This window comes from Strongylocentrotus purpuratus, unplaced genomic scaffold (genome assembly GCF_000002235.5).
Source record: "Strongylocentrotus purpuratus isolate Spur 01 unplaced genomic scaffold, Spur_5.0 spur5_scaffold_3, whole genome shotgun sequence".
Classification (NCBI taxonomy): Eukaryota; Metazoa; Echinodermata; class Echinoidea; order Camarodonta; family Strongylocentrotidae; genus Strongylocentrotus; species Strongylocentrotus purpuratus.
In genome coordinates this window covers 17,243,554-17,304,501 of record NW_022145609.1, presented here as the reverse complement: position 1 = coordinate 17,304,501, position 60,948 = coordinate 17,243,554, and the positions used below count along the sequence as shown (strand labels likewise).

Here is a 60,948-nt window from a genome sequence, read left to right as displayed (position 1 = left end):
GATATATGCAGTGCCATATGTCACCCCTTCAAAATAGGTGATAGCAATCTCTTCATTCTTTGAACAGGAGGAAGAGGTTACACTTGGCAATCCTTACATCAGCGGACAAACAGACCCACATAGTCAACATTTAGATCTGGAATGTGCTATACTTTTTTTTTATACTTCTTTCAAAAAAACTGGATTTTGTATTTTTGTCATTGTAGGATGAAAGATAAACAAATACAGTTCGAGTGAAAACTCTGAATGAAATGTTAGTGTATAGTTTAAAATAAAGACAATTTACCCGTGGACAATCACTCCTGAAAACAACCCCCTTAAAGACGTTAACCCTCAGATATCTATCTTGGATGAAAAACTTCGAGATCGGGTGTAGATGACTAGGGGATCATTGCCATGGGGAGAAGGTGTAATATATGTTAGGGAGTAGGGGGTAGTTGTTGTATTAAGCCAATTTGATATACAGAAAATAATGACAATTGAAACATACCACACTTCTTTGTATAATAATTCATTTTTTATTGCCTTCATTCTATAACAAATTAAAAGACAAATTAAAAAAGTGTGCACATTACACACAATCCTATGTGCTTTTTTTTCTCTTTGACAAATATGAAAACATGCTCACTAGTTTTTTTAATACTCCTCTAGCAGTGATACAACTTTATAATAGATTTTTATATAAGTTCAGCCATTTTTTGACACAACAAAGCTCAGGCCTTGAGACTCAGAACATAATAGTTTTGCCAGCATAATCAAACTAATTTGGCTAACGAAATGTCAAATACCTGGCATTGCAGTGTACACTCTAAAGGATATTAGTCAAACCGACTTAACTAATACATGTAAAGCTGAGACTATACATAGTTTTAGTGTTGATATAGCTCCCATATCCCGACCAATGATTAATAAACAAGGATAACTTTTGAAGTAATTCCAACTCCCAGTCCTCACTGAATTTCAGATAACGTTATTACTCGCATACCTAGCGTTACTTCCATTTATTATGTTGCCATCTTGTGACTTGTGAGGATGGAAGAATAGGAATTCTGGGATTTTAGTTCACAAACCTTTCCAATGGTATTGAAGGTTTGTCACAGAGACAAACTTCTCCTATAGGAAAGACAAACAAAACGTAATTTATACTTCACTTCATCTTTGGAGAGAGAGAGGGAAAGAGAAATAGAGAGACGGAGACAGAAAGAGAAAGAAAGAAATGCATGAAGAATGGTAGAATCAAGGGTATAGAGAGACATGCGTTGACCAAATTATGTTTTTACTTTTTGCATTGTATTCTCAACTTTAGTCAATTCCAAACCTTTTTCTGCAAACAATTTTTTTTGCAGAAAATTTGTTTTTTTTCCAAAAGCAAAGATTTTGACATGTTATAGCAACAGTATTCTTTCAAAAGTAAAAATTTGTTTGACCTGATAATATGGGGTATTGGGGTCCCTTAAAGGCGAGGAAATATTATATTCTTATTAGCCAACACAAGATATTCACTTTTTTTTTCTAAAATACGTCCAGAAAATCATTGTTTGTTTGATATTCTACATTTACATGTATGTCACAACCGAACCCATATATTATATAGATAATATGTGAACACATAAGGCGCTCATATACGTTTAAATGTTATTTATTGTAAAGAAACTCATATCCACTGGCAATTATTTTACAATCATAAAATCGGGTACATCACTGTATACCATACCTCTTTCCACAATGTACATGTACATGTATATATAAAATAGTATAGTGCTCTACATAAGAGTAGATAAACATTTGGTAAATTGTACATAATCGGAACCATCGTTCAATCTATCTGTATATTATGTACAATATGATATATGAAAGAAAGCCGACTCCTTTTGTATAATGTGCAACGTTTTATACATAATTTACACGAGTGAAAAAATCACATGGTATAATACAACATGCATAACAACAATACACACATTTTTCTTGAAAACTCTAAAGTGTAGTCTCACTGGCAGTCGTATACATGAATAAAGTGTGGATTTTGAATGTGAGTATATTGTGAACACATTAATGACAAACGTGATGGTAAAAGTTTAGGCTACTTCAAACACCGAAATTCCATGCCAGGTACTGTTACGTATAAACCACACCACAAACGTTACAGTAATTAGTTTGTTATCCTAAAACAATAGACCAGTTTACTAATGTAATACAATCAAAATATGGATAATAGTCATCCGATTCTTCCTTCCCATAGTTCTGATGATGAACTTTTAAATTTACTTTAATGTTTGAACAAATTTCTATCGCAAATTCCATGAAATATACATCACTCTTGAGGTCGGAACGTCGAGCCTCGATCTCTCTTCCCTTTCATAGCCTTGTTCACCAGTCCTCTTCAGAACTCCTCTCTCGCAAGAATGCCTCTCTTTAATTGTTGTACCTCTATCCATATAGGTAGTCCTCCATAGGACGAAACCGAAATAATACCACTCTCTCACACTTTATTTCTGTGCACTTTCAAACCCGACGGTCCCACCCACATGGTAAAACCTCAAACTTTTGAATTTAGCCAACGATGTGCTGGAAAATCCTCGTGCGACTTTCTCGGTATTCGAAGGCGCTTTTTGTTGAAGAATTATGCATTTAATCAGATAACATTAGTAAACTGGTCGATTGGTTTGAATAAATAATAGCTAACACCGAGTGTAAAAAATATGAGGTGATATCTACAATTTGACAAACTCACATCACTCTGCAATACATCAACCAACACAAGCAAATTCGTTGCAGAAGACATTTTCATGGTTGTTTATTACATGTATTTATAAACACACTATACCGGGACCCTGTTTCATAAAACTTGTGCCATTAATAACAACTGCTCCAGATCTACGACATACTTGCTCTTAGCCAATCAAATTTCAGGCTTTTTCATGAGCTTTTTATCATGCTTAGAACCTGATAGCGATGACAAGATTTGTGAAACGGTGTTCTGTTCTAATTGTGCAACATTTTTATCATTTACAATTTTCAGACCCACCAATGGTAATTGAGGTCTGTCTTTTGACAGACGAAATGGAGAACCTAACATTGGTAGGGAGTGATTGAGAGAGAGAGAGAGAGAGAGAGAGAGAGAGAGAGAGAGATTAAAGAGAAGAAGACAAAATTGCTATAGGGAATTGAGAGAGGGAGAAAGACATTGACAAAGAAATACAAGGACAGACAGGAGTAGTGGGGGAAAGATGGATACAATTTGTAAATGCTATAAAGGAGTTTTTATAAGGCAGTGACATATAGAGAGAAGTACGAAACTACATGTATGTATACATTTGTTGTGCGAACCCGAACGACTTTATTGGTACAATGACATGGATCAGTTCACACAAATATATAAAATTGATACCCAGATCAGTGTGAACATGTACCTGTCAAAACCCCGTTCACACCAACGAGACCGACCCGAGACCGACTACTAACTGAACAAAATATTGAATAACCCCCGAGCGGCAAATAGTGAGTCGATGTGGAGTCAGTTAGGTGGTGTGACTATACCCGACTCACACAAACAGAAGTCGACACCAGACCGCTATCACGCCGAACATAAATTAAAATTACTAAATTATTACACCCCCCCCCCCCCCCCACACCCACCCATGAACAAAATTTGATTGGTTTGGTGTCGGTATAGAATCGGTGTGGCGGTGTGACTGGGGTATGCAATGTGAAATAAATAGCATGTCGATCAAGGTGAGAAGAGATCAGATCAACATTCTTCAGACATAGTCCGAACCGGCAGACTTCGGAGATTAGTATGATAATAAATATTATATTCAGACTATGTGATTAACATAACGAGAGATACTTAAATTCATACATGCATAGCTTTAATTAAAAATCTACATCTTTATCAATAACTTCAAGCCTGGGGTCACGATTGTATATGTATCGGGACGTGCGTAATTATTTTAAACTACGTGAACGTTATTTATCGCCTACTTCACACTTTTGTCTGCCTTTTTGTGCGTAAAGAATTACTATTCCACGTACTTTCTCACTACCCGTGCTCATTAAATGTAGCTCTTGGTAACATCGTGGACGGTGTTAAAATCTCGAAAATGCACCCCTTCAAGAAGCAGAACGCGTTCAACATATCACATGATGGGTTAGTATTTTTCCGTCTCTTTAATAATGGAACTCGCTATCCACCCAAAGGCTACGTGTTAGTTATACGTAGTCCGCGGAGCTCTTCTTGCGTGTATTCAGCACGCACAGTACAACGCTCGTTTCCCATTGGCTGGCCCAGTTGGGTCACGTGATAACGATAGTTGGCGCCACTAGAGTACGCTTTCACGGATTAGGCAAGCTGTCTCAGACTCGTCCTGTTGGTCATCTACAGAACCTGAAGGTGGAAAGTTATTAGAAATAAAATGAACCATGAAGTGAACATGCATGAAGTTCTGAAACAAGAATTTACGTGGTACAAGTGGTTCCTGCTTTGTACCATTCATAATAATGTAAATCATGCGTGTTAGTATCTTACGAAAGTGCAAAGATTATTGCGTGCATGATGTTAACATGAGTATTGGAATGAACTGTAAAATATGTTAAGTGCTTTCTTCAATGTTAGTTAAGTTGCAATGCTACTTGTATCAACAATCATTTTATATGTAATGATAAGTGTTCTTAAGTGAACAAAACAAAATTTAACAGAATTGAAAAAATATTTCCAAATCACCAATAATATTATCTTTTGTTATATCCAAGGTTTTTTTTTCTCCTGAAATTGCAATAGATTTCAACGTTGTCACTTTATTAATAATGATTAAAACATGGAAGAATTGCTCAGCACTGAAGAAAAAAAATCATGGCAAGAAATGAAAGATATCATGATGAATATGATAAAAACATTGTCCAAGCAAGATCGCCGGTTCAATTATAGCTGCTTTCCTTGATTTTCATATACCTTGTTCATTCAATCAATTAACATTAATTAAGGCATAAAATCACCATACATAAAGGATTAGACATGCAACACATGATTAGATAATGATCATGCAACGAATTAAAAGTAAATAGAGGAAAATGATATTCATGCCGCAGATTTTATTACCCATTCACCATGCGAAATTAAAAGCAAAGCAAATTTCAAGACACATATTTTTACTCGGTACAGCAGTATTATTTTATTGATCATCAATTGCATTCTTCCTAGACAAAAGCACATTGTAGAAGTAAAAAAGCAATGTGTGTATATTTAGCTATAAATACATTGTAGCTTCATATTCAATTGGTATGCTAAACATCATATATCTATGCTTCAGTATTCTTGCTCTGAAATGATAATAATTCGCCAGACGTGAAAAAAAGTTCAAGTCACATCAGTTCTATAAATCAATACTAAATGCGTGAATATTGAGTTTGGAATACGAGGAGCAAAATGACTATGTTGAAAGGTAAATTTCGTAAATGTTTACAATTTTATGCCACTAGGTAGACTCGATATATTGATACGATTTTCAGTTTAGTACCTTTAAACGTTACTACATAAATTCATGGCAGTGTGTTATTGTAATGTATGGTATGATTGATATTTTTCAATGGATGTTTGAATGTATTTGTTTTTTTACATAAATTGTAGTCTTTGAAATATCTATGAAATACTAGTATTTTTGACAAAAAGGCAATACGAAATATCATTTATAGCCAAATCAGAAAAGGTCTACTTAACAGAAATTTTATACTGGTAAAGAAAAAAGGTATTCTGCAGAAACATGTACGTCAGTAAAGAATTTGACGCATTGCTACACATGTAAAAGAAGTAACAGACAGGAGTAAATAAGACATTAAAATAGAGATTGCTCGAAGAGGAAAAGTACTGAATAAGCTCGTGTGTTAGTATAGAAGAAGAAAACAGTGATATCTGGAGCTGCAAGAAAGAAAACTGTACTTCTGATTATATTTATTGACAAAGTCGGCACTAAGAGATAGATCTCGTGGACCTATGGCAGAACGCAAGCTGAAAGAAAGGGAGATCACTTAAATATATATCCTTTGATCTCGCATCGACAATCAAAAGTTTACATATATAATACCTGGCAGAGAAAAATTGTTGGAGTGGGTATCTATAATAGTGGAAAATAATGTGGGGATAAAAGGTAAAGTGGTGATTCAGCTATGAAAAGTGCATCTCGAATATATACAATTCAGTGTTTAAGTAGGAACAATATCGTATGAATATACTTAGATGTAACTGGGGTTTTAAAACAGTCAGTAAATCGTCATGAATCATGTTTAAACTATTTATTCACATAAACACGCGGGGAGTAAAACAATACAAACTTGTCTTGGCGTGGAAAACAACGACAATAATGCGATTTTTAAAATGTTAATATGCATGTATGAATGAAAGCAAACTTTCTCGTCATTTTCGTTTATTTTTATATTCTATATTTTAATTTTGTATAATTATTTTGGGGCATTTATGACCAGACCAAGTCCTTACCGACTAATAACAGACAAAAGCTTTCTATCTCATGTGGTGCTATTCATTGTACGGTCATTTTTTGGTAACCTCATGTGACATTCTCTATGATATTACAAAAAGTGTGATATTACCTCAAAGTTAGAATTCATTGTTATTGAGATTCGTCTTCATTGATACATGCATAATCTAGTTACATTTCAATAACAAATAAATGAAATAACGTGTGGCATTTTTTGCGTTGTAAACTGAAATTATAGAAATCAAAGGGTCATGCAGGGAATACATTTAAACAATTTTGTGTGGATCAAATACTTCAATATAATACAATCAGGCTTACACATGAAATCTAAGTTTTTAACCAATTATTGATAACAGTAGGGGAAAATAAAAACAAATTAGACTAGCTTCAAACATCCGAGCACTTACTTATTTTTGCAGGTTTCCCGTCTGATTGGTTATTTAAAGGAGAGAGGTCAAATTTGTTATACTGTAGTTGCTATGACGAACTTTAATAATATAAATCATACAACTTAGCTTCGTTGTAACTAAAGATGATATAAATAAGGCTATATTGAAATATTTCTATTAGGATTTATTGCACATTAGATATATTTCATTCTGTATGCCAATGAAGTGATAGATAACAAAAACTTTCCAGGCAAAAGGTATGAATACATTCAATCTACATATTGTGAACGCACACTAAGACCACTAGAACACAGATTTTGTATTTGCTTTGATCAGTAAGAAAGTGTCACCCTTCAATTGATACAGAGCGTTTCATCGTTCCAGAAAAAAAGCTTTCTAAATGTTCATTTCATTTTCCTCATCACTTCGACAGTCCTTCCTCATAAAAGGACTACAATGTGTCTCAAAATGTCCCCTCACGCGTATTATTTTCTACCTCTACAAGATATCCTCAGCAATGTTAGACTTTTCTTTCGATCCAACTTTATTGCATGCACCCGTCTCTTCCGGGTCCCCGACAAAACCTTGATTGCACTCAGAGGTCAAATCTATAAGCTCACCCGGAAGTGATATATGGCTGTTCCTGGTTCCGCCTGATGGCGAGTTTGGCTTCTTCAGCCCGGGTTTCACCATGTTGATGGCGTCGCCGTTCTCCGGCCCGCGCAACGGCGCCGTGACGTTGTTATTCGCCGGATCGTCCTCGTCCAAATACACACTGTTGACGCTGTTGGCGGTTAAATTGTTTTTAAGGGTTGATTGTCGTTGTACCGGAGGCGGCCGATGTTGGTCCTCTTCTGGTTCGGGCTGGTGATGGTGTGGTGAAGGCGATAAGTCGATGATTTGAGCTTCTGTTCTGATGTCGTCCGAGTCACTGCTTCTCCTTTCCGTCTTGCCTTCCACCCAGTATGTGACCATGACTCCTTTGCCCTGCATGAATTGAGAAACCATTGATGATCTTTGGTCCCAGGAACTGACAACTATACACCTTGGACAATCATTTACCCACATCTACACACAATCTACCTTGAATGTTAATATATTAATGTACTCCATTCTATGAGTGGAGACATTAACGATTGAAGGGGGAAAATGTGTGTTTAATTTATATCGATTTAGTGACAAGAGACTTGCAATGTTTGTTTTTTTTCTTTTTCTCCCAAATAAAAAAATCCTGTCTTCTTAGTGCTAAAAGGCGCCGTCTCGTAATATTTTAAATAGAGATAACGCCCCTTGAGGCTTTAAACCGATCTTCAATATCGGGGCGTCTCGAAGCTTTGTATTTTTTCATAGTACTTTCTTTTTTTTCCTTCTTTTTTAAGGGGGGGGGGGCGGACTGGACCAATGTCACATATACAAAATGTGGTCTAGACTCTCTCCTCCCTCCCCCTCGGGTTGAACATTTCCAACATGCCAGCAACGGTCTGGCGTATAATATTTAGTAGGAATGAAGGAGCGTTGTAAAACCTCTACATCCCCCTAATTAAACAACACCCCTGTTTTTCTGCTTACCTTGACAGGCATCTCCCCTCTCTCTCTTATGGTGTAGCCACCAAGCTCTTCTAAGAGGTTCACACAAAAGTCACTTGCTTGGATTTTCAGCGCTAAAAATAGAAAAATGGAAAAGGAATGTACTTGATTTCAATTTGTTGACGAATTTCGGGCTCCCACCACTTTGGAGGGGCTTTTAGATTGCTTAAGGACCTGCTTTGTGTGATATATGTTGTATTCGAATAATAATAAACACGGTCTTGACTTAATTGTAAAGATCTCGTCTATTTTTTTGTTGGGATAATTGTGATTTCACTCTGATTTAAGTGCAATTTATCTCGAAATGTTTGAAGGATGAACATTACATATTATGACAAGAGTATACTGCATGTGTTCAAGTATATAATTGATACTAAAGTTAAGGTTCTGAACATTATTTAGAGGAAATTATTCATGCAATTAACACATGTGACTAACTTATTCACTTTGGTTATGATTGTAATAGTTGTGGAATATGACGAGGCCAGGTCAGTAAACCGGGATATTGTATGCATACATTTTACTCAAAGGTTACTCTTGACAACCTGAAAGCTTGTCCGAGGCTTGCCCGACAAAGCAACAGGTCATGTACACAGACAGGATTCCTAGTATTTAAGTTCATTCACTAAGAACAGGTTAAGGGAATAATACGTCAACATGTTCAAACGAAAGAAACATCCATATATTTGAATATATTAGTGAACTGGTCTATGACAGAAGTAAATGTTACCACGATTATGTAATCACGTCAATGTTGCTGAAGTCACTAAACCGGATGAGTGATTCCATACAAATGTTTTTTTTCAAAATGTTTGCAGGTACGAAAATATGACTGCGAACGTACACGCACCCTGCATCAGAAATAGTCAGATTGAAGGTTGTTGCTTTCAACCTTGCGTGAGCTGACCCTTAATCAAGCCATCGCAGCATCAGTGTATGTCTACTATTCATCAAACAATCGTTCATGAAACGTTAAAACATTTGTGAGATGGTCTATGTTAGAGAACATCTTAAGTCACCACATTAATCTTACTTCAGCTTCTTAGGATATAGTTGACGGACTCCTAATTTCATCACTGTTTTGAACCTTTTTTTGCACCAACTACAATCTGGAGTATCGCTGCGTTACTATGGTTACTTACTTACTACTGACTTACTGTAACTCAACAACAGGATCTGGAGTTTGATAATTTGTTGTGCTTTTATGTGATTTGGAATTTCATAATGGATATAGATGCCGTTTATCTAGATATGAGGCAGTACCAGATTCTCGTCGGAGTCAAGATCGTTACATACCAGATGGTAAGTGAAAATAAGATTTATATTACAGAAACAAGGTTCGAATCATATTAAGAGCCTATCTTTCAAAAACATAGACGTATTATTTTGTTGAAATTCGATTTTGAATTGCATAGAAAATTGAACATTTACATGATTTAAGGCCAAAGTTTACGTCTGTAACAACTTTAATGTGTGAATGTGTATACCTTCTCCCGTTGACTCCATCCTAGAGGCTGTATTGACGGTGTCTCCAAAGAGACAATACCGAGGCATCTTTAGGCCGACTACTCCAGCTACTACCGAACCTGCAGTAGAAACAAAACATAGAAAACAATGCATTAACACAACCATTACTTGAGTCCATATCAATCATGTAATTCATTGTATAGTATATGGATATGTTGAAATATATAATGAATGGAGTAAACGAAATATACTTATAGCTTTTATAAGTATGTGTTAATGAGAGAAAGATGCGAAGAAAGGATGTGTGATAGCGAGATGGATGGAGAGAGAGAGAGAGAGAGAGAGAAAGAAAAAAAGGTATGCAGAAACAATTGAAAGGAGACAGAAATAAATAAGAATACCCTTGCATGATAATCGCGCCTTCGAGTTACTCGATGCATACAATATACAGTGTACATTGTAATTTAGAGCTTAGTTCATTGCAAGATAATAAGAAAAGTAAAATTTATTACCCGAATGGATTCCCGCTCGAATCCTTAACTTCTGATCCTGCCGGTGAGGGATGATAAACTCCTCGCATACTTCGACGAGATCGAGGGCCATGCTGGCGATCTCTCCCGCGTGCTTGTGCCCGTTCTTCTTCGGGACTCCCGATACCACCATATCTGGAAAAGGGAGTAGGAGAAGTAGTAGTAGCAGTAATATTAATATTAGTAGAAGTAGTAGTAGAAGTAGTAGTATAAGTAGTAGTAGAACTACTACTAGTAGTAGTAGTAGTAGTAGTATAAATATATTAAAGTAGTAGTAGTAGGAGGAGGAGGAGTAATAGTAGCACTGATAGTAGTAGTAGTAGTAGTAGTAGTAGTAGTAGTAGTAATATTAATATTAGTAGAAGTAGCAGTAGAAGTAGTAGTAGAAGTAGTAGGAGTAGTAGTAGAAGTAGTAGTATAACTAGTAGTAGTAGTAGTAGTAGTAGTAGTAGTAGTAATATTAATATTAGTAGAAGTAGCAGTAGTAGTAGTAGTAGTAGCAGTAGAAGTAGTAGCAGTAGTAGTAGAAGTAGTAGTAGAACTAGTAGTAGTAGTAGTAGTAGTAGTAGTAGTAGTAGTAATATTAATATTAATAGAAGTAGCAGTAGTAGTAGTAGTAGTAGTAGCACTGATAGTAGTAGTAGTAGTAGTAGTAGTAGTAGTAGTAGTAATATTAATATTAGTAGAAGTAGCAGTAGAAGTAGTAGTAGAAGTAGTAGGAGTAGTAGTAGTAGCAGTAGAAGTAGTAGGAGTAGTAGTAGTAGCAGTAGAAGTAGTAGTAGAAGTAGTAGTAGTAGTAGCAGTAGTGGTAGTAGTAGTAGTAGTACAAATAGAAGAAGTAGAAGTAGTAGTAGTAGTAGTAGTAGGAAGAGGGGTAGTAGCATTGATAGTAGCAGTAGCAGTAGATGTAGAAGTGTTACGAACACTGCATATATGGGAAATAGGTGTACCTCATTATTGGATGTGTTAATTAACACATTATGTCCAATCTGTAACAAGGTCCATTATCCGCAATGGGGGTAGACAATCTGGGCATCTGGAACGAATTTTCTCAATCAGTGACACGGGGACAAATAGTAGAGGTAATAATCACAAACAAACTTACATGCATCGCCAATGGTTTCGACTTTGTAGACATCATAGTTGTCAATAATGGAGTCGAATGTGACATAGAGTTTGTTGAGCAGTGCTACCACCTCGTAGGGTGAACTCGTACTGGAAAGACTTGTGAAACCTACAATATCGCTGTAAAATTTAAAAGATAGGATTTAAATCAGGATGAAAAGATTGGATAGATTCAGTGATTTCAATCTAGTTTGTATTTATAAATGCATGTGCGAAAGGTCTTTAGCTCGGTCAATTTGTTTCGTGATGAAACGATAAACGATGTCCATAGCAGGAGATAATGTGAGTCTAACTATCGAATCACAAATGGCGTTCCACAGGGTTGCATGCTTGCACCCGTTTTCTTCAACCGATTCTACACTGAAATAAAACGGCACGTTACTAAGGGACTGGATGTAGGATATAATCATACGGAGTTGAGAAGCTAATACTTGTGTGTAGACATTCACATTGGGAGCTATTTGGGCCAAACAGAAAATCAAAGTTGTAGCACATTAGCAAAGGTCCCGTTAATAGCTCAACATTTCTGAATCATTAAAAGTTTCAACTCTATGCATTTTAGAATAAGCATTCTGAAAGTGATAAATAAGCTCAGAGTTTTGTTTCTTTTGGTAATTAAAGCCATTGCAGTCACCTGGCATATGAATGTGTTAAGTGACATAGACACACCATAGGGTTAGTCCCATAGTCCAATTGTCATTATATTTTCAATACACGGTAGTATCTAAACTAGAGTCACTATCCTATATTTCTTTCTTACCTGAAGAAAATAGAACATGATTCATATTGTTCCGCCTTAGCTATGTTGCCTTGCCTCAGGTCGTCTGCTACAGGCTGTGGTAACATACCTACAGGGCGAGACAAGATAGTGGGCTTAAAGATAGAGTTGAGAACTGGCCCGTAGACGAAAGACTTCATGCATGACTGATTGTCAACGAAACGGAGTTAGTCTTTTCGTTATTCCGTTTGTTGCTACGGCAGTCAGCCAGTGAAAACGAATTTGTTTAATACAATTACGGAAATGCAAGCACTACTTTAAACAAACAGAACTTTGTTATTCCTGGTTCATTTTCCTGATTGAGGTGTCATAGGAAAGGGCAAATACTCGACTTTCTGGAAATGTGATTTTCTCTTTGAAATTCAGATACCCTTCACCAAATGACTTTTTGGTTTCCTCTCTTCAAATTAAATGTAATCACTCATGCGTGAAATATGCATTATACGAGTAGTATCAAATCAAAGAGGAGGATCTAATCTTTACAAATATGTGTCATTTGTCAATTATAATTGTGATTAAGTTATGATTAAACATCGATAATTCTCGGTTTCGTTTTTTCTGGGACGCACTGTATATTTTGAGCGTTGAGGGAAATATTCAAACATAAAACGAAGACATGCGGTCTTTTTCCGAAATAAACAAAGCTCTTATGTCCACACTTCAAATGTACTCACTGAATTTAAAATACTACATGTAAATTAACGAAACCGCTCCTAAAATAAAATTTGAAACTAATGTCATCTTCAACTTATTAACCGCTCCTTAGCATATATGCGGTACACGATTATTTTATTGAAATATGAGGCTTGCGGTCCAACATGATATTTCTTCCGAAATTTGAATGAGACGGCATGCGGTCGATAATTTAAAAATGGCCTTGAAAGCCGCACTTCACTCTCTTCGTCATATCGAATTACACTGTTATCAGTCTGATTTCAAATCGTAGGCTTCAGAAATAGAATTGAAAAGGAAAATGTCTCAACAACAATAACAGTAATAGTATCAAACTAAACTAGATATACAGACGTATGGGCATGATACAGAGAAACTCACCATTTTCTCTCAGGGCACATTTCGTCAAAAGTAGGGTTAGGATTGCCATGGGGTTTTATGTTCGGTTTAGGGTTAGGGTTTGGGTTAAGGTTAGGACGTTCGGAATTCGGTCAGTGTAGGAATTTATCGCTGGGCAATTTTTGCAGGAGCATGTGTGGTACAAGGTGAATTCGGGTACCGCGTTATATATATAATAGGCACTTCAACACATCCACAAACTTTCTCGTGCATCAACCATCCTCGAGACCTAAAGTGAGATTTTAACAGCTAATACTAATATCTTTATAACATCTTCCATAATAAAATACGAGAGACTCCAGGAGGAATTATTGCCGTTTTGCTCACAACCTGTTCGTCTACTACCCAATTGGTCTATTCCCATATGGTTTACACACAGCCCGTCTACTATCCACAAAGTCTAACAAGCATTTTGTCTACTAGACATTCGGCCTAATGACCATTTAGGCTAATATTAATTTGGTCTAATCTCCAAATAAAGTCTACTTCTATATGGTCTAATAATGCTCATTTAATCATATATAATAAAGATCATCAAAATGATTATTAGACCATATGGACAGTAGACAAGATTGGCATCAGACATTCTAGGAATTAGACTCCTAACATTAACAGTAGACCAAATAGATTGTAGACCTATTTGAGAAGTATTGGTTGTATAAGAAACGTAAATTCACCGCGAGGGGTACTACTCACTGTAAAGTAGTCTATCTGTCTTTTGCTTCTCCAGCAATAAATCTTGCGTTCTCTCGGCGACAATCGACTCGAGATGGCGTGAGTATTTCTCCATGAGCTGCATCATCAGATCGACAGGGCTCAGCTTGCTCGGGTTGATGCTGTGCAAGGTCTGTCGGATCTGCGAAAAGTGAGGACGCTGTGCGGGGTTGATGTTCCAACATCGCTCGATCAGCTGCGATATAAACCGGAAAGATCAAGATCAAAGACATTATTCTTCAAACCGGGCAATCAATTCAATGACAAATCAATGGGTATGGGACAGGGGACACATACTTGTGTCTTCATGCAGTGGCAGAATTGATGACCAAACGGCCTATTTCCCTAATTTGCACATCTAAGTACAACATTTCAAAATGACTCCTTGGATGTACAATTTCAATGAATTGCCCCCCCCCCCCGCCCTCGATCACATAACCGAAGGTCCACCGTAGTAATTAGTTCAATATAATCACTGCAGTTCTACCACGAATGCAAGATTACCCTTCGATCATTTAGCCAATTTGTCGGCGAAGATATAAACAAAAATTGAGACCCCCAAAACTACCCCCCCCCCCCCCCTTGCGTACGCGCCCTTCGGTGATCACTTACGCTAAGGTAGTCCGCCGGACAGGGGCACCTCTCATCATCAGTGGTATCTCCGATTTCTAGATCTGGTAGGGGCGGTCTCCACGCCTCATCTAGCGGGTAATCATCTTCTGGTATCACCTCGTTTCGGGATGCAATCTCGACAAGAATTACTCCATAACTATGGTATCACGGGAAATGAATGAGAGAGAGAGAAAGAGAGAGAGAGAGAGAAGAAAGAGGGGGAGGGGAGAGATATAGCATGAATAGCAACAAAGACACTTTACTCAACTAACTAGTAATAACGTAGCACTTAAAATGTGTTTGTGTCCCTTTTTTTTTAATTCCGGGGACTTAACAATCTAACAACAACGAAAATCATCGTAACATTTGCGTTATCAAGGAAGTTTTCGATTATTCGGTCATAATCCCCTATCCCCCCCCCCCCCCTCCTTTCCCCGTCGCCAAATAACACTCACAACGGCTCTTGTGTTTTATCCAGGCCGTTTCAGGCCGTTTTGAACACAATCATGTTCATACATCCATAGCTTATGATAACAAAGGTTCTATCATCTTCATGTATGATGTAGACCTTTTGGAATAGACATTGTTTTAGTTAGATTGTACTTTCTCTCTAGATTTCTCTTAGCGGCTCGTTGGCAAAACTCAGCACTCCGGCCAGGTAAACGTCAGTCACACCGTGAAAGCTCATTCAGACCAACTCCAGATCGACCAATTCTTGACAATTGGGGTAATTTAATTGAGCGTTCGGCCTTTTGTCGGCCTGGTGTCGATCTCGTCGGTGTGACTGATCCATTACGCTCTTTGCGTCTTCCGATCTGGCTGAAGTTTTAGGCTGTTTTTCATACCTGTATACATCCGTAGCTTGTGTGACGAGGGTGTACGTGTTACTTCTGTTTTCAGGAGGAAGATAGACCTGCATGGCTTTCGATCTGTACCCTCCTGCGTTTGATTGCGATCCTTCCTGGTTTCTGAATGTTGTCAGCCCGTAGTCTAAACAAATAATTAAATAATGATGATAATGATATTTATAAGAAATAGACAGGACACTATAAGACGGGCACAGACATGACCTAAATAGGAAACATTACATACCGTACAAACATCACTTTGAATATGGTATTAAACGGGTTTTCTAATGATAATCACATGGAATAGTGCTAGACATACTTATGGAATGTGAGTTTACCGATTTCTTCGTCGTCTAAAGCCTTTTTATTAGCTTTTCGTATAAAGTATTGTCCCTTTTTGTTGATCAGCTTTTTCCCAATCGAAGAAGTGTTTGGCCACATTTTCGGCATTGGTAATTCTATTTCCCAACCATTTTGACCTCTCCCTGGAGGTAATGCCACATCAACTCCATGAAAACATATCACAATTCCTGCATTTACATTGCATATAAGTGAATGCGACCTGCGTAGTGGCCTTGCCTTTCCACCCTTGATAATTCAAACCAAACCCAACCAAAACAAGTCAACACCGTATACACGACATATTTGAAGGAAAAAAAATGATCCCCATCAGCAAAAGAACAAACGTCCCAACTATATCTCTTTCTGTTATTCTACTCGGTTATTAAGTTCGATTCCCAGTCCAGCTAGGTTCTAAGGTTTCTGGTGCCCGTTTCACAAAGCCTTTTTTCAATGACAAGTGACAAAAATCAGTGACAAGTCTGCTGATAACCAATCAGATGCCAGGATTCAGTAGCTTATAACAGTAGCTTGTAACTTGTTATTGATATCAAGTTTTATGAAACTGGGCCCTGGTGCCCTCCATCCCAAGACCAACCTGCTATCTTCACCACCCATCTGTCATCCACAACGCAATTTGATGACGTCAGTTTGCCATGGTAGAGCTTGTTGTTGTGCATATAGTGCATCCCCCGAGCTACGTCCATGCAAAATGAAAATCTGGTAGAGAGAAACGGGAGAAGATAGAGAGAGACACACACAAAAAGAGAGACAGAGAGACAGAGAGAGACACAGAGAGAGAGAGGGGGAGAAAAAAAATCGATATGACTTCTTCGAATTTTTGGCAAAAGAAACTGAGCAATGGAGAAGAGGATATCGGTTCGTACTGTAAGGCAGTGCCTATAGAGTATGATATAAACGGTACCATTGTTTACATTTGCATCTTATTCTTTGCTCAATTGATAAATAAAGCATTATTATGTGTGCAAGAATGGCTGTTTCAATTGTTGTATGGTGCATGGCTATCATAATATATGGTTTGTTAAACAACAATAGAGAGATATATTTTTAAGGTTGTTAACAACAACAAAAAAATCCTAAATCGAATCGAATCAACAACGATTTGCATTTTTGTTGATTCAAAACATTTTCTAGTTTCAAAACAATAACTTTTAGGTTGAATACTGTTTTTTACTACACAACGTCTGATGTATTACTGCATTTTGAATCACAACAGTTGAAGAGTAACATGTGCACCCGATAATATATACATGGTAAATTTAAAAGGCCCGATTCTGCAATTTGTAGTTTCCAAACAACCTTTATATCGGTCACGTATACTTGACACAGTTTTTGAAAGCTTTTTATCCATGTTGAACCGCTTGTGCGGTTTTGTTTTATTTATTCCAATATTCGAATTCTTTTATCTTGGGGCTACGATTTACTCTAAGCTCCCTCCTGATTTCGAAAGCGGATGCCTACAATTATTTTCGTATCCTCCTGCACTCGATGTCAACATTTAAAATGCAAATACCAAATAATAGCCTGGAATCGATGCTGTGGCTGAAATCGCTTCATCACAATATGTTTGGCTGCGTTCTTGTGTAGATGTATAATACGTAAATTACAATAGAATTTGCTTCCTATAAATCAGTTATGATGTACATAATATCCCATTTGTTTGGATACACATCTCTGAATGTCACTGAATGTGTTAAATCAGAAGAACGCATGGTTGTGGAATAATTATATGTTAATATAATTGCGTTTCTGACCAAGTAGCGGGAAACATTTACTTCCCCGTACAAAGTAATATCAGAATAGTAGATTAGTAGTAGAAACCATGACGCATAGCTACAATACTATGAACGAACCAGAGCAAACAATTACAATTAGGCATCGTTTAACAATGTTAAATCTGAGATGCACGGCCCTATATGTTATCAGTGTCTGTGATATGGTGTAATATTGAAGCCCTAAACAAATTGTGCATCAAAACGATCAAGAAGTGCCTCAAAAAGTAAAAATCTTTGAGTGACCGGTTTTACCATACTCGTTTTCCCCAATAGACTGTAATGTTATGAAAACCGTTAAGAAAAAAAAAATTTGGTTTCGATTTCCAATCAGAAATATCTTGATAATCAGACAGGCGATCGGTTTGTAAAAGTCATGGGGTTCCTGACTGACCTAAAGGTTTATAATTATCATGGCTCATGGCATGAGCTGAATCCAGGATTTTGTTTCAGAATCTGAGACAAAGTTACCGGATCCCTTTAAATGAAACTCAATACTCTTGTAACCTAACTGATAAGCTCTTCTTGCAGGGTTATCGGAACATGTTGTGATTTAAAGTGAACTCACCTAAAACTCCAGTTGAGGGGCACATCTTCGTTTAAGAGGACATCGGAGAGGGCGCCCTTGGGGCAATATTCTGTGATGATGGATACGTTTGGCACCTCGATGCACCCTCCGGCGAACTTGCAGAGGTTCGAATGCTGTAGGTCACTGTACAAAAAGATAGGAAATCGGAAATTTAGTAGGCTTTATACATAGTGAAACCTAGAAACACCAGTCATATTGGCAAAGGCGTATCCCTAAAACATTGGAGATTCTCCCGGTATTCGAACAGCGGGTGGAGATGAACGTGTTAATCGGCTGATAAAAGTGTGTTAGTATTCTTTTTCCTCCAAATTGAAAGTATTTTTAAAGGGGCGGGCTTACGCCAGCTTCTGGATACACCATTGTGGGCATAGACGGGTATTATTGAAAGTGTATGAGACGGTGTTTATAACATTGCTACAATGTAAATGGAGACAAAAAAAGCCATGTTGATTCAAAACGCAGATTGAAATAATAGATTGAAACAACATCGCTGTATTAAATCAAAATTAGTCATATGTAGTCGTATGACAAAAATGAGCAACAATTCTAGTCATTTGTAGACAAAGGGTATTATGTTAGTTATTGTAATGTGTGGTTCCATCTAAATTTAATATTTGTATTTGTATAATTTTGCTTCTTGAAAAAATAAACCAATATTAATGTACGCCATTTTCAAAAGGCATTGTGGCGTGCGCCTGTTATCCAGCTAACAATGGAAGTTACAAGCTGATTCAGCCGAGGACGCATGTTCGAAACTGAGTCACGTCTTTCGGATGCTGACGTTTAAAAGTAAATAATTATATCTGATTGATAGACGTCTGTAAAAACCCAATACACACATGAGCATAATGTTGGCAAATGGAAGAGCAAATTAGTGCATGAACGAAGAAAATAGGCTATGAGCTGTAAGAATTAAGATTTAGAACACAACGTTTTGCATTATCTAAAGTAGATATGAACATCTTCATCTCGTCCTCTCCAAACCAACGCCCATGCATGCACCCGGTTCGATAAATGGATACATGACTTTACTGCGTTGCACCTGCAGGTGACGTGACTTGGCACATGAAATCCATTTTGGATGTGTTTGGATAGTCAAAATCGTATCTTGTCTCTGGACGTATGGGGCAATTAGGGGTCACAGAAGTCACATTAGAGGCACGTTCGTTCATTCATTCATTCATGGAAGTCGGGTCAACATATCCCCCATCCTGTCTTCTCCCGTTTCCAGTTCATCCAAATAGGTCGATAGTGGGCGCACTCCCTTATCCAAACATTGTCCTTTCCATTCAAGCAATTCCTCGTGACATCTTTCGCTCCCCTCATTCAGCTTGTTTCTTTCATTAATAGAGGAAGAAAGAACGCCTCCCTGGAGGGGACGAATATATTCCCGGGCGATAGAGATAGTGGGCAGGTGTGCGGGGTAGCCGAGCGAATGTTGATTATGACTGGGTTTTTGTCTCTCTATCTGTCTGTCTCTCTCTCTCCCTCCCCCTCTCTCTCTCTCTCTCTCTCTCTCTCGCTCTCTCTCTCTGTCTGTCTCTCTATCTCTCTGTCTCTGTCCCTGTCTCCATCGCTCTCTCTCTCTCTCTCTCTCTGTCCCTGTCTCTGTATCCATATCTCTCAATCTCTCTCTCTCTCTCTCTAACTCTAACTCTCTCCCTTTCGCCTCCCGTTTCGCGAAGCCACCATGCACCTTCGGAGGGCGGATGGCATCCCAAATTTGGCCGGGTTATTATTTTTGCCTCGGGTGTTTACAGGAGGGCATGGAGGGTAGGGGCATGCACATTTGGGAAATGGCGCGTGTATCGAATTGAAAGGACGGTGCCTGATCTAGAGGTGAAGTGCTAAAAGAGAACCCCTCCCCCCTCCCCTTCATTATGAAATTTTACATTACAGATACCATGAACGTAGATAATACAGTAAATGATGAGCAGTCATTTATGAAATAAGGATTTGACCCCAATCCTAAATAAATAGCCCCCTTCTTGATGTAGCTTTGTCCTTATTATGAAAGGGTGAACAGAATATATGAATGAATCTTTTACACCGTGTATACATATAGACTGAGATCGAGTATTGTGTAAATAAAGCATAGTGGCCTGTCCTTTAAAACAGTTCAAACATGTTTTCTGTGACGGTGACGAAGGGATGGTGGGGGGGGGGGGGGCGAGAGAGATGTTGAAGGTTCGAGGTCAGAATCTCTTGTCCACGATGTTATGACTTCCTACAAATCATTCATCGTAATGTCAAAGGACAAATGTAACGTCAACGGTTTAACAAACAGGTGTCACTTGAGTTTTATAACCACGTATGTTTCCTGTAGTAACATTGATTTGTATGAATACTCTACGTCTGCAGGAATTTTTATTCACGAATATATTTCTTTGTTAAGCCAGGAAGCTGTAACGGATTTTGTGAATCGTAGGCCCTGTCATTATCTAATCCATGTGTTTGAAAGATGTCACAACTTACTTATTACCATGTCACTAAGTTTTGATTGAGTAGTGAGTAGTTAACATGTATTTTGATAACCCAGGATAATACAAATGGGCACATCCTAGCAGATTCTCAAAAATTATCGATGATATTTTCTTTTTGTACATGTAGTATACGTGTCAGTAATGCTAGGCATATTAAGTTATACTATTAATGGCGTTATCATATGTCGGTTAACTTCTTATCAAAGACATGCTAGATTTATGATCTTCCAACAGTTTATAAATGCAGTCTTGATGTGAAATGACGAATTCAGATATTCGTTTATTCTTCATATACCAATTAATAGTTATAATGTCGAAGTTTTTTAATTAATCCTTTTCTGATAATGGGACTAACCCTCGCTCCACATATATCGTTGTTTTTCCATCCATAAAAATGTTATATATTCAGAGACAGAAGTGATGGGGGATCCCTTTCTTCTAATGTGAATAATGTATACTAAGATTCTCTCGGAGCAACTCAACCCCGGGTTCATCTTAGCACACGATTCTGAACCATGAGCGATCACCTCTTCGTGATACAAAAGGGTTCGCGGTGTTCGGAGGAGGACCATTAATGTAATTAGATGGCAGATTAAATACGTAAGTGCCGAAGACATCTACTAGAAATGCACTTAAGATCAATCAAAGGAACGGATTAAAATGCAGGACTTGGCAAACGATTGTAAAGGGTTCGTTTTCTACTCCGACCCATGATACATCTTCTTCTCGTTCTGTTTTATTTCTAGGGTTCCCATGAATTTACATGAACATGCACATCCTGTATTTTTTTTTTTTTTTTTTTTTTTGGGGGGGGTCTCCTCGGGGGGGGGGGTCTCCTCTACTTCATCTTTCTATTGAAGAAACTTGTACGCAAGTGGAGTAGAGTAGAAGGTTAAGTTTGTGGAAAACAAAATGTCTGATGTAATTGCTTCAAGGCCTTAAAGTAATGTTTCATACATCGCCTTTTGTTCCTAATGTGGATACATAAGAATTTGATAAACGGGGCGCATTGACAAGTTATAACTCCATTTATACCGTCCTTAAAAAATATTTGAGATCAAAATGTGTATCAATATTATATTATATTGATTTTGATTTTATTCATTGAAAAACTACATTACTTTGACCATTAATATTGATACGTGTGCACAGTATGCTTGAAATAAAGTTGTATATTCTGCAAACTTTGCGGAGTAGTCACAACGCCACTAGAGTAAAAAAAAATATATAATAATAATAATAATAATAGCCTAATAGTCCACTCCAAATTTTATTAAACCGAAACGGAAATTCTTTTTGCCCAATTGATCGTGAGCCCGGCAGCCACTGAGCAGCGCCAGATCGACGTTGCTTTATCCCTTATTGTTGAACGCCAAACAAGGTAGCAACAACTATATATATATATATATATATATATATATATATATAAATGATGCAGCCATTTGCAACATATTTGTCTTTTTTTCTTCTTCAAGTTATATACACACTCACACACACACACCCACATTCACACATACATGGACACGCACACACGCACATAAACATACACACATACCCCCTTACATAAATATATGTATATATATTCACAGTTTTCTGACTCCCTGCTCAGTGTGAACTGCGCTCTCTGGGCTTGTATCAGCTCAAAGTGTGTACAGCTTGTGTATTATTGCTCGCGTTACGAGAAGTTATTTCATCGGGACAGAAGATAATGATTACCACTTATTTCATTTTGTCGCCCTGTTGCCCTCGGGGCATTACAGGAACATACCTTTTCGTTTTTCTTTTATTGCTCTGGGACACTCAGAATACGTTTTAGGTTCCGTCGATATTTAACCGTTTTCCCTCTTCTATCATCTTCCATTTTTTTTCCTCCTATCTTAACAGGTAATTTGATAATTTCGATCGATGCACAGTATCATATTTTAAGAGAAGGGACTTTTCCCCAGCGTTATATTTTTTTTTAAATCGTAATAGGATTTCAGTGTAGGGGGTGGGGAGAATTCGCTATTCGATAGTGTTGTTACATTTTAAAGATGACCAAAACAAAATTGATTGGATTATGCGTTTCAGTGAGAAGAAAAAGCTACTAAGTAGGGCAGGTTCTCGTGAAAACGATCGCTGAGACTTACGAAAAAGTAGCCTAAAGCATTTTTAGTAACATTTTCTTTCATCTGTGGAAATATATGACTCTGCTTTTTTTTTGGATACACAGCAGGATACTGCTATAGACTATTTTCATAATGATGTATTCAAATTTAATGGATAAATCTTTGCTGTGTGCGATATTACAAATCTTTTCATTCACCTGTTATGAGTAATTGCATTTCAATGGTCAGGATGCAAATTCTATACAATACTTGTTGGTAGGTAGGACACACATTATGGTTGTCCTACATAACAAGACGTAATGATATTCAATTCGCATTTTGACTATTGAAATACAATTATTTGTAAAAAAAAAAAAAAAGTAAATGAAATGATTTTTAAATTGACACTTAACAAATATTTATGCATTTAATTTGATTACATTACAAAAATGCTCTATTGAACTTGATTTGATTTTCCGCGTTATGATAAACGACTTTAAGATATACAAACGAACTGACTCACGATTCCTTTTTTTTCTCAAGTAAATTCGATATAAATAAGGTACTACATCTAAATATTTTATATAATTGATAAGAATGTAATTTCCACACCTCATCGTATTCGGCACACTTGATGTTAATCCGTTACAAGTGACCAACATAATGATTTGGGTTTTGAATCATTAGCCATATAAGAATAATGCCAACATTTAGATTTTTAATTTTTAGCAATAACATATCTGCTACAGTTTAATTTTAATCTGAGGTGGAAAATGATGGAAAGGCAACATCCGCGATGAAAATAAAACTTGATATAAATGGAAAACTGAATGTTTGTAGAATACAAATATAAAGGAATAAAGAGTATTTACCCTTTCATTATTGCACAAAAGGCAAGTGAAACCACATTTTCCGCACCCCTCCCAATTACAAGTCAACAGTGGTCAAATTTGCCGAAGTTAAAGTGACGACATAACATGTGGACTAGACCGGTTCATCTATATAGCTAAGATGTTGAGCCGTGCTTAATTAATGCAAATTCACATAAGATAATGTCATCAAGTCGATAGCAAGTTTTTATGTCGACAACTTCCGATTTTCAAAGCTTTAGATTTTGAGTTTTCAGATAGCTGATACTCCTCTGACAGACACTAAAATGGCATATGATTGATATTATTGTTATCTATTGCTTATAAGCTTTACGTTGATACATAATTTAACGTTTTTATTTTTCAGTTCGGATATGGTCTTTAAATATATACCACTAAACCTTCGAGAGGTTGATAAACCCTGCCGTATTATACACGTAGAATGGCACATCGAAAAATGTTTAATGCAGTGTAAAAGGTCAAGTGAATGTCAACGGGAGGGGTATTCGATGTCGGATATTTATTCAAAGATGTGATAGATGGTGAAGTGACAGAAACGGAAAAGAGAAGAGACAGATAGAGAGAGAGAGAGAGAGAGAGAGAGAGAGAGAGAGAGAGAAAAAGAAAGAAAGAAAGGAAAACGAGTGAGTAGTGTGATAGATGGTGACGTGACAGAAACGGTATAAAGAAAAGGAGAGAGGGGGGGATAGGGAGAAGGGGAGGGGTGAGACACGAGAGACGTAGGGAGTGAGGTGAGAGTGAGAGGAAAACTAAAAGTAAAACAAACGAAAGAGAGGGAAGGGAATTAGAGGAAAAGGGGTGAGAGAAATGAGAAATTGGTAGGTGTAGAAGCAGAGAGAATAGGAAATAGAAGAAGAAAAATAGAAGAAGATCGAGACTCCAAACATTCTTGATGTTGATGTTGACAAAGAGATAGGGGAAGGTCTCCAGCCGCATCATGTGTACAAGTCATGTATTCAAATTGAAAATGAAATTGAATCAAGTACCTCGGAGGCATATCTCTACAGAATAGCCACACGGGACAACGCTGCTACCGAGGGACGTATCACTCAATCTCCTGCCAATTTCTTATTCCAAACGTTTCATTGTTTATGCACTGTGAATCCGCAGGATATCAAAAATCCTCCGAAAGAAAATGCATCTTTGGAATACTTAGTCATCCCTCTACCGTACCTCATCCCGATCGTGTTACAATTTTAACATTTTTGAGGAGAAAGGGAAAATGACTTCGAAGGCATTTATTACTTTGTCTCGTTCTGTTGTGCGGAATATATTATATAACCGACACTTGTTGGCTTTCTGAATGTTTTTATCAGGTAAATGTGTACTCGGTTTCAGTCGTAGAAATATAGTTTTTCTCCCCCGTGGCGCTATCGCCGATACACCCTGTTTTGCTGAAAATATCGCGATATGTTGTTTTGTCCACACAATTCATCATGGTAAGTTTGGTTAAAGATAAAGTTGAGTTCTGGTCATGCGATTTGCATCGTGAAAGAAACGGTGTGGAATCGATCAGAAAAAGTCGATCATCTAGCATATAAGTAATGATTGTATGATGATTGTAATTTGTACTACGATTATAATTTGTTTCAAAGAGAAAAGAATAAAAACTGACCATAAAAAAAAAAAAAAGTATTGGTGTGTATTGCAAGGTTCTGGAATAATCAAAATGATAAGAAATTTGGCCAAGTCTTGGTAAAGTTACAAGCACTGTATACAGAAAGATGTGTATGGAACTGCACGAACACGTGGCGTAAAAATCCGTCCCGATTTTTACGATGTTACATGCCATATTTAGAATATGAAGGCATTTGAAGAGCCATACTTTTTAGGGAACATGTTTTATCTGATGTTCTTCCACATTTGCATAATATCAATGATAACGCTCACAAATTATTCTTCACTTCTTCCCAGAACTCAACCTTCTCTTTAATTGGGTGGCCAGAATTACAACAAAAAAAACTTTCGAACCTCCAAGGTAAATTCAAATAGGCTGGTGTGTCATCATTTGGAAAGTATGAACGGGACAGTGACACATTGCATAATCAAAACACGATTTCCTTGTGATATATACAATTTGGAAATAGCCGTTTGTTTTGATTTCTCGAAAGTCTTTGAGATCATTTTGGCTCATACAACAGAATAGAACATTGGACTTACCGAACTTGTTTCACTTCTTTTCGAATTCTTTTGTCGAGAGTGAACGAATTTTTGGCGATCATCTTCACAGCTACAGTCTGTCCATTACTAGATTATAATATTTGAAGAAAAAAAGACAAATCATTAATGTTATGTAGATGAAACTGATATGTTTATTTCTTACAATCTTACTGTTCGCCAAGTGTGAGGTTTTGGATCACGTGTTTCCAATATAATCAACTGCGTCTCATATGATTAACTTTCCAATTCAAATTTAAAACAGTCCAAATTCACAATCTCATTTTCCAGACCACGGCAGGGATACGATAGAGAGAAGAGGGGGGAAGGAGAGAGAGAGAGAGATAGATAGAGAGAGAGAGAGAGGGGGGAGAGGAAGAGAGAGAGAGAGCGAGAGAACGTGAGGAGGAGGAGGATAGAGATGGTTAGAATGAGAAAGACACGGAGAATATGAGATAGGATGGGGAATGAAACGAGACATAGACGGAGAGAAGAAGTGGCAGAGATTCAAAAAGACAAAACAGAAAGGAAGAGAGTGTGAGAGAGAGAGAGAGAGAGAGAGAGAGAGAGAGAGAGAGAGAGAGAGAGATGGGGTAGAGACTTTATCATCAAGCAAGGATACTGCATCATAAAATCAGTTGTAGGGGGTATCAGAATGATTGCAATAGTGAAACGTTGGGGGTCGTCGAACGCAAAAATAGAAATAGTAATATAAAGGTAGAAGGAAAGAGATTGAAAGATGGCAAAGCAGAAAAAACAGTCGGTGTGGAGGTAGTGAGGCGAGTCTCAAGGGGTGTAATAAAGAAAAGTGGATATTTTTGTCACCAGGTATATTTGGAAGAGTACATCGCACTTTTGTCGTTCAGTGGCAAGTAGCTAGGCGTCAAGTTTCGTTAAAACTAAATGTCGATGAATAAAAATCCAGTTCATAGTTGCAGTCTGAGTATGGGCAGATAAAGGTCATTGCAGACCAAAGTGTGAAATACATGGAGACAAAATACTGGGTACGTGCTAATTAAAGTTATGCAATAATTATTCATTTATGCACTACTGATACACAGGTGAAAGTATTCTTTGAAAAGGGAAAACAAAGGCTATTTATGTAGCACCTCCATCGCTGTAGGAGTGATTTTTTTAAATATACAAAGTGGGACCTCTTCATGTCTTGAAGATCTGTGGATATTCTGGGTCAGTTGGGACATGTGCTAACCGTGAACTGGTCTATTGGTTGTAGTTTGCAGCTCTTGTCAATAGCTGTACGTAACAGTGTCTGTACTGTGAGACTAGGCTGACAGCATACTGCATAGGCTATGTATTTTAGCTGCTCAGGACATAGCCATGCAGAGACTGACATAACTAGGCTCTGCTCAAGGCTTCAGGGATTGTGGGAAATTGTCAAATTAGAATCTCTGTGCGTGCAGAGTTAATAGGTTGCACGCTCCGTTAACATTATCAGTCCCACACATTGACCTCCATTGCAAATAGCATCTATTTATACATGTAGACCCTTACTTTTTTAATCAGGACAAGCTAGTCAATGGTATTCTGTCCCATACATTACTGACTGCGTGTACGATTTTAGTATTTTCGGATAATCATATCCAGTCGAGAGACCTAGAGCTGGGATGAGACCAAACATTAAGAGTAATTACACATTCGATGCCAACATTGTTTTCATTTCCTTTATTCTCGGTAGGATATTGGACCGACAATGACGAAATACCTTGGACTTGTCCACTATTTTGCGCGTCTTGTAATTGTTAGATCTCTCTGGTTTTTAAAAGAGGAAAGTGTTTTTTTTTTTAGAAAATACCAATCGGGAGAGTGGGATAACATGTACTTTGCCTATTCTCCCGCCCAAGAACATTACGAAATCCACCCGGCGCCTGACGACGGTAAAATGCTAAGCACGCTTGGAGGTAATGACTTGGAAGTATTTGGGCGGGGGAATGCCCGAATGCGAGATCCAGTGTCAGAATAAAGGCTCCTCCTTTACAGTTCAAGGTTGTCTTTGCCCGGGCCACACCGACGACATCGATACTAGATCAACACTACGCTGGGAGAACAAAATGGCACCACGAATGGCAAAGCTATCGTCGGTTTGGTGTCGTTTTGAGGATATCACTGAGATATAAAATGGCTTTAGTAATTAATTGAAGATTGAACACATTGAATCTTTATGGTTTGGTTTTGTTTACATTATTTTATCATGTATGTTTCTTCTTTACATATATAGGGAGATACTTTATTAATAAAACACCAAGTAAATGTAACGATATTATATTTACATCTTAGCAATCAATCTCATCATTGATAACGAGATGACAATGTCCAATGGTGATGGTGACGATGGATGTCCGATTTGACTGCCTCTCTATGAAACTTCGTACATACCAACGCCGTAATTATACACTGATTAAGCCACTTGTAGCGAGTATCATTGTAATACTCTACCTTAAGTTAACAAAAATGATCGGAAAATGTATAGGAAACAGCTAACAATATTAATTGCAAGGATTTCTTCTGCATCATCATCATCTGATCATTCCCAACTTCCCATGTACCGTCACGTGTTAATACCTTTCGATAAGAAAGAGAAAAGGTAACCAAGATGGCACCAATTATAACTTACTAGATTCCCGTTTGAGCGAAGACCTGTTTGTGATGTGCTGTATGTACAAAACCGGACACGCTAGAAGCCGATGTGTCGCAGTCTCCCCGAATACTGATGACACTCCCGCCAAAACCGCGCTGACCAGTGTCTGAAAATAAAATGGTAATTACAATTTTAGAAAATGTATTTCTTTTAATCATAAATAATCCTCCTGTAAACAATGGCTTTATATTGAGATCATTGAAATAAGTTCTTCTGCATCATCATCATCATCAACATCAGCATTTTACCAGATTCGTGGCTTTAAATGGGAGGTTCAACGTCATGTCAATAAGTGTGACTACTTTTGAAAAAGGTGGAAGCCAATTTTTAAAAGCCTTTGGAGTAGTCATGAAGAAACATGAAGTTGAGCCAAGTGTATAATAAAATGTGTAATAAAAAGTTATAGAGATGCTTCGTAGAATTGAATGCCAAAACATCTATGTATTCTTTCACTAACCACGTTTTCATTTTCTATCAGTGTCGTTCCATAAATTTCTCTCCAACTTCTACGTGACTATGTGACCGCAAGTGTATATATTACCATTCAATATCAATCAAGTAGGATTTCTGTTGCCAAGACATTCGTATCTTGGGTTGAAAAATTAGGTAGAACATTATATATAATATATATATATATATATTAAAGTAACATTTATTCATTCTTAAGATATGACTTGTTTTACTCACCGGGCTTAATATCTTCGTAATTGATGATCCAGCTCTCATCCCAGAACATCTTCTCCTGTCGCCAGTAAAAGTACTGCGAAAGAAAGCGAAATGAGAAGTTTATGTTCTCTTTTATTCCATTATAGTATTTTTCATTCCATACTCTTTTGAATACCATTCACATCATAGCAAAAGACGCGTTGAAACCATACTACTATACAATTGTTCTATTTACATTTAAAAGAAGTATACAAAAAAAAACATCGTCACAATTTTTTTTTTGATGAGAGCAATTATTTAAATACCATACCATAACACTCTATCGATTAGAGGATGAACGAATTATAGAATTGTGAAATTAATTGGAGTTCACCGTGACAATTATAATTCTCTATTTAGAACTTTTGTTTGAAATCATTTAATTTTCCCACTTAACCCATTATTATAACCTATGCGCCCCCTGTCGGCACTGATATTCTAATGGCGGAAAACCGCTTTTTTTTGGGGGGGGGGCGAAAGTGGAAAATCACTGTTATTCCCAAAACTTTAGCATATAATGATGAATGGGTTCATATCTTACCCCGATAACGCAGCAGAAACTGCCGACGACTACAATACAACCGGCTATGATTCCCGAGAGAGCCCCGATTGATAATGGGCATCGTCCACAGTCGGCTGGGCAGTTCGAGCAGGTCTCCCCCTCCAATTCCTCACAGTTCTTATTTCCGCATTCTGTAAAAGAAAATCATAAAAAAGGGGCAATTAATAAACGTGGTATTATTTGTGCGATACGCAGCTTGACATGGTTGCAAAAACTCCTGCTTTGGATCACATTCTTCCATGGATGAACGAGTTCATTCAGACATAAGAACCCTAACTGTTTTAATACTGACGAGGTGTACTGATTATTAAATATGACCATATGACTTATTATAAATACTATTATTATTACTATAATTATTATCATCATTATTATTGTTGTTGTTATTATCATTATTATCATTATCATAATCATTATGATGAAAACACCGACATAAATGATAATAATAATTATGATGATAATAATTATAATAATAACAACAGTAATTATAAAAATAATAATAATCATAATCATAATAATATTAATAATGATATCAATGATAATACTAGTACATGTATATAGGAAAAGCAGTGTTGAACCGCATTGTGCAATTTGACTACCCGCAATGAAAATGAGAGAAAAGAGATCATAAAGTTCTCTGGTAATTACAAATAGGATACCCATGAATATCAGAGGAGGCTTTTCAAAATGAAGAGGCTTTTGAATTCAAGGTACCTCACCCCCAATTTTCTGCAATGATTAGTCACATATAGTTAATTTATTTCTCATAGATGAACTGCACTAACATCTTTTTGTAAGCGTCTTATACATTTAATTCCTGATCTCTAAAGTCCACTTGTTATGTAAGCAACACGTATGGACATCGTCCGAACGTCTATAGCTATCATCTGATTTAGATTGCCGCCGTCTTCTCAACGATATTACTTATTCCTACCCTTCAAAAGTTTCATTACATCGTCCTTTTCTGTCGATCTGTAGTCCAGATAAGACTTAATCGAGTATCTACTCATGTAGGAAATCCTGCTTTTGTCCGTTATCTTTATGTTTACGTATTTCATTTCCTACTTCTAACTATTCTCCGTCCTCATGTTGCTCTCTCTCTCTCTCCTGAACATTATGTGCTCGCCATGTCATGACGAACTTCACCAATCCTCATTAATGGAACTATCAATCTCAGTGCTGCCCACAGGCGGTCAGCTGTGTACAGTGTGAAACCAGCCGAGCGCAATGCAATATAGCCACCCGTTTGCGCTAAGCAATTTGGCAAAAATTGGATATTTGCGCAGCCCAGGGCTAGGCAAAGTCGCTCGTGTGAGGAGTTGGACAAACTTGTACCTCCAAAATAAATGTTGCAATCGGCATAGCTTCGCAGACTATTTATCTTTCCAGACAACGTTGGATTTTAATCTCTTAGAGGTTGGGCGCGTTCCAATAGTTGTGACTCGTATGACCCGTGACCGAATTACATAGACATATCTTTTGAGGATGCTTGTTAACCCATGTCAACGATTTTAACCTATGTGCGCACACTAGAACAGGCTTAACATGCTACAAGTTTTGTAAACAGGGGGATGCACGCGATATCAAAGAACAAAGAACCAACGTCCATGAGAACGTTCCTTGTGTCGATTTAGTATAAACCCAGGTACTATGTTATTGAATCGTTATGCGCAATGCGGTAGTACACTGCGACATCTTCTGCCAAATCTAATTTCGCGAATATTTTCATAGATATTTCGTACCCTGAATCAAGCTCCCCAGCTCTATTGGCTTTCTTGTGAAAACATCATTAAGCAGCAGGTAGAGGAAGAAAAGAGGATCGTCCCTGTCACTATAGTCGCAGGTAATAGTTAGCACTAGCAGGTGAATAAACGGGTGATAGTACTTGCTATTTTGAGTGAACATCCTCACTGTCTCGTTAGAGCAGTGTACCGTGTAAAGGGTTGTCCGAGAAAAGGGTTAAGGAACCCCTCCTACCGCACACCCACACAGATGAAAATTACATTTCCTCGGTGATTTCTCCTGTGGGAGGAGAAGAAACCGAGGTTTTTATCCCTACTGTCAATTCGATTCTGGATCACAACCCACATGCAATGTGCAAAACATACATGCCGATGAAAGACATTATTGTGCGAAATGCTCTCACGAATGAAGCCATTTCATAAAGCTGTCTGCATTCATGTGGTGAACTTTTACAGAAAATGCCAAAAGTGCTTTTACAGACAGTTCGGAGCACACTTAGCTTAAAGTTTGATACAACTGCTTAATGACAAACTGATTTCTCTAGTTGTGAATTCATTCTATAACATTGAGTCTTTGTACTTTTTACGCGAAATATATGACAGGAATTGAGAAATAGATGAGAAGTGAAGCGTAAAGAGATGAAAATTGTAATGGAGATACATAAGCATCGGGTTTAGAGACTAAGAGCGACAAAGAATTGCTCATTTCGATTTAAGGATGCTGCTTCGCTGCTTCAAACTAAGAATTATAAGAATATAAAAATAGACCAATTTGCCAAATATTGAGTGCTCAAGCTTACCAGTATACATTTTAAAATACACCTGGATGGGTCTCGGAGTACAAATGTAGGCTGATGTCATACCAAAGAACATTATTGTCAGGCGGGGATTTTAACTATTATACTTTCGCTTGAAATTCAAGTGACACTACAAAGACTCTTTGAATTAAACTGGATAGCGCAACAAAGATTTTACCCGAAAGCCCCCTATTTTTGCACAATCATACACATTTCTCCCTTCCTGCTCATTCTCTAAATCTGTCATATTTTGCATACATCCCCTATCTACCTGTATCTCTCTTCTCTTTTCTCTATTTTCTTAAATTGAGAATTACCATGATGCAATGGCGCTTTATGGCAAGAGATTTATTAGCATGATGATTCCCAGGGCAGCTAACCCTTGGACAACAGTTACTATCTACGGATAAATATCCACGACTATCCATTCCAGGAGAGCTTCCCCTGTTGGGGAAAGTACAGTATAACAAGCAGGTAAAACCATTTTGTTGGTTTTCTTGAGAAGTATGAATCCTGGTGCTAGGTTTCGTCGGTTGTGGTTGTCACAGGGACATTCATCAGGGCACCGTCTCATGGAAGCGTCTCATGTAACCGTCATAAGTTTGCCTATATCCCACTGAAACGTTTGTATCAAAACCAGTTTCGTTTCGTGAAACAATGCCCAGCGGCTCAGTTAACCATAATTATCCTAAGCCTTTAATTTATCGGGATGGACTTACCGCTCCTAGGCCGGACCGTTACAATATGGTGCAGCGCCGCCTGCCAGTTTCCTATTCTGATATGGGCGATGATCGAAGTAACACCATCGGGAACCAGGGCCAGAGGGGTTGTCCAGTCGGTGTGGTTTAAACTGTCCACATTGGACTCTGTGTGCGTGAAGATGTCCCCGGACGGCGGAACCCAGGGACCACAGATGCCGCCCGAATCCGCAAGCTGGAACAAAGAAAAGAAAAATTGAGAAAAATTGACTTCGTTGTTAAGCATGAACACAGTCATAGTAGAGGTGTCGTAATCGAGAGGTTTGAGCACTTGACTGGAAATTCGACGGTTTTGAGTTTGATCCCCGACACGGCACTAATGTCCTTTGACAAGGCATTAATCTGTATTTGCCACTCCATACCTAGGAGAGAAACAAGGACCTGTAGAATGACGAAAGCATTTGTAATACGGATTGCCATACGCCCTCACGGTGACCATAGGTCAAGGAATACGGAGTGGAGAATCTGAATACTAGATGAATACAGATTGATGTATTATTCATTATTAGGTTTTAACTTCCTTTTCATTTGCCTTGACATTTCATGAATGATAAATGACGAACAATTACTTTACTTTTACAAACACATATCTTTAGTTTGTATCACAAGTGATATTTCTTAAAGGCAGGTTATATTACCGACATCGTTACCAGTGTTGTAATGTATCTTTCAGTGAAGGCCTAAATAGAGCGATTTCCGGTTTAACTGACCCCAAGCATGACCACGCGCACGTCATCAGTTGGTGATGCATTGCGGGACGTGGCTGTTGACATAAATACGTAAATCTAAAGTTTTGTCAGCAGAATACCCTGCCTTTAAGCCAGATCCTGATTGGGGTTCCTTTTTCATGGTTCAGTTACGGGCCAAGATGTATAATTAAATAGATACATGAGGGCTAAAACAGCGGAAGCATGAATCGTGCTTGATTTACTTGCTGACCTTAGTTTATCTAGGACAATAAAACAAAATGGAGAGACTTGTAAGGAGGGACAGAGAAGGGAAGGGGCCCTGCTTTCTTACTGCAATAACCCATGTTATAGTAACACATGAACGGAGACTCGTAATGTAGTAGTTGTCACAGTGGGGCCAATGTGCTCCTCATACATTCTCCGTCTGATATCACCTAGAGGTTTTGCGACAAGAAAATCCCGAAATCAAAATAAATATTTTTCAATCCCATTTCCTTTGAAATTGGATTTGTACATGTACGCCACTAGAGTGGATAGTTAAACAACAATGAGTGCTCAGAGAAGAAAAAACGTTAACAGTAAAAATCCGTCAAAGTAAAGTAAAGATTATGTACTGCAAAATAGGTCGTTTTCGTATTGACCCCAAATGTATGCATACGTCTTTGTGAAGTGCCTTGATGCGCACTGTTAAATTCACCTGTTACAAATAATTGTTTTCGCAATCTGACATTTTAAATACATTATTATTCGTGACAGGTGAATGAAATAATGTGCATGAAGGCACTTCACAGAGACGTAAGCATTAAATATTATTATAACACAAGCGTTCGAAGATTTCAAAACTTTTGTAATTTTATTTTAATATTTTGACGGCATGAAACCTTCGTAAATCAGAACATTCTAGTTTTGCGTTATAATCATGGAAACTGCAATTATTTGAATATTGAAACCAGAACCATTACTTAAACCTACTGGAAAATATTATCGTAAATGCAATTCTGTTGTCTTCATAAGTCTTCTTTTAATGGGTACGGGATCACTCTGGAAAAAAAAATACCCGGGATTAGAAAAGGCTCAACGAAAAAGGCCCTCAGTCGGTTCCACCACCGGTAGATTACGAAAAACTCTTAGCTTCTTATCCAGAGTGCTTCAGCAACCATTATCTTAATCCTCGTAATCAAAAGCAGGAAAGATAGTGGAATGCAAAGTCCATTAAGGCAGTATATCCACATCATACATTTCATAATTCTGTTCAGAAATTGAGGGCAATGGCTACGGCACATCACCGAGGCAGTCATGTCATAAGAAAAATAATGTAAGGGGGATATTATTCAAAAGATGTAAAGAGAAACAGGACATGATGCACATCCCCTCACCGTCCCCCTCTGATGTTGTTCAGCCAGTTTCCTAGCATTTCGTCTCGGTAACCAAGCCATGGTAACACCGTTATGATTTACCCAGACATCTACCTTTTTGAAGAGGATGATGATGATGATGATATAGCCTCGTGGTGATGATTATATTCATTTAATAATACGTGTATAGCTATGGTTATAAATATTATAATGTTGACATAAATACTTCCCCTACCCCCCCCCCCCCCCCCCCCCCCCCCCCCCCACTCTGGTTACACTGGTTTAAAGACCTCCTTGCTCTTATTACCTTGAACGAAATCTGTGCATTCAACTTTTAGTTCTGGAATTTACATGAACTGAGAGATGGGATGTTTCTGGGTTTGGGTTTCTTTTGTCTCATGCTCCCTATTGCATTTTGTTTGTTAGTCTGCTGTTGTTTTTGCTCGTCTGGAAGTGGGAGAGGAAGGGGTGTATACAATGACTCCTTTAAATTTTCATTTCCAATATGTACGAGTCAACACCCCTGCAACCAATACTCTCTCTCTCTCTCTCTCTCTCTCTCTATCTCTGCAAGAAGTGTGCCTTCCTTCATTTATCACTCCTCGAAGCAGGGGAATGGGTGATAGATAAAATCATTATGGAAAGTCCCACAGCAAATCTCGCAAAGAACGTTGAACCACGGTCCGGGAATTCGACACGGGGGAAAGTCGAAGACATTATTATTTTGATTCGGATTTTGCACTTTTCTGCACGTTGCATGAATGGGTTGCAGCACGAACGTGCTCTCCCGAATCATCACATTCGATGTGTTACTTCACCAGTTTGTCTACATCTCGTTTCGCCCCCAAAGAGAGCTTACTTAATTGATTTCGCGACCAACTCTTTCTCCAGGACCCACACAAAATGAAATTAAATGATACAAACATGTTTGAATCAATAACGGTAATTTGATAATTTAAAAAAATCGACCGAGTAAGGATCTAATATATAATTCTACATGATTCTATTAAAATGCAATTGTTATAAACACTGATCATAGTACTAACAAATCAAGCTGGTGGCAAATAAAGTGGTCACAATTACATTTAAAACCATGATAATATGTCTCATTTCGGGAATATTAAAGACTATCCTATCGGATGACTCTCTATTTATGAAATTAGAGAATTCAGTACCCAACGGCTGCAACCAAATGTCTACTCTGCCCTGTCCTGACTTTTTTCTCTCTTGCATTAAACATGATGATTTTTCTTCTCAATTCCCCTTTCAAATCATTCTCCCTCAGGTAGCAATTTCTTCAAACCTTAATCTTTAAAAAGAACGTTCGCTTGTCTGTGCTATCAATATAGTATGAACGATCATCGGGTGCCAGTGCCCCATTATGCGACGAGAGGGCAAAATTCAAATGCCAATTTGCGTTAAATAACGACGTCAAATGTTCTCTTAAAGGGTACTTTGTTCAGTGGGGCTACACACTGGTAATGCTAGAATAAAATGGTGGAAGATATTGAAAAGCTATACATATGTATATGATTAATAAGCCCCCCCCCCCCCCCTCCTCCCCCCCCCCCGAATAAAATATATATACAGTGCGTCCCTGAAAAAACGAAACCGAGAATTATCAATGTTTTATCATAAATTTTTCAAATTTATAATTAATAAATAACACATATTTGGAAAGCTTAGATGCTCCTCTTTTATTTGATGCAACTCATATGATGCATATTTCAAGCATGAGTGATTAAAATCAATTTGAAGAGAGGAAACCGAAAAGTCATTTGGCGGGCGGTATCTAAATTTCAAAGAGAAAATCATATTTCTAGAACGTTGGGTTTCTGCCCTTTCATATGACACCTCAATCAGGAAAAATGAGCAAGGAATGAAAAAGTTCTGTTTGTTTAAAGTAGCCCTTACATTTTCATAATTTTAGCAAACAGATTCGTTTTCACTGGCTGCCTGCCGTAGCAAAAAGCAGAATTGACAAAAGACTTAACTCCGTTTCGTTGACAATCAGCCATGCATGAAGTCTTTCGTCTACGGCTGATTATCAACGAAACGGAGTTAAGTCTTTTGTTAATTTCGTTTGTTGATACGGCAGGCAGCCAGTGAAAACGAATTTGTTTGCTAAAATGATGGAAATGCAAGCACTACTTTAAACAAACAGAACTTTGTTGTTCCTAGCTCATTTCTCCTGATTGAGGTGTCATATGAAAGGGCAGAAACTCAATTTTCTAGAAATGTGATTTTCTCTTTGCAATTCAGATATCGTCCGCCAAATGACTTTTTGTTTTCCTCTCTTCAAACAGATTTTAATCACTCATGTGTGAAATGTGCATTATATGAGTTGCATCAAATGAAAGATGAGGATCTAAGCTTTACAAATATGCGTCATTTATCAATTATAATTGTGATTAAGTTATGATAAAACATCGATAATTCTCGGCTTCGTTTTTTCTGGGTCGCACTGTATATATAAATAATGATAATCGTAGGTTTCTTTAGTGTTCTCTCGAACTACTGTAATAATTTTTTCTTCAAACAATTGTAGTTAGACCCCTATGCAACAGGCATTTGATTCAAGGAAGGGGGAAGCGGGAGGGCTAAACCGACAATGGACCGCAGTACCATCTGTTAAGAAATAATTTTGCAAAGAAAGTCAGAAATCATACCCACCTTACCCTATGGAAATATGAAAGTTTTGGAAGATTATATATTGTTTTACTTTTATTCCTATCCCCTCCCCATCCATAGTCTTAAATGGGAGGGGGGCACAACGTTAATTTTATTCAGGAATGTGTTCCGGAAAATCTTGCTAGCACGGCGGGCCGCGTCATTTTTTCTGCGGCACAGATTGAGGCTTTTGTTTTTAAAGAGGTCTTGATTTAACCCTAACCCTAACCCTAACCCTAAACTTTCCCATAGGCTCAACACGCAACTAACCCCAATCTGTGCCGCAGAAAAAAAATAACGCCGGCGACGGGCCTTAGGCTCTCTCTGTCAATGGAGGCAGGGGGTGGGGGGGGGGGGGGCTTTAAGGTAGGCGCAAACAAATGACAAGAAAAGAAAAAAAATCATACATTGTTGCGTTTACCCCCTCTAGGCCCTTAGGGTTTTGTCTTAATCGCTTTCTCTCCATTTTAAAATCAAGAAGGGGCTGAAGTGGTTCTCTTTTTAGTTTAAGCATCGCACAATCTGTGTCGCCTTCCAAAGAAATTAAATAAGGTTATCCACTAAATCTCAAAGTGATCTTTCACCGTCAAAATGACTATCATCAGCGGAATGGTTATGACTCCTTAGTACTACAGTGTACGCTCAAAAGGTAAGCGACAACTCTGTCGTTTTTAGCACGTGCGGGAATCCATGCAGTTATCTATAACACGATCATCCCCCATCGCATTTTATGAATCTCTACACAAAGTAGCCTATTTTGTTTTCAATGCAGCGTGTGTTCTCTTGAAACAAAAACTTAATGAAGTATTCCTTGAGAAGATAGACATAGCTATACAGACGAAGAAACCTGATCGGGTGGCACGCTTTACACATACGCCATTCTAATCGAATCGGCTGGACACAACTGGGTTAACTGTGAATAAGAGAGGAGAAAATGATGGTTTCCATTACCCCAAGACTGAAGCTCCGCAGTCCCCGGGGTACATCAGCCGAATTGTGATCACTGTACGATGTATCATGAAAGGGGAAAAGACAGAGGAAGATAAAGAGAGATTATGTAAATAGAATATGGGGGAGAGAGAGAGAGAGAGAGAGAGAGAAGAAAAAAGGGAAATGGTAGAGAGAGGAGTAGAAAAAGAAAGTAAGAGCAAGACATAGGGATAGATCGATATAGATAGATATATATATATTATAGAGAGACAGAGAGAGACACACACACGCACACAAAGAGAGACAGAGACAGAGACAGAACGAAAGAGAAGATAGAAGGAAGGAAAAACAGAGTTGGGGGGGGGTGTTTTTCGACGTACTATGTCTTTGGGGTCTGAGCCTACGTGGTAGCTTTGCAAAGGATGTATTTTCTCTCTTTTAGAGAACGACACTTCCATAAATCACGATTATTATACCATACTCTTTAACAACATTTTTTCTTATCAGTTAATGGAATATACTTCACCCAATCTATAAAAAAAAGCCTAAAAGACAATAAAAAATAATGCAATTAAGAGCGAGTAAAGGAGAGGAATATAGCTGTGTCACATTAAGGTTGATGCATGAATATTGCCAGCAAATCTCGTTCCCAAGGAACTCCAGGATTGCCTCCATACAATCTCTCTCATCATGCAAACCTCGGAGGAATGCTTGTTGGCCCGATGTGGTATGTCTATAGATGAAAGATGCGTTCGATGACTTCAAAATAGAGCTGAGTTCTGGTTGTGCGAATGCATCGTGAAATAAAACTGTCTGGAGGAGTTTGGAAACGCCTGATTATGTATCACATAAGAGTAGGTGTATACAGTGAGGGTCCGAAATAATCAAGATGATAGGAAATCGACCCCAATTTCGATGAAAACTACAACAAAAATGGGTATATGGGACTATACACACGTGTCGTGGCTGCATCACCAATTTGTCGTCGTGTTTCCAATACGTGGACAATGGACTAGTTTCCTTATTCTCAGGGGGCATTTTGTTGGTGTATGACATCCTTTCACACTTACCTATATGAAGAATGAAAAACAGCTACTAAACAATTTTTGTTTCACCTCCCACAGAAATTAATCCTCTCTTTAACTCCTGAATCGGAGCGTGGTCATTGTGCCATCATTCATCACCAGTACCTTGTGCCATGGCTACTTTGAATGTCATCACGGTGGTCAAACTGTGCTTTATTTGTCAAGTTCAGTCACGTCGACGAGAGATTGTATTCAAGCATATGTTCAGGTCGCTGGATATAGAGTATTTTTGTCACATTGCCAAGTGATAAGGGTTCTTCCCCTGTTTTCAGACTTGCGTTTAGATCGTGTCTTTTCTGAAAGCGTTTACACATTCCATTTCATTTTGTTAGATGGTGTATGATTCTTAAAGGGATGTTGTTGGGGTGCGCGCACGCTCTTTTAATTTGGAGAGCGCCACCTCGTGGGAGGCATGACGATAATCTGTTCGAAGAATTAAAGCAGCCCTCCTTCTCTTTCTCTACCCCTCCACCCACCCCCTCCCCCCTCATACCCCGAAATCCCTTGTCGCATTCTTCCTCTATTTCTCTCTTTGTAACTGGACATTCTTTCTATATGAATGATAATTTTATGAGATTTCACACGAACTTCATTTGAATAAACAGTTTTGGGCTGTACTGTTGTACACGACTTTTATTTCGCCAATAGCAAAGACGTAGTAAAGCCGTTATCTGACTGAAAATGCACTTTTCTTTTCTGCGAGGAAGGAAGAATCGCGACAGATGTTCTGAAACTTCAAAGAAACCTCCTCTTTCTTTGTCTCTCCTCTCTACAATTCTTGAGTAACATTGTTAGCTCTTTCTAACCTGACAAATGTGACACCTTGCGTGACCTTTCAGCTTCCCCGCTCCACTTCTTACAAGCATAATATGACATTTGCGGCTAGAAATGACTTGATATCGATTTGCACACCCGCTTCGAAAATGTACCAAACGTTTCCAAGAGCTCGGCACTTTTCAAATGTCAGTTTAGAACAACACGAAATGTGCCAAATTCAAAGCAATTGTTAAACGCCTACTCCTACAACATGACATCGCCTTTGCAAGACCACTTAGACAAAAACCTCTTCGAAAACCCTCAGAATGTATTTTTTCATGTTTATAACACATTCAGCTTTGTGATTCCTGGGTGAAAATCGTAATGTAGTATCAACAGATTTCTGGCAAACCACTGCCAGCTAGGTTTGGTACAAAACGACAAGAATAAACCTTGACAGTTTAGAAGGTGAAATTCAAGGAACTTATTTGATTTATTCGTCGTGACTCGAAGAGAAAGCTTTACAATCGATATGAAAATATTTACTTGTTGCTTAGAAACAACCAGTTGTAATAACATAATACGGTTGTTCGACTTGTAAAATCGAATCAATTGGCATGGAGAACCCTTCCAATCGAAGAAAAGAAGGGGAAGGTGAAACAAAAAGCCCACCATCAACAAGTCGAGATCACCTTCAGGTAATATGATTGGATGTGAATAAGAATATCAATGGTTTTATTTTACAGTGATTTTGAATATATATACTTTCTATCTAGGAGGTTGATTGCAACATTTTTTCCACACATCTATGTTCTCTGCTTTCCTGGTACACCCTTGGAGTGTCAAAAAGCACCGTGGCTTAACGTTGCCCTCCAAGTCAGTACTTGTTTCCATCCTGTTCTGGTGCCCTTTAGCCACTTTAGCAAGTCTAAAAGTCAGCAACATAATGTACAACATTGGTACACTATATAAAGAAAGGAAAGTGACACATTTTCGTCATTTTCTGGTGTGCTGTTTTTCCCCATTCAGATGAGAATAGAAGACAGGCTCGTAAAAAGATTGTTTTAAAAAAGCGTGTGGACTTTATTTTTGTTTACTGAAATACAACTTCAAACAATAAACCCAGGCTTCATTAGCCCTTTCATGAACTTTGGAGGGTTACCCTAAGAAGAAATTAGAAAAACAAAAACGAAAAATAAAAGATTATCGATGCTCCAATAAGCACAAACAAGCACACACCACGCACATGCACTCACACAAAAACAACTCCTTGGTCAACACTTTTTGTAGCTCCTATAATTGTTGTTCATATTACTAAAAGCTTTGTAATTATTATTATTTATATTTTGTTGTAATCTGATGGTATCAAGTTACCATATGATATATCCCCCTATGATTACGGCATTAGTAAAGATTATTGTTGGTTTTTTAGAATGGTAAGGTTCTAGACCGAGAAACACGTAGGCAGTGCGAGCTCAGTGAAGATTACTTCCATCTATAGATCATTTTCGTCAATCTTCCCATAGGCTTACGTCTAAAGATGTTTGGAGTGACTCGAAGATCCCAGCCTTTGCATACATACTAGACGCATGGCAAGGAAATACAAAGAAGTCGGCTTAAGACGAGATTCAGCAAAATGAAAATTGAGAGCTGCTGATAGGTCATAAAACATGGAAGGGACAAACAGGGGCATTGCACGACAATTCTGAATGGGGGGGGGGGGTGGGCTCGGGCCGCATTTTACAGCAAATTAAATGATTTTGTTTTTCTCACATCAAGCATAACAACGCACATAGGTATTCACTTTTTTTGGAAATTGCAATAAGGGTAATAGTGGCCGCTTTTTTGTTGAAATTTCAAAATATCACCATTTGTGTAACGGACCTGATTTATTTATTTATTTATTTATGTATTTGAAAATACTTATACAGGATGACAATATCAACCAAGGCTGTTTTTCATATTGGTCATGTATATATACATACATGGTAAAATACAAACAATGAAATACAAAATATCAATGAAATACAAATATCATTGAAATATGCAAAACATGAATAGATTACATGGATATTGAATAATATAACATTTTATAAAATAACCAGCAACTAGACACATAGATTTACATTCAAAGGTTTACCCAGAATCACAAAAAGAATGATTTGAAACAATGTAAGAAAAAACAGAACTAACAAACTTGTATTTATTAAAGTAGGGTAAAAAAAAAAAGATATATATACACACATCCATGAAGATATTGGTTATTTAGAACATTAATGAAAGTACAATCTTTTATAAAAGTATTTAAATGAAGAAATAGATGTAGAATTTTGTAAGTTAATAGGTAATGAATTCCAGATAACTCCTCCTGAGTACATAAGACTGTTCTTAAAGCATTCTAGATTAGGTTTTGGTAATATTACATTTGTTTTGCCAGCGGCTCTAGTATTTAAGTTATGTCTATCGCAGACCATTTCAATAGCATTACACAGATGTGTTGGTGCAATACCATGTACAGATTTATACATTAAAACAGCTAAAAAAATAATTTCTCCTTTCGTCAAATGATTGCCATTTCATTAATTTTATTAAATCATCACCTCTAACATTTTCATAGTCATAGTTGGATATACGTGCTGCTCTCTTTTGTAACCTTAAGAGTAACTCTTTATTTTGCCTTGAGCAATTTCCCCAGACTGTGCATGAATAGTCAATACATGGTAAAATAATTGTATTATACATGAGCTTTACGGATTTGACATCTAAATGATTACCAATGTATTTCAATTCATGCACGTGTTTGTAACCATCCAGATGATTCAGCTGCTAAGATGCGAAATGGCTCTACGGATAGAACCAACTTTGCATTTATGAGTTGTTGTTATGTCGAAAAAACATCTGACAAGCTTTTGCATCAAAGCGATGACTTGTCATTTTTACGCACATAATTTTTGAATGGCGGTGCCACTCCCCAACATTGCCCCTCTTCTTTTTGTGCCCCCCCCCCCCTCTTTGGCGCCACATCACCCAGTGTCCCAGACAACGTCTACTATTTTGTTTTTCACATCCGCACAAATCAGTAAGGATTACATAGGCGTGTCAATTTTGTATCATGTGTAAATCATCATGCCATTAGGATTACACTCGGGGAACATAAGATCAGTTTGTGGGCGTTTATTAAGGAACAGCGTTCAAAGATTACAAGTCATGACGCATGCAAATGGGGGGGGGGGGATAACAGATTTTATATTCAAGACTGTAAGTTGGAAGCGCAAGTTTTCATGCGACCATTTTCTTGCTTTCACATAACTTTACATCACTTTTATTATCGTAAAGCAATTATGACTGTAAATATGAAGATGATGGTAGTAGAATAGGTCATTATCTTGTGATCATATTCTGGACATTGTGACCATAAGGGTGGAAATAGTGGCCGAAAGTAATTTCGGACACAGTCGTCTTTAGGTCGGACATCGTGGGCACAAAGTGGTCGTGTATCAGACAAAGTTGTATTTCTGGAGATAGGTATCGTGTGGCTGACCTAGAGGTCATAGGGCTGGACAGTCTATTAACACAGGACATACACGTTATAGGGCTGAACCTAGTGTAAGGCCGGACACACTTGTCGCATAGTGAAAGGCATCGTGGTCCTTAGGCCGGGAATTGCTTAGTGAGACACAGTGGTCCTGTGGGGACAAGCACCGCACAAATATCTTTAGATCCGAATATAGTGATTGTATATGTCTTGGTATAATGAACATACTTCCTGACATAGTAATTGACAGTTAGACATCATAATATAGGTCACTAAGGCTGAAAAGGTCGGTCCTAAGGTCGGGCGTAGAGGTTATATGGCGGGACATGGTCAAGCCTTAGGATCAGGGTTCCGTGAATTCCCGGACAGAATTGTGCTTATTCTCAATCCCGCTCTTGACAACATGTAGTGTCTGCGAACGACCAGGGAAAATATTTAGATATAGGACACTGCTGCATGGTTGATCCTAAGACAAAATACCCGATAAATAAATATTCATAAGATAAAATAAAAAAGAGGTTTCCTAAGATCTCAGAGTATCTGAAATAATCCAAGTACTAGTAGCAGGAAATTAGAAATACTTGTTCGTCAAAATATTCATTAAACTGCGTAATTCAACGCTCACTGCTATGAATACAATTATTTCAGCATTATGAATTATCCAAATTTGCAAAGCTCTGGGATTTGCGGCGCATTTGTTATTGCTGCGCAAAGCCTAGCATTACGAACGGGCGAGGGACGAGCAACGAATTTGTAAGCCCAGATGATCGTAGCAATGTTAGCCAGAGGGCACTGATACGTATCGAATCGATCCGGTATGGATTACTATTTTCTGAGCTCCTCCTCTTTCCCCAGGGTAACTCATGTTTTATCAGGAGGACTCCCCCTAGGTTCCCTTTTTTTTATCCAGCAGCGTAATATCATGAGGGGGCGCAGGAGCAGCGCCCCTTCTATCTCAAGCCAACCCACACTAGACTATCTGGTGGCGATCCGAGTTTGGAAAAAAATACAGTATGATTGGATATGTCAACTGAAACCCTACGAAATCCCCCTTATTTAGGCTCTTAATAGCGAAGTGAATATCGATATCGAAATTGTAGGGGTATTTGAAGCCTTCGTTCTTGTGTCAGGAGAAAGAAAACAAATGAGCTTTTAAAGCGTCGAAGACATAAGTTTAGACTGCTGTAATGTCACAGTAGTTCGCAGTTAATTTGACTTTTTTCCTCTAGCTTTAAGTCCCACATTACTCCGATAGACCTATTTTACTTTTAACTAGACTAATCGGAGATCAATCAGGTAGATTTTAACTAGGCGTTAGAATGTTCATATCCACACGATATTTGTACCGCTCAGTGTAGGAGCTGACCACATCTCTCACTTCGTCCCATGTCCTATTTTACCGCACCCTATCTTTTCCCATTCCAATTAAGTTTCTTTGACGTTGTGTATTAAACTAGTTATACCATTGCTATGTATCTTATTTATATTTGTAATCCAACATTTAGTTTTGGTTGCAATATAGAAATCTGGAAATAAAACACACCAGGGAGCATTGGAAATGAAGGTGTTGTGCGCAACCTGAGTTTCTAAATCCTGGATCCGCCACTGTGATAACAAATTGTTCTACACTCAGAGCAACCATAGTTATATCAAATATTCAGTACTGCGTTTATCATTTCAAATTTATTAAAAAACGTGTTGTTTGGGTGCTTGGGTTTTTGTGGTAATAAGCGTCTTTTTTCGCCTATCGGTAGTCTTATAAAATATTTTAATTTGAAAATGGGTCAGCATGCGACTTTAATTATTGACAAAGACATAAATGTGTCTTTGAGAATGAGAGAGACCAGAAGAATAAAATGGTAGAGCAATAAGTTGATTATGTTGCAACTGAAGAATACAATGAAATAGAAAAAGATGGTTTTCTTTACGAGAATTTTATTGGGAACTGGTTGGCAGCTAACGTTGTGTTATTGATGATGAAATTGTGTCACATAATGAAATAAATCTACAATATCATTTTCAAAAGAATTACTTGTTATGTTAAACATAGAAAGTATATAAAGAAAAGAACGTTAAACTGGCACAAATAGATATTTCATGAATATATTTTATTAGAAAACGGGTCGATATGTTTTACTTGAAAATTGTTAGTTACATTCTGACTGTACATAATTATCAATTAAAGCTGGAACTAAAATTGAGAATGATTTCGGCATACAGACAGAGAGTCCAAAGATCAATGATTAAAATGAGGGAGAGGTAAATACAGATCAGAAAAGGAGACAAAGAAGGAAAGAAAAATAGAAAGAAAGAAAGGGAGGAAGGAAAATAAAGAGAGAGAGACCCCCCTTGCAGTCCCCTCCTCTCTCTCTCTCTCTCTCTCTCTCTCTCTCTCTCTCTCTCTCTATCTCGCTCTACCTCTTTTTCTCTGTTGAAGTGAGAGGTAGACGGGTGATAACACTGATAGAATACAATAATGGAGAAAAAAATATTATAAATATTTCGAAAAAAATTAAGATATCAACTAAAAAGAAACAGTGAGACATGAGGAAACCGAAGAAATGAATTTAAACGAAGGAAACGTATCGTTAGGGAGTACCACCCTATTTCAAATCATACTCCCCTTTCCCAACTTGACCAGGCTCAGACATACCTTAATCAATTTGTTGCAGAAATTATGAACACAAAAAAATGCCCTTTGGCATGCATGTCTGCTCCATGTTATTAAATTGCGAAAAGATAATGTTGTGCGATGCTAGAAGACATGAATCACGTGAAGATATTGCCTTTTGTGATTTATGTTTGGTATTCATTTTACCGATCAGTTTAAACCCACGCCCCCTTCTTTCGTATTATGATATTATACGATTGCTTCACTTTCTACATTATTTTGTATATGGCGATCTAAAAATAAAAACTAGGACTCTTCAAGTATAGACATTGGTTCATCGACATGGTGCTCAACTCCGCTCCATTTTAGCTGATTAATGCCTCCATCATTTTTTTTTTTGCAATTTACATTTGTTATAAGCGGATTTGTTTATAAGATTTTCAAATAAATGCTACCGTATGCTTCCACAGTTTTTACAGAGTATATTTTCTTAAGGGGATTTGTTCATACTATTTTCACATTAGTACTTTGAAAGCCTTCCATAATTTTCGGATTTATTTACAAGATTTGTACCGGTAATTCTTTCAGAGAATGCTCCATATTCTTTTGCAAACTTTGATTGCTGTGTATGGATTTATTCATTAGATCATTACATTCTGAAATCCATAAAGATGCAGTTGCCTCGAATATAAGGCCATTTTGATATTTAACATACATAAAGACGAACAAAAATCAAGTGTGATTTTAATTGTTGGTGTATGTACCTGGAACATCAATTATACGGGCGTCTATCATCCCACTTAGCATTATTATGTAGTACCCTCTCTCTTCCCATCTCTCACCCACCAACCTTCGTCTCCCAATCTCTTCTTGCTTTTCTAATGAGCCCCTTTTTATCTACATGTAAGTCACCTTCCTATTCTTATCTTCGTCTTTTTTTCTATTCACTCTATAGCAAATTCATATTCTCTTCTACTATGTTCTTGTTCTTGTCCTCTTTATAATCCTCTTAAGCTTCTCTCGTTTGTCCCCTGTTTTCGACCTGTTGTATACGCCCCTGTCTAGGAATGTCATGTCATTCCGTCTTTCAAGCTTTATATTCTTCTTCAGGTTCTCTATAATTTCTCATCTTCTTATTCCGACATTCAAGTTTGCACACTGTTCTTTATGCCACTAAGCGTGTGTGTAATCGGGGGTGTTCTTACAGACGTGTATCAATCAGATATGATTATTTACGCCCGGGGACCGACCTTTAAACGTCACCATCCGAAAGACGTGACTCAGTTTTGAACCTGCGTCCTCTGCTGAATCAGTTTGTAACTTCAATTGTTAGCTGGATTACATGCGCACACCACAACGCCCGTTCTTATAGCATCATAAACTTGGTGTTATATACCCTGTGGAGAATGACTTCACATCTAAAGATGATCATGGCACATGTTGTGTAGCACCGCCAAATCTAAATATGTTGAATATCATCATTCGTTCTCACCCTTCGCACGAACACATGGGGAACACAAAGCTAAAGGGATTTTCAAACACGACTTCATTGTTTGCATAAGTTAAACGCCTGCGATTCGGGTCCGCTCTCATTCGCCACTTCGCCACACGTGGCACCGTTCCGCGTCCCCGATAACTCATTACAAACCGCACAATTTCTTCAAAGACTACGCGCGACGATGGAAAATTGCAGTGACGCGTTGCGTGTTATGTGGTGACGACGTGTGTTTATGTGATAGGGTCTCTGAAACTGAGCCTTTCATCAGGGCATGTTTCGTCCCATGTCTTTCCCCGACGCGCCCTCCAACATCTGTATATACAAACGGGTTTGGCACGCGAAGTTTCCTCCGTTCTGTAGGTTCACCCATCGACATAGCTCTACATGGTAGCCCAATAATCCAATTACGTCGACCACATGCTCATTATATTCGAGCAGTGGGCCCATTATAGCACCTATACCGCTAAATCAATTTTTATTTAATGTTCGCGCGCAAACATTGCGACATAAATCAAATTGTCGTCTGTCGAGAACTTGAGCAGTTCAACTATCCCGGGAGATAAGTACTAAATGTACGATAAACGCCATGAAAGGATTCGAGACGAATGCTTAATGTAGTCGATAACTTTCCTCGCAACCTAACAATCCTATACACTGAATGTATGGCAGCAATACCTGGGTAAATTCATGAAGAGAGAAACGTACTGTTATAGTGAAATTCCGATATTCCACTTCTTTTTCCCACTTCTTGAGATATCAAGCTATTGATGTTTGAAAATAAAACGAAATTTCCTGGTCTTCGTATCAGCTAACTAAGATGTGCACGGATAATATTTTACAGAAGTCGGGTGCTTCGTGGCTCATATCACCACCCCATGCGTAGTGTGTGTAAAACGTGCAGTTTTGAGCATACGCCATTGGCTCAGTTTTAACAGATTAATAACAGTCATGTTGATCACGTTAATCGTTAAACATTAGCAAATTGAATCTGCAAATGAGCAAGTAAATTAGTACAGATTGACAGGCTCCAAATGAATGATTATTCCATCATGTCCTTTTCCAGCTATCTAAAAATAATTCAGTTATAATCTGTATCTCTTCCTTCGTACGTGTATTGTAGGGAAATATTCAGATATAGTTAATTACGCATATATTTTCAAGAAAATGATTACGTAGCTATATATATAGGACACTATCAAAGATACTTTTAAAATGCAAACAACGAGCTTAAAAGTATAACATTTTAATAAATGCACTTGGCAAGAAGATAAATGAGGTGCCTTTAATAAGGACTACTTGGTCAAATTTTCTTTAACATTCAAATATACCCGTTACCTGTATACTGTATCATGTAAAATCTTTTCCCAAATTATGTCGAATCTATCTTAAAGCGTGTCCTACTTTTCCTTCTACTGATACACCCTGTACTCGTACGTCGCCTCACGACCTGGCGTGTGCCTATGTTGTTGTAGGAATAGAATCGAAATAGGGCCCGTTGACAAAAACAGAACTTGCGGAATATTTCTAAACCATAAACAATGTCAGACCTCCTGACAGCGGTATTTCGACAAGTTATCATGATGGAGAGATGTGAAACTGAGAAAGTAGTTTGTTATTCTGATCGGTTTAGAATGAGACCCGGCGTCTTCATTTTTCGTCATAAAGTCGTCTGGACCTCCGAAGATTCAGCGTCGAGTAGAACGAGAAAAGAAAATCGAAACATCGTATTATCCCTTAATTTCTATATTTTTGAAGTTATATCATACGAACATTTTGTAATACTTTTCAAAATGGTCAATCAATTCAATTAAATTCAATTGAGATGTGAAAGTGAGAAGGTAGTTTGTTATTCTGATCGGTTTAGAATAAGGCACGGCGTCTTAATTTGTTTCTTTTTCATAAAATGTCTGGACTTCTCAAGATTCAGCGTCGAGTAGAACAAGATAAGAATATAAACGAAACATTATCCCTTAATTTCTATATCACACGGACATTGCTTGGACGCGATTCAAAACGGTCGATCAACTCAATTCAATTCAATATCAGCCATTTCAATTCAACATTATAGTTTAGATGAAAACAATTTAAAAGAATAGAATATAAACGAAACATTATCCCTTAATTTCTATATCACACGGACATTGCTTGGACGCGATTAAAAACGGTCGATCAACTCAATTCAATTCAATATCAGCCATTTCAATTCAACATTATAGTTTAGATGAAAACAATTTACACCAAACGTGAAATCACATGAGATAATGTGACAATCATAAAACAAAATGTGGAGTGCATAAAATGAACGTACGCAATCAAACAATAACGCCCCTCTAAAGTGTTGAGAGCCCCAAAAAATTGATGGCAACATTTTACTCAAATTGTATCATAATGTGAAAGAGGATGTAATTTTAGACACATTACTGCAAGGATTTTCAAAACAAATGTGTTTGAAGCCGAATACTGAGGAAAGAATACAAAATTTACGTTTTATGCGTACAACAGAAAACCCGAGTTACGTATTCTGTTATCAATTGTTTTCAAACTTTGCAGAAGTGTGTCTAAAATGGCACCCTCTTTCACATTATGAAACAATTTAATTAAAAAATGTCCATCTATTTGTTGGCGAATTTGTGGCTTCCAACACTTTAAAGGGGCTTTAATGACTGGATGAACAGAAAATGAAAACAAAAACAGGAAGAAGTAATAAAGAAAAGTTATTAACTGGCTATCATCTAGGCTTCCTTTATTCGAACGAAATTTGTTTAAAAATGTATATAAGAACACATCAATGTAGATCCTCGGAGACTATCATTCATTATCTCAAACGAACGGATGAAAAAATAAAGTAGGAAATACAAATAAATCAACACAATGTTCATTGACGAAGCACTTGTGATATCACGACAATGTATCATCGTCATAATGTATTGTCAATTGAATCGCCATCTACTTGTAGATACATGACGATACAGGCACGAGTATTCATGGATCAAATTGTCCTGTTCAAAGAATTCTTTTTTGAGGTAAGGGGGGGGGGGCACTTTTTGGTGTGATGTTGGTTTCATTCGTCAGCTATCACGAAACGGACATAAATTAGGCACGTACTGGTTCTAAGTAAAAATGATCGTGAACCACTCACGACGAGATATTTTGCACTAGAAACCTCATGACATTCCTAGACAGGGGCGTATACAACAGGTCGAAAACAGGGTACAATTTCCCGTTCATATTCGCAGGAACGCAGCTAGGCTGATCAATAATTGTAAAAAAGGCGACACGTGATGAATCTCCCTCATTAAGCCATGTCGATTGAGCATCTAGGGTATCACGAAATTAAACACCGTCCATTTAAAATACAATAATCTGATCGCTTTTTTCATCAAATCGATCGAGATCGGTAATAACGGAGGGGTGTATATTGGTATGGGTCCCGCAGGCGAGGGGATGATTTTGGCGCGAAGACATGTAGACCATTAGCCCGTTCAGACGCTCGACAATTTATACTTATAATTTAGATTAAAAATCGTATAACGAAACGTCGCATAGAGAATCTAATTTTGATGAGGTCAGATGACATAACAGCTCAAAATAGTTCCCGCCCAGTAACACGATTTTCGTATGATACGACATTCATACTAAAGCGGGACTCTGATTATTTATCAAGTTTTCGGTCGGAACGATGCTCAAGCAGATGCTTTGCTATACGATGTTTCGTTAAGCGACGTTTCTTGATACGACGTTCAGACTAAGGAAAATTAATTTCTCATCGTATAGCTATACGATTCACGTGTGAATACTATGAATCCTGAGCCCCGGTGCGTTAAACCTACCACCGATGGTAACTTTGCCATCAATATTACCATTAAACTACTATGGCAACACTCAACTGTATACAGCCAATCGGATCAAGGGTTTCCATGAAAGTTATATACCATTAATGGCAAAGTCGTAATCAATGCTAGGTTTTAGGCAACCGGACCCTGGTACTCTGAACACATACACGGTAGGATAAAAGCAGATGACCCGCTTTCGTACTATGTGCCCGATGTCAGGATGACACGAATGTCTTTTCCCCATTATTTGCATGAACCTAGCCCTCTATGTTCACGATATGGACCGGATAGATCAATATGCATTGGATAAGAAGAAGAAAGAGGGCGCGAATAGAGGATGTACGAAAAGGAGAAAATGATGATAGAAATGTCTCTTTTATGAAGATGACGGATATATAAGGGGGAAACGAGTTTAAACATTACAAAAAAGCGGCTTAAGATACACAAGACAGAATGGAATATTTGCAAGACGGTTTTCACAGAAAAGGAAAAATAATCTTGAGCTCTTTAAAATTCGTTAATTAATCAACCCCATTAGTCCTGCCAATTCACCTTGTCGTGATGTTTGTTTGTTTGTTTGTTTGCTTTTATTTCTGCGTTCAAAATAATACAATACATAATATAAAATGTGTTACAAAGATAATATACAAAACAATTCATAAGATAAACAATATAGTCATGATACATAATGAATACAAAATAAGGAAGTGAGCTTAATTTTTTTTTATAGATATATATATATCCATATATACGCACATACAGCTCTAAGAAGGTGACTACTAAGAAGCCGGCCGCCCACCCACCGGCTGCCGAGATGGTTGCTACAGCAACTATGAAGAGAAACAGTGATTATGAAGAGAAACAAAGACCCCCAAATAAAAAATAATCCGGTGTCATGACACAATCATGATAATAATAATAAAATGTTGTGTAAGCAGGGAAGCCTCATCAGCTTCAGTGCTGTTTTTTCCTGAGGGCCCTGCAATTAATATAGCCCCACCTGGGTGTAGAGAGGTAAATTTGGATTAATGCCTAACCAAATGACGTCAGTGCCTGGCTGGGATTCGAACCCTTAACCCTTAGATTGAGAGCCAATTGAATAAACCACTATTCCACTACATCTCTACCTGTATTGCAGTCAAGAAAGTACCCGTTTCAAATTAAATCATGTTAAAATACATATTTTTAGGGAATGTATTGGTTGACGAAAAGGACAAAGTGTGTGTAGTGTGTGTGCTTGCTTCTTTAACCATTTACCTATGCTCTGGGAATGATAAATAATTTTAAAAAAATATTATTTGAAAATAATTCCTCGCAAGTTCAAGTAATCATGAACTCAATGGATAGATAAATTGTCAAAAGTGAATGGAACAAAATATAAGCCTTGTAACGGTGAGGCAATAGGCCAACCAAATGGTAGTATATAATACACCGTTCATCAGCGCAGTGTATTAAATAAATTATGTACAATGTCGATGCGGTACATGGCTATACATAGACTATTTGATGACGTTCCTGTGTTTTTCCTAGGTGCGAGCACTGCTAAACAAGCAGAGGAAAAATGTGCTTAATTGTGAGGGAAAGGTTATTAATTAACCTTATTCTTCTCTCCCGTCTTTTGAGATATAAAAAAGAAACAACATGGATTGTGTACCATAAGTGAATTAACCTTCAAAAGCATGATTACTTGGGCTCAATAGGACAATCAGTGCGATACAAGAGGCACTGATTAAACCTCAAACGTGGCATTCCTCTTTTCAATACTCTTCTTTATGTCTTTATTGTCCTTTCATTTAGGTGTATTTTCTATCGGCAATTTGCAAAAGGTTGTTATCTTTTCAAATCATCTTTTCTTTAATTAGTTGTCTTCGTTAGCGTTATTATACAACATGGTGTATATAATAGTCATAGCAATAGCAGTGATGATAATAATGATAAGTTTCTTGGAATAATATTAATAATAATGAAAATAATAATACTAGTGATAATAATAATTATTATACTAATGATGATTATAATAGTAATAATTATTATGATAATAATGATAATAGTAATAAAAACATATTTGTAAAATTGTGGTCCCATGATTTGTTTAAATTCCTACATAGTTATATTTTCCTTTTTAACATTACCCGAACTCCTTAGATATAGGAGTAAATTAGATATAATGGAGGGTTTAATCTAGTCCATCTGAATTCACAATCACGTTGGTGTCTACATTTGCATCACAAATGGTTAGCCTACCAAGTTATAAAGAAGAAAAAACAACTATTTGTGTAATTAAAATGTCAAATTTGATTTAAGTTTTATTAGAAGTACGATAAATGATCAGAGCCAATACCATAACATAACTTGCGAAAAAATAACTGTTGTCCACTATTTACGATAAACTAATAACCATATAAATCATTCTCGTTGTATTCCATTGCCAGAGTATAATTTATAATGGATGAAAGCACTAACAAGTTGACAGGGATCATTGATATATGAATATCTTCGTATTTATTTCTTGTTCAATGACCGATGATACCAATATCAGTGTATTACAAGAGCCTGCTCGAGGGAAAACAATATTTTACTTTTAAATTGATAATAAAGAGAGGATGTTATTGATGTGTCCAGAGAGATTATCAAATCTATACATAGATTCTCCGACAGAGACATTCTCCTGGTTCGCAAAATTCGTCACGATATTAAAAATGAGATGATATACATGGTGAATAAGACGACAGAATCACGTAGTGCTTGGCGGAGCTTGTTTGCACACCAGTAATTCGAAATCCTCCTTGAGTTGTTTGTTTTAATCTTCTTGATGCAGTCTGTGGCTTGATGAAGATATGGACACGCATGACACGTGTAATTCCACCGGAGCTGCGGCGGGGATAAAGCTCACCGTCTCGCTCTCTCATCACCGTGGACACACGGCAAAGATCACACATGTCATTTCGAGTTTATTCTGACGATCGAGGTTACTTCATGACATGCAATAAGTACGTTATTATTCAGTTTGCAACAAAAATGATGCATACATATGGGTCGCCTTGCTTTTACAAGAAAGACAGTCTCAACAAAATGTTACAATGCATTATGCATGTTTATGCGATACAAATGAATTTACTAATTTTTTGTTGTTTCGTGCAATAAAAGATACATGCATATCAACGTACGTAAACAAAGATTGAATAGATAAATACAGAATGGCGAAGGCAACAATCAGAACGGGGAAATGAATATAGATGCAAGACTCGTCGCCAAAGATCTGTGCTACAAACATTTACAACTTTTGACAAATTTACTCGTAAAAGCTTTTTGTCTAGAAACATCAAATTCCTCTGAGAAAATGACGAAAAGGAGGAAGAATATTACTCTGACAAATTGAATGGAAAACGTACACGAACATGATTTTCACTCGTAAAAGCTTTCCCGTCTGGAATCATTTAGATTTGTCGGACAAAATGACGAAAAGAACAAAATAAGAAATTCTGATGAATTGTATGCACACTGTTTTCGAACAGGACGGATTTGGTGACATGGTCAAAGCCTGGCTGGCAGACGAATTATTCTACCCCCGACGAATCTCTGATTATATTTGCACGTTGGAGCCTTATGTAAGTCGAAAAGGTCATCCCAGCGGCCCGTATAATCTTGCTTTTCCCGCCAAAAGCACGTTCCAATTTTGGAACATAAATTAGGTGGCTTTTTGTTTCACTAGTTCGTGGCGTTCGGGTAGAGATACTTGTGAAATGGCGCTCGGTATTTGCCCGTGTCCTTGAAGGGAGCTTCCTATGTCGGAGTATCTAGTGCAACCCAAGAATATTCTTTTTGTTTGAGTCGTAATCATGTCGCATGAATTCAATTTCTAGGTGGCGCACATACCGAGGTTATGCCTCCCCCTCTGTCCGTGACATTGCTATGGTCTTTGCAAGACATATCGGATATCCTTTGGAATTCTTTACATCTCTAACTTCGTTTCTTCTCCTGATTGATGTGAGGTCTATCGTATTTTGTCATGCATGGGAGAGATTTTGTAAAACAATATTCTCCTAGAAATAACTATGAAAATAAGTGAGAAATAAAATGCTGGAAATCGTGCCAGGATAGCTTTAAAACTGCTCCATCTACTCCAATTTTGAGATTGAAAGGCTTTAACTTTCAGTTCATGTTGTCTACTAAGAAATAAAGCCAAACGCTTTCAATCGGGATATCTGTTTGGTGTTTGTGGAAAAATACTATGGATCAACGTTGTCCGACCAACATGACTAACGCGTTTTATCTGGATTCGTTTTTCTGTCATAGTCCTATCCAACCTAAAAAAGTAAGCAAATCTGCGAAAAATCCCAAGTCATCTGCCGAGAGCCCGAATTTCGTTAGCTCATATTCTTTTAAACAGAGTTAAGGCCCTTCTGTCCTGAGAAGCAATGCTATTTTAAGAAAGAGCACACTGGCCATAAACAAACCTCAATATACATGTACACTGAAATAAAACACGAATCACACGGCAATGAAACAAACAAAATGGAATTCCCCCTTGAAAAGTAGGTGTGCCCTTTCGCTTTTTGGTTGGGGTCGATTGCAGCATTGATGAGAGGCAACAAGTCCTATTCTGATAGGTTCTTGACGAGGCTTGCTAGCCACTGAATTACTGCCCATCATTCTCATCGCATTATTCGATATCCACGATTTGCTGGTCGGTGTCTTTCGCGACCAAGGTAAACGTAATTGGCTTGTACTCTGTGGGGTTCAGAATGTTTTGCCATCGCCGGGTATATTTCACAATGTGGGTCAAAAAAAGAGAAAGCTAGGAAACGGAGTGGAAGAAAGAAAGAGAAACATGCAAAGATGGATGAGCAACTGACTTTTGCGAGCAATCCTGCTCCCCATGAAACATACTGTATGATGGCAAATGATGAATCGGTCGTTGGCATTTACGGTTTTTTTATTCTTTAATGAATATGTCATCCCAAATTTGCATCCGAGAAGACGTACGCGATAATGGTATGTGCCAAGATAATACGAAACACGGTGTGGTCTTGTTCATGTTATGAATAAAGACAACTTCTTTAATTCTTTTAGAAACCCACTCAAATTAGTTAGGATTGGCAACAGAAAGTGTATTGACTGTTTTTGATAATACTTTTTCAAATCACACCTTCTCTCTTCTTCTTCTTCTTCTTTGTTTTTGTATTCGTTCATAAAACATTCTTATAACAACCCCCCCCCCTCATCCTCTCTCTCCTTCTTCCCATCCCTCTTTCACTCTTTACCCCCTTTTTCCCCCTCTTCCTTCATTCCTTTCCCCGTCTCAATTCCCGTCATCGTGTGAACCGACTCGTTGACAAGTTGTATGTGTTCTATTGCCCATTCCATGCCAATTACGCCGATCTTCCTCGTTCCTCATTTATATTAACTACAGCCATTCAGTCATGGTAAGTTTGATCCAGGCCAGGGGCTCGTTATGTACTATGTTACTACCCTCTCTTGTCGCTCACTTGAGATTCCGGGCACGTTATAAACCCAGGAACCCACAAATCACTTGTATATCTAACAAACCGACATGGCGGACTATCTTGACACGGCGAACAATCCGACATCTTTATGTGCTTAATTTCCTGTTCATGATGTGTTGTTGTCTATTTCTATTGGCAGACGGAATGGCCGTAGCCATCTTAAATCTAACATTGTGCTAACATTAAAGTTGTAATTACTTGCTCTCACAGGCACCCGCACGTACACGTACAGTCATGAACCCACACACTTACGCGTCTATTATATTGCCACTGTTATTGCGCTTTCCTGATATAACGTTTGTGCTAATCATTTTCACAACATCGATCAGGTAGTCCCCAATCATAAAGCATGATGATATCGCCACAAATACATAACTTGTAGCCATGTCAGACATTAAACTCATATGGATAAGTCATTAATTATTTAAAAACACTCTTCCCCCTCATAAAGCGGATTCTCCCTCGACAGTACACGCGCTACACCCCAAAGACACCCTACGTTTCACCCTAGATTCCTTGATAGGCCAATACAACTCCCTCTCTTGAGTTGATTGTAGAGCACGAGGTGTATGGTAGATAATTAGATCGAAGGTGCAGAGCGTGTGAAAGCTGAACGTGAGAAGAATGAGTGTCGGTGAAGAGCGGCAAGCGACCTCTACACCAAAAATGCTCGACCTATAAAAAGCAAGACGCCATATAGATTTGAGTAACTTGTTAGCATTGAGGATGTACATGTCCCCTGTCTTGGAGACAGGTAGTGTAGACCCCGCTAAAATCGGCAAGGAACCTTTACGCCCACGTAAGCTTGACAAATCGCTCCAGGTATACAGATGTTGATCAATGGGACCTTCGCTTTGAATCCTACCTCATATTAATATGTATGGGTCTCAGATCGATTTCTACTCTGATAATCTTTATCAGTTTGTACTCAAAAAGTCGGGGAATCAGGTGTATGTACACAAAGTCAAAGTCGACTGATCACCAAGGTTATTCTTAGGTATCATGATTTCAATAAATCTTAGTTTAAGGGTGAAACTTTCTAGGGCATGACTAGAATAATATTAATAAGTGTAATACCCCAGGCGCTTTCCTGACATTTGTAGCCCCCCCCCCCCCCCCCACAAAACGCTTGATTTAAAGTAACCAAAGTTGACATTATTCCAATTTGTCTGGCTCCAAGAATCATGTCAATTCCAAGCAATGGCAGCTACTGAATTAAAATGATAATTTTTTTATAAGAACAAAGTTTTAAATGGATATGAGAACGTCGAGGCATATCATGATTAGCTTACGATTTCATAGAATCGTTGAACAGGAATGAGAAGAAATGTCTTAATAAGCTACAACATTTACCCTTTTAAAAAAGTTATGAAAACTTAAATGTATGAAACTTTGACTGTCTTTGACCTCTTTCTCTCGAGACAGTAGCTGGAGGGAGGAACAGATCATGCGCAGGGTCACGGTTGTTTCTTCTGTAACAAAGCAATATCCTTGAGAATTGAATACCAAGGAGATCAATGCCAGCTTCACACTCTGAATATGGTATGGCTTGAGGCATGAACTGAACAGGGCTACATATGTAGCTGGTGATTGATAGAGACATACTATGAATTATAACATGAATTATTGGTGTGCCTCGACGGATTGAGGTTCTCGGTAAAGAGGCCAAGCTTCGCTTCGCTTTGCTTCTCTCATCATCGTGTATTCTTAGAGTCACGGCTTCTTGTAGAATTAAAGTGAAAAGCCTCTGGGAATCGGGTGATCTATGCTAGCCAACATGTAACACACTTGAAACGAGGCAACATACATAATCTAACATCTCTGCGTTACTTCTACAGTGTGTCTCTAAAAAAAGTAAACCCAACTTCAACGGCAAATTTTCAGAAAACTATAAAATATTTACACATTATTTTTTCATGGTTAGATAGTCCAATAAGTCCTCTGTCCAATTATATCACTTAGGTTATCTGACGCTCATGCATGACTGAGCATGATTCAACTTAGTGAACTGGTGTCAAATCATCACTGTGGCAAGTTATTTCTTGCTATTGTCATGCATTCAGGGCCTATTTGAAGTTAAATTTTTGTCACATGTTAGGCCTATGATTACATAACAACTTCAGCAAAGGTTGTTCCTAACACAGGCACACTTCACATGCTTTCCAAACATGGTACAGTTGACAATTGAGCAGAGAGTATTCCTGGTAACTCGATACCAGGAAACAAGAAGTTTCGTGGAAGTTCAAGATGCTTTTCGGGTGCAGTTCCCCGAGAGGCAGCCTCCAACAAAAAGAGCCATCTGGTACAATGTGAGAAAGTATGCTGATCACGGAACCAGTTTGAACAGGAATAAAGGACACTCTGGCCACAGACGAACTGGGAGGTCTGCTGAAAACATCCAAGTGGTAAGAGAGGCCATCCAAGCCAACCCACGCATAAGCACCAGGAGAAATGATACTGGAATACCACGCGCAACTTTTAACAGAATAGCAAGACTGGATTTGCATCTCCATCCATATCATGTTCATGTTCAGCACCAACTTCTACCAGCTGATTTTCCCAGACGACTTCAATTTTCACAATGGTTTGTGAACCGGTGCAACCGAGATCAACAGTTCCTCCAGTTTTTTACCATCGGGGATGAAGCAACGTTTTCCATGGATGGAATGGTAAACACCCACAATGAGCACGAGTATGCTGAACTCCATCATCCACCGGGATATGCTTTTAATAAGAACATGAGCAGGGAGAAAGTGAGTGTCTGGATTGGTCTTTGTGGCAATGGTTCATTGGTGGGACCTTACTTTTTTGAAGGCAACATCAATGGCAGGGCGTACCTTGACATGCTGAACAATTTTATTGTGCCTGAGATGGAATAGATCTTCCCCCGACAACGACGTGGAGCATTCCGCAGGGCCTGGTGGGCCCACAGACTTATTGCTGTGAGGAATCGTTTGACTGAACTCTTTGGCAATCGCATCATTGCTCTTCATTTCCCAGTTGAGTGGCCTGCACGTTCACCAGATCTGACACCATGCGATTTCTTTCTTTGGGGGTATCTTAAAGGAAAAGTGTTCCAAACCCCACCGGCCACAATTCAGGAGCTGAGGCAACAGATAACAGGTGAAGTGAACCGATTACGACAAGATCAGGGAATGATCAGGCGTGCTGTCAGGGACATGAGGAGGCGTTGCGAGCTTTGCATGGAAAGGAATGGCGGTCATGTCGAGGGTACACATCCCTAAGCTATGCTTGTAAGAAATCAGACATTTCCTATGTCATTTGATTGATGAACTTCCAGTCCAATTCTAA

At 37.9% G+C, this 60,948-nt stretch overlaps 1 protein-coding gene across 1 annotated transcript; it reads right to left on the bottom strand.

Moving 5' to 3' along the window:
- Positions 1 to 3,954: 3,954 nt before the first annotated feature.
- Positions 3,955 to 33,339, bottom strand: LOC100889870 (atrial natriuretic peptide receptor 1). Its single transcript, XM_030996442.1, has 18 exons — positions 33,129 to 33,339; positions 29,850 to 30,001; positions 29,291 to 29,363; positions 28,580 to 28,709; positions 25,951 to 26,037; positions 18,310 to 18,453; positions 16,547 to 16,668; positions 15,607 to 15,751; positions 14,762 to 14,918; positions 14,132 to 14,345; positions 12,347 to 12,434; positions 11,567 to 11,706; positions 10,444 to 10,596; positions 9,952 to 10,050; positions 8,447 to 8,538; positions 7,498 to 7,864; positions 6,896 to 6,916; positions 3,955 to 4,384 (listed from the first exon to the last, which is right to left on the bottom strand). Exons 3-18 carry the CDS (start codon positions 29,337 to 29,339, stop codon positions 4,320 to 4,322), a joined length of 2,073 nt encoding a protein of 690 aa, XP_030852302.1. The 5' UTR covers positions 29,340 to 29,363; positions 29,850 to 30,001; positions 33,129 to 33,339; the 3' UTR covers positions 3,955 to 4,319.
- Between the last annotated feature and the right edge of the window lie 27,609 nt (positions 33,340 to 60,948).

Excerpts from the sequence above, each read along its gene's own strand:
- LOC100889870 (XM_030996442.1), bottom strand. The coding sequence starts at position 29,339 with ATGTTCTGGGATGAGAGCTGGATCATCAATTACGAAGATATTAAGCCC. Across the intron at positions 18,454-25,950 it reads AAAGAAGTGAAACAAGTTCG|TGACCTACAGCATTCGAACC; the intron begins GTAAGTCCAATG and ends CTTTTTGTACAG. Across the intron at positions 10,051-10,443 it reads TCGAGCGGGAATCCATTCGG|GTTCGGTAGTAGCTGGAGTA; the intron begins GTAATAAATTTT and ends TTTCTACTGCAG.